This window comes from Felis catus, chromosome C1 (genome assembly GCF_018350175.1).
Source record: "Felis catus isolate Fca126 chromosome C1, F.catus_Fca126_mat1.0, whole genome shotgun sequence".
In the NCBI taxonomy this organism is placed as follows: Eukaryota; Metazoa; Chordata; class Mammalia; order Carnivora; family Felidae; genus Felis; species Felis catus.
Window position 1 is genome coordinate 179,002,291 of NC_058375.1, and position 72,089 is coordinate 179,074,379.

At 36.2% G+C, this 72,089-nt stretch overlaps 1 protein-coding gene across 1 annotated transcript; it reads left to right on the forward strand.

Annotated features, from left to right (window-relative positions):
* The first annotated feature begins 39,525 nt into the window (after nucleotides 1-39,525).
* LOC101085738 (non-histone chromosomal protein HMG-17) lies at nucleotides 39,526-39,946 on the forward strand. The gene has a single exon (XM_003990986.5). The coding sequence runs from the start codon at nucleotides 39,540-39,542 to the stop codon at nucleotides 39,810-39,812; it is 273 nt and encodes a 90-aa protein (XP_003991035.3). The 5' UTR covers nucleotides 39,526-39,539; the 3' UTR covers nucleotides 39,813-39,946.
* The last annotated feature ends 32,143 nt before the right edge of the window (nucleotides 39,947-72,089 follow it).

The window sequence follows — 72,089 nt, forward strand, 5'->3', positions numbered from 1 at the left end:
TATCTATGATTTCACTGAAGGATATACATTGGTTGATTTTCTTAAAAAAATTTTTTTTTGATGTTTTATTAATTTGAGAGAGAGAGAGAGCAAGCGGGGGAGGAGCAGAGACGGAGGGAGACATGATTCCAGAGCAGGCTCCAGGCTCTGAGCTGTTAGCACAGAGCCCCATGCGGAGCTGGAACTCACAAATTATGAGATCATGATCTGAGCCAAAGCGAGACACTTAACTGACTGAGCCCCCCAGGCGCCCCACATTGGTTGATATTCTGTCCAGGAGCCATTTCTTTTTTCCTCTGGGAACAGCTCAATGATTTTCTTATAGAAAATTATAACTTCCCACATCTCATTTTATATGTTAGAGGAGCAAACATTCAATCTAGACTAAGCTAATAAAGTTTAGTCTTTTCTTGATTTCAACACATAGGGTTTGAGGATGAAGTCAAGAGAAGAAAGAAAACTATGCAAATGACATAATTGAAATTTTCGGTTATTTCAGCTAATTAAGCCCACCTTTCCTCACCCTCTTAGCTTGTTGTTTTTTGCTTAAGCAAGTTTGAGATTGCTTTTTGTCACATACAACTGAAAAGGTCCTGGCTAGTACATCCACATCTACAGATGCTTTCTATGGGCAGTTTATTTTCCTTCCTTTAAGTGTAAATACATTTATCATCGTGATTTTTACAAAGTTATATGGTTATTAAATGGAAATAAATAGGAAGTCACAGGGGTTTATTTCTTGTGTTCTATATAGCTTTAATTAAACAATATTGATAGAAAAACACAGGTGAATTTTCAAAGAATTTTTTGTTACTAGAAAAAAATATCAATATCACTCAATATAATACATAAAGACAGGAAAAAATAAAAATAGGACATTAGACATACAACACAATGAACAAGACAATATAAATAAGAAAAAAATAAATATATCAACAATAGATTAATGTAAATGACTTATCATGTCTCATAGAAGGGAAACACTTCCTAACGGAGACGTTTCATTTTCCGTTTTGAACAAGATTAAAAAATATCAGTGTTGTTAGGAGTTCAACGAATGTATTATTGCTATTTATTATTCCCATTTGATTCTAGAGGGAATTTAAATTGTTTGACACTTTCCGGAAGACATTTGGTAAAAGATGTTGTGAGCTAGCGATTTGCTCTGCGTTTTGTATTAGGTCTCGTCCTCCTTTTTCCTTAATTTGGAGATAACTTCTTAAGGTATTCCTCTATACTATAGACTTAATTTTGATCAGTATCATTTCTAACCTTTATGTACATGAGCCAGATATCCCAAAGTGCAGAACTCAGAAAAGCAAATAACATTTAACACTTGATTTTATATCCATTAAAAACTAGAAAGGGGCTTTCATGTGGTGTGTTGTAAAAAACTTTAATGCGATGTAATATTTTAGAAACATAATTTATGTGAACAAAATATTCTAGCTCACTATCTTAAATAACTCCTTCACAAAATGCTTTTTAACTTAAGATATAAATTGCACCTATTGGTTGGTTTGAGATATTTGTCATTCACAGAATAAAGTTAAACAGACCACTATTTTAATTTATGTGATATTTATGTCAACTTGGCAGAAGGGTTTAGCACCAAAAATTAGAAGAGTAATATTTGCTTTATTTCAAATTATCATATGGAAGATAGTCAACTAAAAAAGACTTTTATATATTTTCTCACTTAATTTTCCAATAGGTAGGTGTAATTATCACCACGTTGGTTTGCAAACTCTGGCTCTTCCCAGGCTAAATCTGAAACTAGCCCCAGTACACGGAGGGTAGGGAGAGTCCAAAGAAAGGGTCCAGCTCACAGCTCACGGGTCAGCTGGGGTTCATGTTCTTTTGACTGCCTCCTCCAACACATTATGCTTTGGGAAAGAGAGTTGAATTTTGGTAAAATTATCATGTGACAGGTGGAGACAGAAATGGATATGAACCCAATCATCTCATCCTCAAGATCGTATCATGATCTCAACCAGTTTACAATGCTGTTACCTTGGTTCTGGAGACTTGAGTAGGCGATTCTGCTGTAGAAAGCAGGAAATAGGGGTGTTGACAACAGGAGGAGATGATAAGAATACAAGCATTTGCAAGCATGGATATTCAGACTACCAAGGGATGAGCTTTACGCATATCAGTTTAATTAATGGCCACAACTAAACTAGTCAGTTGTTTTTTCTTATTATCTCTACTTGAGAGATAATAAAGTACAACTTCAGGAGGCTATGCAGTTTTTCTAAGGTCATTCAGGTAGATTTAGAGCTAGGCTTTGTACAAAAATCACCTGACATCAGAGCCTATGCCCTCAATTATGCTAAATCTGCTATGGAAGAAACAAAATTTGAGGTAGTTATTAATAAATAAAAAAAGGGACAATACAACAGTGATGAGGTAAAGAGGTAATAACGGGTATTCCAGGTAGAATCAATAGCATATCGTGATGAAGATGTGTTATTTATTTATTTATTTATTTATGTTTATTTATTTTTGAGAGAGAGACAGAGAGCACAAGCTGGGAGGGCAGAGAGAGAAGGGGACAGAAGTCCTGAAGCAGGCTTGGTGCTGGCAGCAGAGAGCCCAGTGCAGGATTTGAACTGACAAACTGTGAGTGAGATCAGGACATGAGCCAAAGTCCAACTCTCAACTCACTGAGCTACCCAGGCACTGCAAAGATGTATTGTTTAAATTAACATAAAGTTCTAGCCTTCCCAAAGAAGTGCATGATAAATTAACACACATATATATTAAGTACATATATACCAACATCACTCTTTGAGAACAGAATAGTACTATTATAGTGATGGGAATACCATCAAGGATAGGTTAATCAATTCAAGAAAACGTTAATCAATATCTATTGTAATAACATCATACAACTTTTTTAGAATAGCGATGCAAAAGTCAACTCTCCAAATATCTTCTCCCACAAGAGGATATTATTGACTAACACAGAACATGATGTTCAGTTCACAACTATGTCACATGGCTTTTGGGGCTCAGTTCTTCCTTAGGAACCCAACTGAGCTGTGCAGGCACGAATAAAGTTGCTTCCTGGAAAGAAACTTCTGGGTGTCATGACTCTTCGAGAATCCTGCTGTGCTAGTATTGCCAACGAATGGATGTTTTCCTCTTTTATAATATTTGATTGGAAAATCAGACAGGATTAAACAGATTCCTCTTCTATTTTACTACTTTTAAATATTCACGAGGCAGAAAGAGTCATTACATAACTGTCTGTGTATAGAAAAGTCACTTTTTAGGCTTTTTTAAAGTACGGCACACAAAAATACTTTACAAATTGAGCAATCTGAGCCATTATGAAGTTGGAAAAACCCTATGTTTGTTTATATGTGGAATTACCATAATTGAAAAAGATTATTTTCATTAAGTAGTCTGATTGTCTTGTGGATCAATTTTCACATTTTAAATCTTTGTATACCTTATTAACTTAATTCCTTTACATCTGTTTTCTAAATTGTGGATTTTCCTCTCCCATTTTACCTGCTCTTTACCTCATTGAAATTCCTCCATATATTTTGTTTTTAGGATTTAGTTAAATGGCACCGATGTGAAGTTTATGAAATAAAACCAGCGAGTATCCTGCAAATGTACTGATAGCTACATGTTTGCCTAAATTGTCAAGCGAATTAATGTACACATTTACTTGCTTTGGGAAACTTACAGGAAATCCCAGGGGGTGCTTATGCAGAGCTTGATTTCTCTCTATTTCCTTTCTTTTCACTTTTGCCAAAGGTTTTTGAAGCAGTGACAAAGCTCCTTCTCTCTTTGTATGTGTAATGCTACTTTTCTACTCTACAATAAGGGAATACATTGGGGAAAACCATTTCACTAGGCTACCTTTTTCTTAGCTAAAGATAAAATAGTTCCTTTTCATTCTTTTCAAATCTAAAAGGGCGCCATATTTATAGTCCTTTTATATCAGTGCAACTTTTCTGCTGGCCAGGTTACCCATGATGACCCTCCAGTTTGCAATATTGAACAATTTTTTTTCCAGATAAAGATTTACAGTTGGAAACCACCTTGGAACTGTGTTTATCTATCATTGTGCTCACTTACCCCTTTGTTTTATTTATTTGACTCCCAAGTCAAGAGTCCATTCTTAACAGGTTATCGTACTGCACAATATTGCGGTTTGGCCCCCGGTGTATGGGAAAGGTGACAATTTAAGGTCACTTATCTTGCTTTTAGTTGTCTTCAGCTCATAAGTAGCTGGCTTGACCAGTATATATTTTACACACACACAGAGTTTATACAATTCAGATCCTCTTGGGTCCTCTTGTATTGGCCTAAGGTTGTTGATTTCCAATTACAAAATGTTCCTCCATTTTAAAGCATGCTTTGCAAAACCATGCTGACACATGGGAATTTTAGGCAGGGCTCCTGCAGGAGGTCCCTTAACATTTTCCTTTTGAAGCCTTGGGGATGCCTTAAATAAAGTTCATAAACCACTTCTGAAAACAAAATTCTATTTTGAGAACAACCAAATGACTGCCCTCAAATAGTTTCATTTAATAAGAGTATGCAAATTTTAATTATGTTTCTAAGGAGACTGTGCCTAGAGTTCTGAGAGAAATAACAACCATAGCAGTGTTTGCATTTACATAGTATTTGCTTATCAAGAGTTTTAAGTTTTTTAATAAATGGCATTGTGTTTGCCCGGATAAATTCCTGAAAAGAGGCATTTGAGTAACATTACCAGAGGGACTAATTTTATCTTTGTATCCTTTGTATTTGTTAAGGATTTTCTTTTCCTTTGGTCTCAGAAACTGAATAATTCTGCCTATCAATAAAGAAGAAAAATGAATTTTGTGCCAAATGTCATAAAGTAATAGAAATATTTGCTGTCGATATCTTGCAGTTTATAGCCGTGATGAAAATCAGTAGACAATAATACACTCATGACCATTTTTTGCAGAATGTATTTACTTCATTTTGATCTTTAAGCTTTCTGCTCGAAACCAATGCTTACCAGCTCTTTTCAAATTTTAGCAGAAATAACATTATTCTGGAGTTTGTATTGATAGGAATCCTTAATAGTTTTGTGACTTTCTCAAGCAGGTCCTTATACCATAACTTTGTGATTCATACTATCATTTCATTAATGTAATTACTGTACTGCTACAAATACAGAAAAAAAAAAAACCATGAGGACTTTCCCTGTTAGACTCTAGGTGGTCTTTCTATATCTTCCATTTATCCCTACGAATATATTAATTTTGGATAAGTTGGATTTTATTTTCTCAAATATACTAGTAATTTAGTCACAAATATTGCCATAACGCACTTTATGCATGAATATATACAGATGAACCATAAAAAGGTGCTCCTAAAAAGCAGTCATAAAGAAAACACTGATTTCTAGGTTGATAACCATTTTTCTTTCATCCATTGTATTACGTCTAATTTTAAATTTCAACGCAAATCAATGTTACTATTGAGTACGTTTTTTTTTTTAAGTGCCTAGCATATTATTCCTTATCTTTGTAGCCAAACAGTAAATGTGAGTTTCATTTCTCCTTGCTTCCAGAAGAAAACAGGCTAGAGAATAAAAGTTGAGATTTGCTTCCTGGGATTTAAGCTGCCAAAATATAATAATTTCAAAACAATGAGATGTTTCATAACATAGATATTTACCTGTATATAACAAATCACTTCACACCCATATTACTTAAAAATAGTAATGATGATCCTCGAGGAAACTAAAAGACAGGAAAGGTTATGGTAGATTGGAATAAAAAAAATATTCTTCTTGTTTCTGAAATAAGAACTCAGAGAACACAGCACGGACTATAGAATAGACTAAAAGAAAGGCTTTGTAAGCACCTAGACAGATAGGAGAGCATTCTTCAAATCGGGTGGAGTGTGTCAGAACATTGTGGGCAGCTCTAAGCTGGAAGTCACTCCCCACAATCAGCTAACACTTAAGGAGCATGAGCACACAGTGGGAAACCTTGCACGTAGTAAAAATATTATTGCTTGAAGTGCTTGCAAGTACATTCAATGAGATGAAGGATGAAATCATGGGGGAATATTCTGGCAAGGAGAACATTTTGACATATCTACTTTCTTTCTCCCTGGTTTTAGATGCTATGATCAGAGATATAGGAGCTAACTGTGACTATGAACTATGAAAATGAAACCCTAAAACTAACAATGACAGAGTAGAAAGGTAAAAAGCCTCTATGACCTGAATTTTGGATTTGCTGCACCTCCTTCAAATGCCTACATCAGATAGCTTGTTACCTGTTGGCCACTATAAGTTTGAGTGTTCAGAATGCTAAATGTGAGAAAATAGCATGATGTGCTCCCCACAAAAGCCAATGTAATTTGATCTGCATTAACACAATTCTAATATCGAGAACCAGAACATGTTATAATACTTTGGGTTGCATTAATTAAATCTCAGTTAATTACATTGTTTTATTTCTTTTGTGATTAGAACACACGAGATCTACCCTATTAAATGTTTATGCGTATGATATACGCTTGTTAACTACAGGTATAATGCTGTAGAGCAGATCTCTAGAGGTTTTGCCCCTTGTTTGACTGAAAGTTCATGCCCATTGTTTAGCAAATCTCCATGACCCCTCCCCTCAGACACTGGCAACTACCCCTCTACTCTTTGATCCTATAAATTTGACTATTTTAGATAACGTCATACAAGGAGAATCATGAAGTATTTGATTTTCTGTGACTGACATTTTACTTATAATAATGTTCTCAAGGTTGATCTTTGCTGTTGCATATTGCAGATTTCCTTCTTTTTAAAGGTTAAATAATATTCTACTGTATGGATACACCACATTTTCTTTATCCGTTCATGCTTGGTGGATATTTAGGTTGTTCCCACACTTTGGCCACTGTAAATGATGCGGCAATAAATATGGAGGTGCTAATATCTCTTTGAGGACGAGTTTTCAATTCTTCCTGATAATACTAGAAGTGGAGTTTATCGTTTTATGGCAGTTTTATTTTTGACTCTTTGAGGACCCTCTATACCAGCTGCACCATATATTTTCCATGCTGGTATAGCATTTTGCATTCTCAAAAACAAGGTTCCAATTTCTGCAAAGCTTGACGTGTCACACTTTCTGATTTCAAAATGTATTACAAAGACACAATAATTAAAACAGTATAATACTGGCATTGAGACAGACATGTGGACCATCGGTGCGGAATAGAGAGCCTAGAAACAAATTTACATATGTGTGGTTAACTGATCTTCACCAAGGACGTTACAGAACATAAATTGAGAGAAGAATAGTCTCTTCAACAAATAGTGTGGGGGAAACGATATCTGTATGCAACAACAAAAAAATTATTGGACTCTTCTTCGACATCACACACAGCAACCAACTTAAAATGGATTAAAGACATAAATGTAAAAACTGAACCTGTACAACTCTTAGAAGAAAATGTAAAAAGAAAGCTTTGTGACATTGGTCTAGGCAATAGTTTCATACATATGACACCAAAAGCATAGGCAACAAAAGCAAACGAGACAAGCGGGACCTGCATCAGACTAAAATACTTCTACACAGCAAAAGACACAATTAACAGAGTGAAAGGCAATGCACGGAATGGGAGAAAATATTTGCAAGCCATATAGCTGATAAGGGCTTGATTTCCCAAATATATAATGAACTCCTACAACTCAATAGTAAACAAACACACAAACAACAACACAATAATAAACTGATTTTTAAAAAATGAGCCAAAGACTTGATTAGACGTTTCTCCAAGTAAGACATACAAATGGCCAACAGGTATATGAAAAGATGCTCAACTTATTTAATCATCGGAGAAATCAAATCAAAAGTATAACGCGACAATCAACCCACAACAGTCAGGATGGCTATTATTAAAAAGAGAGAGCGAGAGAGAAGTGTTGGTGAGGATGCAGAGAAATTAGAACCCTTGTAATTCAGTTTTGAAGACCTCACTTTAAAGGTAATATATACAAACTGTAATATAAGTTAGCAAGTGATGAAAAGACACAAAATCCTCAAAAAGAAATATTTAAGGAGTAAAACTTGGTTTGAAGGGACACACAATGAAATTGTCCTGAAGTTGCCTTTGAATAGGAAATGATGGAGAAATGTATATTGGCTAAACCTAGCCATAACAATAATTACATTAAATATTATGGTCTAAACATCTCAATGAAAAGACAGATATTTGCACGTAGACTACTATATGTTGCTTGCACGGCACTCATTTTAAATATAAAAATAATATGAATATGAAGCTTAGATAGGTTGAACGCAAATTGATTAAAAAGGACATACGATGAAAAGTAAATAGAAGAAGGCCGGAGTAACTTTTTTTTAAAAAAAATAATGTTTATTTATTTATTTTTGAGAGAGAGAGCAAGGGAGGGGCAGAGAGAGAGAGGGAGAGAGAGAACCCCAAGGAGGCCCCATGCTGACAGTGCAGATCCCAAAGCAGGACTCAACCTCACGAACTGTAAGATCATGACCTGAGTCAAAGTCAATAGTCAGACGCTTAACAAACTAAGCCACCCAGGCACTATGCAGTAACTATTTTAGTATCAGATGAAACAGACTTCAAGACAAAGGATTTTGCTAGACAAAAAGAACTTTTTTTTTTTAATTTTTTTTTTTCAACGTTTATTTATTTTTGGGACAGAGAGAGACAGAGCATGAACGGGGGAGGGGCAGAGAGAGAGGGAGACACAGAATCGGAAACAGGCTCCAGGCTCTGAGCCATCAGCCCAGAGCCTGACGTGGGGCTCGAACCCACGGACCGTGAGATCGTGACCTGGCTGAAGTCGGACGCTTAACTGACTGTGCCACCCAGGCGCCCCAAAAAGAACTTTTACAATAATAAAATGAACAGTGCGTTAACAAGAATTAACAAAAATAAATGTGTATATGCCTAATTATAATGCCTCAAAATACATAAAGAAAAAAACTGATAGATGTAAAGGGAGAACTATAGAAGCTCATAGTTATAGTGTATTTAACATCCTTCTTTCTAAAACTGAGAGAAGAAAAAAAAAACAAGAAAATTATGGAAGAGCTGAGCATGTACATGGTAAATTCACCAAGATACAGCATTTACTGGGCCAGAAAACAATTCTCAATAAACACAGAGTGATTGAAGTTTTACAGAGTATATTCTCTGACCCTAATGAAAGGGGGAAATCAATAATAGACATTTATGAAGATCCCAATATATGGAATTGAAACAACCCATGTCTAAATAATTCCCCAATCCAATACAAAAATAATGGGTGATTAGTTTTGAACTGAATGGCAATAAAAATAAAACATATAAAAATTTAAGGGCTGCAGCTGCGACACTTATTACAGAGAAAGGTGTAGACTTAAATGGTTACGCTAAAAAGAAATATGCAAAATCAATGAAGTCAGTTTCCTTCAGATAAAAGATGGATAAAGAAAACCAAAGCACGTACTAGAAAATAACTAATAAAAAGTGGAAATCAATAAAATAGAAAAAATCAATAAAGAGAAAAATGACAAGGCCTAAATTTGGTTATTGGGGAAGGTCACCATAACTGACAAATTTGTAGCAATACTGAACAAGACAAAGAGAAAACATAAATCACCAATATCATGAATGAGAAAGAGGTTATAGCCACAGATTCCACAGATATTGAGAGAATGAGAGGAAAGCATCGACAAATGTATGCCAAGTGGCAGTTTAAATGGTAGGAACAAACTTCCTGAAAAATAATCTTACCAAATATGATACAGGAAGAAACAGGAACTCTGAATAGCGCTATATTTAATAAAGATATTGAATTTGTTAATAAAACCTTTTTCCAAAAGAAATTCCAGTCATAGGTGGTTTCTCCAGTAAATTCTATCAAATCTCAAAAAACAAAATAACATTAATCTTATACAAACTGTTCAGAAAATAGAGAAGGAAGACTCACCGTCCAACTTGTTTAAGCAGGCTTGGGGCGCCTCGGTGGCGCAGTCGGTTAAGCGTCCGACTTCAGCCAGGTCACGATCTTGCGGTCCGGGAGTTCGAGCCCCGCGTCAGGCTCTGGGCTGATGGCTCAGAGCCTGGAGCCTGTTTCCGATTCTGTGTCTCCCTCTCTCTCTGCCCCTCCCCTGTTCATGCTCTGTCTCTCTCTGTCCCAAAAATAAATAAACGTTAAAAAAAAATTATATATAAAAAAAGCAGGCTTAGAAGAACAGCATAAGCCTAATGCCGTGCATAACTAATAAATTACAAAAAAGGAAATCATGAATCAATACTCATCATGAATATCAACACGAAAATCCTTAATAAAATGGTAGTAAGATAAATCCAATGGGATAATAAATAATGACCAAGCATGTTTTAACCTAAGAATGTAGTTTGGTGTAACATCTGAAAATCAATCAATGTCATTTACCATATTGATACAAAAAAGGAGAAAAAAAATATAACAATTTTAATAGATGAAACAAACATATTTTAAATATTTAATAATACCCATTAGTAAAAACTCCTCAAACTTGAAATATTTGGAAACTTTCTCAAATTGAAAAAGAGAAGGTAAAAATAACCTGGAGCTAACAACATTTTTGACGATAAAAGACATAACTATTTCCTCTGACATCTGGAACCAGGAAAGGATGCTGGTTCTGGATAGCTTACATATTGTAGTAACACCAGATAAAGAAGTAGAGGCATAAAATTCAAAAAGAAACACCTAAAACTTCCCCAATCATCATATGATGGTATTGTTTATATGGAGCATGCTAGACAATCTATAAAGCAATTTCCAGCAAACACTCGAAAAAAAAAAATTAAACCGTTTATAGTAGTTCCCAAGTCCCAAATATACCTAAGAATAAATCTAAGAAAATGTGTCCACAACTTTCTCACTGACAGCTACAAAACAGTGCTGGCTGAGAGAAATTAAAGAAAATCTAAATAAATGGAGAGATATATCATGTACCTGGCTTGGAAGACTTAACATTACCGAGAGATAACTGGGTACTTGATCTGTAGATATAACACAATCTCAATGAAAATTGCAGTAGTATGTTTGTGGGAATTGTCAGGCTGACTCTGAAAGTTATATGGGATTGCACAAAATTTAGAATTACCAAAGCAACTCAGAAAAGGAAGATTCTGTGTCTCCTTCTGTCTTTTTCCCTCCTCTGCTCATGCTCTCTCCCTCTCTCTCTCTAAAAATTAAATGAACATAAAAAAATTATAAAAATTAAAAGAAAATCCCGTGACATCTAGAAGAAAATATTCACAGCACAAAAAAGGACACATATTATGAATTTATGAAAAACATATCTCAATAATAAGACTAACAGCGTAATTAACAAACACTTCACAAGAGAAAATATACCCATAGCAAACAAACACAAAAAGAATGCCTACCATCATCACTCGGAGAATGAGTGATTCTCATTAAAACTACAACTAAACACAATAAGACACACTCACTAGATTGGCTAACAATAAAAAGGTTGACCCTGACCATACCAAGTATTGTCTAGAACAACTAGAGTTCTCATACCATCCTCATGGGACTATAAATGGTACAGTCACGTTTGAAAACTATTTGACAGCATTTTGAAAAAAAAGAAAAGAAAAAAGAAAAGAAAACATATCTTCCATACTGCCTAGCCATTCTATTTATAGGCATTTACCCAAGACATGTTCAAAAATGTTCATATTTTTATTAGTAATAGCCCAAACCTGAAAACTACCCAAATGTCCATCAAGTAGATAAATAGGTAAACATATTACATCTTATGATCGAGCACTACTTTTCAAAAAATGAAAATGAATACTTGTACACATAATCATATGGGATAAACTTCAATGTTATTATGTCAAGTAAAAGAATTCAGGCAAAAACAAGTGTACATGCTGTATGTTTTCACTATTACAATTTTTAAATGCAAGTGAAACAATAATGTCTCAAGAAAGAACAGGTTTTGGGGTAGGGAGAGTTACAAAAAGACATGAGAAAAGTTTTGGAAGTGATTAAAATCATTTTTATCTTGATTGTGGTGATTATTTAACAGATCTATCTGTGCACCAAATGATTAAATAATAAAATTTAAGTATGCCCAGTTTATGATACTTCACTTACACTTCAATAAAGTTTAAAAAAATGCACCTATATTTTCATTCAAGACATAGGTGTTAAATTTCTTTTTTTTTTTAATCTTTAAGTCTATTTATTTATATTTGAGACAGAGACAGAGTGAACAGGGAAGGAGCAAAGAGACAGGGAGAGGGAGAGAGAATCCCTAGCAGGTTCTGCACTGTTACCACAGAGCCTAAAGAGGAGCTTGAACTCATAAATCCATGAGATCATGACCTGAGCCAAAACAGAGAGTCAGATGCTTAACCGACTGAGCCAACCAGGCCATCCTGGAGCTAAATTTCTACAGCAATTAAAATAGTGTAATCCCTTCTAAATTTTACTCTGATGTAACTTTTTCACTAAACTAATTTAATTTAACTTTATTTCTAATTATCCCATTTACATTTTATAAATTAAGTCTATAAATATTCAAAATATCTAAATGTTTCTTCTTTGCTTCCTCCCTCCTTCCATTTTTCCCTCCCTTTCACTCAATATCTTTTTTTTTTTTTCAACGTTTTTTATATTTATTTTGGGACAGAGAAAGACAGAGCATGAACGGGGGAGGGGCAGAGAGAGAGGGAGACACAGAATTGGAAACAGGCTCCAGGCTCCGAGCCATCAGCCCAGAGCCTGACGCGGGGCTCGAACTCACGGACCGCGAGATCGTGACCTGGCTGAAGTCGGACGCTTAACCGACTGCGCCACCCAGGCGCCCCTCACTCAATATCTTATAGATGATTTTAAATTAAATTTACTAAATTTCAACAATTTTTACTTGTCTCTCTTTATGGATTATACTTTCAGTGCCCTAACTAAAAATGTTCACGTAGTTAAATTTACAAATACTTTTCCCAATTTTCAGCTAGAAATCTTACAGTTTTCAGTATTATATTTAGACCTGGAAACCATTTTGAGTTATTTTTGCAAGGTATGGGTTGAAGTTGTATGAATATTCAATTGCTCCAACACCATTTGTTGAAACAGTTATCTTTTTCAATTGAATGCCTTTTTCATCTCTATTAAAAAAAAATCAGTGACCATAAACGTGGCACCATTTCTGGTCTCTTCATTCTCTTCTATTATCAAGTTGTCAATGTTCACGGCAATTTTTACACTGTCTTGATTACTCTGGCTTTGTAGTAAGTCTTGAAATTAGATCTTGTAGGTCCTTTAATTTTAAGATCCTTTATCAAAATTGTTTTAGATTGTCGGTTTCTAAATAAAAAGCCTACTGACATTTTCACTGGAATTTTGTTGAATCTACTGGCCTGGCCAATGTGGGGATACCTTACCAATATTGAATCTTTGGAACTATAACAGTGTATCTCTTTATTTGTTTATCTTCTTTAATTTTTCTCAACAATGTTTTGTATTTGAAAGTGTACATTGTAGGTCTTGCATATCTTTTGTCAGATTTAACCCCAAATATTTTATTATAAATGGTATTTTTAAAATCTCCCTTTCTGATTTCTCATTGCTATTATGTAGAAATACAACTGATTTTGTGTATTGATCTTGCTTCTTACAAGCAAATTTATCCAAGCGATATTTCTCCAAGAGAAATGCAAACGTATGTCCATATAAAGATTTAAACATGAATGTTTACAAGTCTTTATTTGTAATGGCCTCAAACTGGATGCAACCTAAATGTCCATCAGCAAGTAAATGGATAACAGATTTGTGATATATCCAAACGATGAAATATTAATCAGCAATAAAAATCAATGAACGGTTGTTACACTCAAAATACATAAACAAATATCAAAATATTCATGCTGCACGAAAGAAGCTACACAAAAAGGTACATATTGCATGGTTCCATTTTTATAAATATTAGAAAATATAAACTAGTTTATGACACAAGGCGATTCAGTAGGTTGCCTGTGGATTAGGGAGGGAAGAGAAGTGGGTAGGAGAGATTGCAAAAGAGGATGAGGGAACATTTATGGTAATGGATATGTTCAATACTTTGTGATAATGATACACATATGCAAAATTTTACAAATGGTACAAGTTAAATATGTGAGGTTTATTGTATGTCAATTATACAAAAAAAACCCAAGGCTTGCTAAGCTTCTAAAGATGTCTCACAATATCAGGGCTGTGAAATGGAAGAATCTAATAGATGTCATAAATAGAAAAAGAAAGCCATTAGGATTTGGGTTACTTTTCTACTCAGTCATCAATTTATTGAGCCAATGAAAATAAATGCAATTATTGTATATTCAGGATATAATTATAGTTTTATTTTTTAGAAGACGTCATGTGGGGCGCCTGGGTGGCTCAGTCGGTTGAGCGTCCGACTTCAGCTCAGGTCACAATTTCGCTGTCGGTGAGTTCGAGCCCCGCATCGGGCTCTGGGCTGATGGCTCTGACTGAGCCTGGAGCCTGCTTCAGATTCTGTGTCTCTCTCTCTCTCTGCCCCTACCCCGTTCATGCTCTGTCTCTCTCTGTCTCAAAAATAAATAAACGTTAAAAAAAATAAAAAAAAAAAAGAAGACATCATGTTAATTTCTGAACTCATTTTTATGTTAATTTTATTGCGGTCATTTCTGATCTCTTTTTCACACTAGTGAAATTTTAAAATAAAATACCATATCCAAAAAATCAGGATAGCCCATGGAAAGCAGAGCCCAAATTTCTTTCTTTCTTTCTTTCTTTCTTTCTTTCTTTCTTTCTTTCTTTCTTTCTTTCTTTCTGACAAAGGTATAAGATTAAGTGATACTTATTGCATTATTCAGGATAAATGTTGGTGGAACAAAAATTTTCTAATATACATTATGTGATAACCTGCTTCATGTTAAGCATAAACATCCCGAAGTTACCTATAATGAACTATATTAGCCATTTGCATTTCAAATTTAAAAATAAAGCCAAAACAGATTTCCATGATAACCTTAGTTATTTCTATTCCCTAATTACTCTGATAGCACCACAGATAATGCCAAATTTTCAATGAGACTATTGGCTGAAATATAGAGTTTAAAAAAATTCAGAAGCATTTGCAATGTGATTAACTGAAATATATCAGTGTATATTAGTGAACAATAATGAAGTAAATAGTCAGGGAAAGATATATTCAGAAATATTATGTACTCTACCTTCCTAGTATGTCTCTCTTGGATTGTTTTATTATAACCATAACCTTGAGGTATCTTAATTTTCTTCTTGCAAGTGATAAGAGCTATCAGTTTGAAAAGGATTTTATTCAAAACGTGCTTTTTCTGTGTTGCAGAAAACCCTTCCTTTACACATGGAAAGTATTTACTATACTCAATATAACTTATTGAAAAACAAAAAAATTTAAGATAAATTTATGCTTTAGGCGTTTCGTTTCTAGTTAAAACGTACTCTTTCATGGGTAGATAAATTTTTTTCCTGGGAATAATGATTAATTATGGAGTATTTTTCACAAGATATGCAAAATGAATTTTTTATTAATTTTTTTAATGTTTATTTATTTTTGATAGGGAGATACATAGAGTGCAAGTCAGGAAGGGGAAGAGAGAGGGGGGTGACACAGAATCAGAAGCAGGCTCTAGGCTCCGAGCTGTCAGCACAGAGCCCTATGCGGGGCTCAAACTCCTGAACCGGGCGATCGCGACTCCAGCCAAAGTCAGACATTTAAACCACTGACCCACCCAGGCGTCCCGGCAAAATGAATGTAGGGACCCTGTTATAGCCATAAATTGTTGGGTATACTAACAATTGCTTAAGAAACTAAGAAAATTCTGCTTATTCTTTCATAATTATAAAGAGATAAAAATTCATTTAACTAAGCATATAATAAGGGGCATTTTGACTGATTGGTTCAACTCCAATTCAAGTCAATAATGATTAAAAGTTTTAATATACATGAGGACTGGAATTTTTTTAACATAGTAATACTTTTCAACACTTTTATTACCAAAGCTCTATTTTAAGAAGCTTCAGATCTCTTGAACATTCAGATTTTTTTCCTCTTTTCCCAGAGTTTAAGCCTTAAGTTAAATTATGAAAGAATGACTTAATAAATTTCTGAATAAATGCCCTGTGAAGAAATGTCTTTTAGCTAATTTTCATGCAAAACAGACTTACTTTATAAATAATCAGTATTCTGGCAGAGCACACATTTAAAAAACATCTGAGAAACACAGCATAAATTGTTGAAAATAAATGACATTGAACAATTGCTGTTAAATTGATTTTTGAGATTATGAATATTTTATTTTCCTCTAAAATAAAAAAAAAGGTAGAGAAGTCAGGGTTTGACTAGTCATAGGATACTGCAATTTTTGAGTTTGAAAAATTACACAGAGTTGAACATTTCAGCAGAAATTGAAATACTCAAAAATATTTTGTTACATTTTCAGCAGTCAATAGGTAATAAATACTTTCTACAGGAAATATCCATGTTGTAAATATTTTATAATAATTGTAATTTTAACAGATTTTTTTAACACAATCTATGATAAATATTTTTGGTAAAAGGATAATACATAGAGTATATCCTTTTCCTTTGGGATTTTGAAATTGAATGAGATAAACACTCCACGCAAATATCAACTTATAACACTGATAATTGATTACACATATATATTCTCTAAAGTACCTCTGGCTCAAACACTTGGGAGGATTTAACAAATTTGTTCCCTGTCATAGACATTGGAAGTGTATATTGTGGTCACTAGGCACCAGGCACGTGTAATTTGCCTTAAGTGTGATCATTTTATCATCATAACAATCCTATGGGACAGATGTTCTAATTCCCACTTTGTGAACATGGAAACTGAAGAATGAACAGTTAATTAATTTTGCCAAAATTCCAATGTTCGTGATTCAAGCCCAGTTCCGTGTTGTCTCTAAACCCCATATTCTTCCACTTTTTTCCCTTCTATTATATTCTAGGGACAAAGACTAAAAAAGAATGAATTCCTTGCCCTCTAGAGTTTATAGTGAAGTAGCTGGTCCAAATAAGCCAATAGAAAAACAGTAAAAAATAAAGTGTAATGTATTGCAACCTAGTGATTGAGAGAAAAGAAAAGCCTGGTGGGACAGCACAGACGGGCAATTAATTGACTTTACCATTGGAGACTTAGAAGGTGAACAGGGAAGGTGCTGTGGTGACTTCCTTAAGGAGGAGAGAGCATCAGTGACTCTAAAATTAGCAAACGACTGTACAATATTAGGAAAAACAATAGGTGTAATGGCCCAAAGGCAAGTAAAGCAAGACGTCTGAGTTCTTGCCAACAGTTCAAAAAGCCAGAATGTGGTACAGTGAGGACAATGTCAAGAGTGCAGTTCGGATCGATATTTAGGACCTATGATAAAAGGTTTGATGGATCATGGTACAGGAACTTGACGATATCTCTTAAGCCCTGACAGAACAAAATGGAAAATTTAAACCAGATGTGTATGGGAATTGTGACACAGAGAGGAATACAGTACTATCCAATTATCTTTACAAGATAATTATTCTGGAGGGATGTAGTAAGTGGCTACAAGACTGCAGGTAGAGGGGCGCCTGGGTGGTGCAGTCAGTTAAGCGTCCGACTTCAGCCAGGTCACGATCTCACGGTCCGTGAGTTCGAGCCCCGCGTCAGGCTCTGGGCTGATGGCTCAGAGCCTGGAGCCTGTTTTCGATTCTGTGTCTCCCTCTCTCCCTGCCCCTCCCCCGTTCATGCTCTGTCTCTCTCTGTCCCCAAAATAAATAAACGTTGAAAAAAAAATTAAAAAAAAAAAAGACTGCAGGTAGAGAGGTCAGCTCTCATTCACCTCAATATGCAACGTTCACTTAATGGAAACTCTCTGACAATCAGGCAGAGGTAGTGGAACATGAATTAAAAAATTACTGATTTTCAAAATGCTGGAGTTAAAATTCTAGCTTTTTAAGTGCTAATGTTTAAATCATATTAGTTTTCCAACAATTACTTATCGCATTCTTACTGGATGCCAGGCCTTAAAGATCGCCTCAGATCTCCTGAAATTGAGACAGCTTCTTCCTGACTAGAGGCCCTGTGCCTACCTTTTCTTAGAGCGTTTACTTTTGAAAATGTAAAAATACCATCTCTGACCTTTTGAAATGTATGTAAATCCTTTCCTAAACTCCTGCCAGTTTTACCACCCAGGAAACGTGAACCATCTCTTGGAAATGTGATCATTGAGGAAGATGGAGTTCGTATCTCTCGGTTTCTGTGGGAGAGTAGCAAGTGAAACTGGGGTGGGGGGGGGGAAGTTGTGAAACTACCTGTAGTCACGAAGATAGGGGAAAGTTTACTTTTCCCTTGGGTAACATCAATATTAGCAAACATATATGGTCTATTATCCACCCCATTCCTGCTCTTGAGAACTCTGTAGCCCTTTGAGAACTCTGTGCCTCCAGATTTGATCTACATTCTTTTACCTATTGCTAGCAATAGTATCAGAATAAAATCAGCCTCTGTCTGCTCATCTTGTCTGGTGTGATTTTTTTTTCTTTAACAACCTTCGTGGTATAACAATTAATAAAATTTATATATATGTGAGAGGAGACAGTGTTGAGAGTATATATAGAGGAATCATTACAAGTATTAAACAATCACCTTAAACTTAAACCATAAAGAAGAGAACCCATAAAGTGGATGAATGCTAAAAAAAGTCATCAGATTGTTTATTCAATGGATTGTAGAATCCAACTGAGTTGCTGTGTTGATGGAGTTGGAATACTAGAAGGAGTTCACTGGACGAACAGAAGCTGGAGGTTAAAAAATAACTCATGAAATAAAAATTATGGAAGCATGGCACTTATTGTTAATAATATGATGTAGCCTATCACCATGGGGGTAAATAGAGGGAAGTAATCTAAAAGACATGATGAGTTGAGGGAAAGAATTCAAGCAACGGAAAGGTCAGTGTGTTGAAGAAACTCCTTACATATGTTTAAAAATTTTAAATCTGAAAGGTGGTAGTATTGGAGAAACATTTTTGAAAGCGTATGCTAGAACTTAATTCAGCTCTCTGAAGAGGCAAAGCTTAGACCTGAGCATAAGCGTAAGTGGAAAGATGAATGTGGGGAAGAATCCTAAAGACATAGTGGTGTCTGCAGCCACTTCATCAGTGGCAAGCCTGGAAAAAAAAATACCTATCTGTATCTATATCTATATCTATATCTATATCATCTATATCTATATCTATCTATATCTATATCTGTATCTATATATCTTATGGGTCTCAGATGTTATCCCACTTATTAACATGTTAGCTTGTTACCATTTCATACATGCTGAGAGAACATGACTCCTAAGTCAGAGGCTACACTTTATTATCCACAGAAATAACAGTAGCCAACATACCAACACTTTGGGGCTGGTTCTCCAATCCATGGTTCCCTGAGGTAGCACTAAACAGGCAAAGGGGTAGCTGCACAGACAGTGGTTTGCAATACAGGGGTTGATCTGGCAGCTTAGGGAACCTGAATCTTTTCTAACGGGCAGTAAACATGCCTGTCCTTTGCTCCTGCAGGAAATACTATCTCTACCTTCCAACGCAGTTTACTATACAAACATCCTGGAAAAGATAGTCCAGAACAAACCTACTCAGTGCCTCACACAAAAATTTGGAGAAATGTGAGAGACGCATGAGAGATTGTTTTGCAACATCAGCAGCTATACCAAATAATAAATTTGGCTGTTTTTAATCACTACAGCTGGTTGATATTTTTATGGGCAAACAGATGCATTTATTTTATTTTATTATTTTTTAAGTTTGTTTATTTAGAGAGGGAGAGAGAGAAGCATGACACAGGGCTTGAACTCATGATCCATGATACCCATGAGCTGAGCCGAAATCAAGAGTCAGTCGCTTAACTGACTGAGCCACCCAGGTGCCCCTAGTTGCACTGATCTTAAATAGGATGTATTTATTAATATAAAATGAGCTACACAATAATTTAAAAGAACCAAACACTAGTCACAGTTAGTTTTTACAATTTTTTTTTAAATTTTTTTTAACGTTTATTTATTTTTGAGACAGAGAGAGACAGAGCATGAACAGGGGAGGGGCAGAGAGAGGGAGACACAGAATCCGAAACAGGCTCCAGGCTCTGAGCCATCAGCCCAGAGCCCAAAGCGGGGCTCGAACTCACGGACCGCGAGATCGTGACCTGAGCTGAAGTCGGACGCTTAACCAACTGAGCCACCCAGGCGCCCCAGTTTTTACAATTTTAAAAACAATTTTGTTAATCCTAAAATGCTGTAAAACTGAACTTATAATATTATCTTTAATTAATATTTTCACGGTCTGGCAGCAGCTCCTTTTCAAATATTAAAGTTTTACTGTTTCTAACAACATAAGCATAAACAACACAGCAATGAACCCAGGCTTTCCCCATTTTTTTTAACCCCAGTCTTTTAAAAAGCATTTACTGTCACTCTTTTCTCTTAACTTGGTCATCAACACCTCACGGTTAAGTGTCTAAGGCTCAACCTTTTCATAACTGGCTTTGCTGATGTTACATATTCACTACAAATTGAGAAATTTATTAGTAGTGATCGCTGGACTTACACAACAAGAACTGGACAATTAGAAACATCATACATGAAATGAACCTAAAGAAATTTGGAAACAAACCTTTTTCAAAGCTAGCACCCGTTCCTTAAACACACATGAAGAAAGTGACAGAGTTTTAATTAGGAATACACCCTGTAGTACAGTGAACACTGGCCTTCATCAAACACTATCGAAAAGACAAAGCACCTCATTGTGTGACCTGATGTCTTCATAGCTGGGAAGCGACAGTAGAAAGAATCTTACATTTTTCACTGAATGGGACTGGTGTTCTTTACTCGGCATCTGATTCCTTTCACCGAGCAGTGGGTCAATAGCTCCAATCAAGTACAACGTAGCCTGCTGCGGAGAGCAACTTCTGAAATATCTTATTATAATAATGCTGTGTTTAGAAATCGCCTTGCAAATAGAAGGGTCTCAAGGCATCTTGAAAAACTTTGACAACTAATTTACGATATACCTATTATAGCAGTGGCATTGCCTGCTTCTGGAACGCAGACATCTCTTGGGTGAAGCGTGACAAGTGATTAACCGAGTGCAGGGACGCTGCACAACTGCTACAGAATTAGTGGGAGCTGGGGGGTGGGAGGTATATTCAGATCGACAGAATACATATCGACAATTAGTGGTTGGCCGAGGTGCTGAGGTTAACATTCTTATCTTTTAAAGTTCCAGGATTTTAATAAGCATAAAGATATTCGAGCGCTTAAATACTGAGAATCCATAGAAGAACATGGCACCGAACAAATAAAACAAACAAACAAAAATACCACTTCGTTGAGCCATTAGAAGATCGAGGTGCCTGTTTAAATGTAAATGCCTCCTCTAAGTTGTCAACCACTTAAAAGACTTTTTTGTTCATGTGAATTTGTGAGTGCTCATTCTTATAAACAATAAAACCCAATTCAGTGAATATTTGGGGGGCATTTACAAAGTGACAGACACTCCAGAACATATTAGGAATATTAGTAGGAATGAGACATGGACCCTGTGCCTGAGAAATTCATCTCATCTCTACATTTTACAGTAGGTTTTCGGTGTCAAGTTGTCCCAGGTGAGATGTTAGAAAGATTTGAGTGAAACAGGTGTTAAAAAAAAATGATTCAATTATGGAATGTTAGCATGAATATTTTTAGAATAAACGTTAATTAGCTTCACTTTTTAAAACATAACAGTTATAGTGATAATTACAATGGATGTTTACTGATTATTGTACAGTTTTTTTTAAAAAATAAAAATACTACAGTGACCTAGGTTTTACTTCCCAGCGTGTGCTATAGTACTACAGTAAAAAAAAAAAAAAAAAAAAAAAAAAAATCAGCCTTACACTTGTCAGAATGGCTAACATTAACAGCTCAGGCAACAACAGATGTTGGCGATGATGTGAAGAAAAAGGATGTCTTTTGCATTGTTAGTGGGAATGCAAGCTGGTGCAGCCACTCTGGAAAACAGTATGGAGTTTCCTCAAAAAACTAAAAATAGAACTACCCTACGGCCCAGCAATTGCACTACTAGGCATTTATCCAAGGGATACAGGTGTGCTGTTTCGAAGGGACACATGCACCCCCATGTTTCTAGAAGCACTATCGACAAGAGCCAAAGTAAGGAAAGAGCCCAAATGTCCATCGAAGGATGAATGGATAAAGAAGAAGTGGTATATATATACAATGGAGTATTACTCGGCAATCAAAAAGAATGAAATCTTGCCATTTGCAACTATGTGGATGGAACTGGAGGGTATTATGCTAAGTGAAATTAGTCAGAGAAAGACAAAAATCATATGACTTCACTCATATGAGGACTTTAAGAGACAAAACAGATGAACATAAGGGAAAGGAAACAAAAATAATATAAAAACAGGGAGGGGGACAAAACAGAAGAGACTCATAAACATGTAGAACAAACTGAGGGTTGCTGGAGGGGTTGTGGGAGGAGGGATGGGCTAAATGGGTAAGGGGCATTAAGGAATCTACTCCTGAAATCATTGTTTCACTATATGCTAACTAATTTGGATGCACATTTTAAAAAATACAATATTAAAATTAAAAAACAATCAGGATTTAAGGCAAAATTAAAAGATTTTTGTTAATCTGGTATTATATAAAGTGGAAATTGTTGGTGACATTAATCCTGGAAAAATAAAAAAATGATACTGAATTGACATAAATTATTTTTTTGGTGTGTGAAAATGTCAGACAGGATTATATCTTGCTAAGGCCCCATTCTGTAAGGGCTAATTCTGACTCAGTTTGCCTACCCTGCACACTCAGCACTCAGTGGTAATTATAGGCTGGATCCATTTGATTATGTAAGGGAATCTTTTGCTTAAGATTTGATACACACACACACACACACACACACACACACACACACACACATATAGTTTACTAGGAACGACTGAATCTCCGTTTGAATTAAAACGAAAGTTTAAAAAAGTGTGTTGATGTACTGAGAACATTTCCACCTTATTGGAGAATGAATGGTAGACTTTATCTACACCTAAGTGTTCTCTGCTCAAGTTTTTTGTTTTGTTTTGTTTTTTTTCCCTGTGTTTCTGCATCAATTGATAATCCTCTTATGGGTTGCAGTGGTGCTTCTGTTGCTGATGATGAGTAATTTGACTTAAAATCTTTATCCTAATTATAAGGATTTGTTAGCATGGACAAGAAATCACTCATTAATCAATGAATGGGAAATCTTTGAACCTGGAGGAGAAAGGGAGGATCTTCTGGAATTCATTCTTCTATCTCCTTGGACTACCCTAAAACTAACTGGTATACTGTAGAAAAAGGTGCTTTTACATCTTTCCATCACCTACTTTTTGAGGAATTGGAGATGAGAGACCTAAAGTGAATAGGTTAATGCTTGTGTGATTGTAAGTGGACAGGCAGAAAGGCCCCTTAATTCCCAGAACCTATTAATATGTTGCTTTATATGGCAAAACGGACTTTGCAAATGTGATCAAACTGAGGACCCTGGGATGGGGAGATTGCCCTGGATTACCTGGGTAATAATTGTAATCACAACGGTCCTTATAAAAGGGAGATAGAAGAGGCAGATTTGGAGAAGGTGATGTGACATGTGACAAAGGATACAGAGGGTGTATGATACAGCCACAAACCAAAGCATGCTGGTACCTTATGGAAGGTAAAAAGGCAAGAGAGCATCCAAAAGGCATGTAGCCTAGCCCTCATCTTGCTTCTAGGACTTCTGACCTCCAGGACTGTAAGACAATACATACGTGTTGTTTTTAGCCACTGAATTTTGGGTCCTCTGTAACAGCAATGACAGGAAACTAATAAGCGAGAAAATAAAGAACGCTCTGATTAAATCTTTATTCTTTACCCTGGAAATTTATTTCATATGATAGAATCAGTCACTTTCATTAAAAAAATAAAACAAAACTGAGGCTATAGCTGTTGACCCGAAAAGCATTAACTATACAAGATTGGTTACTAAAGGATATTCTTTGATTTTAGATGAACAGAGAACAAGCTCTATGGTGCATGTGGGCATGCGATTGTTACTTTACACATATCCCTCCCATGACTGGCATTCGGTCTCATGGAAAGATACTCATCCATCCAAACCCATCCAGCATTCTTTGTGAAAAATTGTCTTGATAGTTTAGGACTTAAAAAGTTTTCAAGATTATGTCTTGCTCCCATCTTCTTCTTGAAAAATTCAGGGAGTATAAAATAAAGTAGCTGCCAGACTGCTGGGATTGGCAAACTCAAAGTCAGAGTCAATTAAAATATGACTCAAATAGGAAGAATTATCACAGAGCTAGGATGCAGAAAGAACTTTAAAGGCAATGACTTCACTTTTTCTTAGCTTAGCAATATTAATATTCTAGAGTTGGACATTAACGTGCCAAAATGGTCTAAAAGATTAATGAGCGACTTCAAAGAACCATTAGTGACAAAATGAAATATCTCATTATGTTTTCTTTCTTCCCTTCTTCTGTTTTCCCACATCGCACCTGTGAGACACTCAGATGAGAATGGGTTATTCATTTGGCCAGATGTTTTCAGTTGTGGGTCCTTTGTTTTTGAAAACACCAGACAGAGGTGAGATAAAGAGGTAGTCAAGTGTAACACCTGTAAAGGCACTCCATTAATTGTCTTTCTTTATTCACTTGCCTCTTAGATAATAAAAAGGATGCAGATATTAGACCATTTTCGTTCTCTGGAAAATTCAATGAATGGCTTTCCAAATTACTGGGTGTTTGTGTAACTAATCTGAAGGCTGAGCTCACCAAAACTTTTAAAGGGCTTCTTATGAAAGATGGCAGTCATTTTCATGCCTTAAAATATGAAAGGTCAAATCTGGCGATTAGATTAGGATCAATGTATTGCCAGCTATACACTGAATATCATGCAATGTGCTGGAGATGGCAAAGGGAGGTGAACCGCATCAGAGAAATCCACATGCAGTGACGAAAGCTTGCAAAGGCAGTGGTCTAATTCAGCCAGGTTGACTAATATTTGATGAATAATATCATTATTATGCACCTGGATACATCAGGGATGTTATTAGAAGGGACAGAGAGAACAATACAATGGCACTCCTTTTGTTTTGACTTTTCATAAATCTCTTATGTTTCCATAATGGGTGAAAGGACTGGTGTTACCATTTTCAGTCATTTATTGTCTTCGAAAATGCCTTACATAGGTTGATTCTTAAAGGATGGTATCTTCCCGTTTACAATTCTCTTCTCTCAGTGCCTTAAAATTTTCAGGTTTGAAGCCACAATAGGTTGCTAAAGGCAGTTCTTTCTTTTGAGTAAAGAAGGCAAAAGATTAAGTTAAAGGAGTTGCTAGATTTTTCTCACAAGCTAGTGAGGAGGGTCCTACAACTATCCACTCATCTGTCTATCTTTACCCAGCTGCCATTCCTATTTTCTTCCTACTTTGTCTCTGTCTTCTTCTTCTCTTAGGCTAGTCGTAAAAGGTGAAAAATTTAACACCCTTCTCAATCTGATTGGAGACAAGAGCAATGAGCTGGGGTGATAATAGATGCTTGATCTGTCATCCCATGAGACAAAGGCGCTGAGAAAGCTGGGATTTTGAAAGAAAGAGAATTCCAGATGAAAAATGCTACTTTGTAATCATTTTATGATTCCTGTCCCTCTTCTTTCTGCTCTCTCTTTCTCACAAAGCTATATCTCACATAAAACTGCGTTTTGTTCTAAGACATTCTTCAAGAACCAAAGAATTATTTTAGTAGGGAAGAACCAGTAGGAGATTTGATTTCTACTTAAATTTGTTCTTTTTTTTAAAGTTCTTTTCTTTTTTTTAATGTTTATTTTTGACAGAGAGAGAGAGAGAGCGCACGCGCGAGCGAGCACGAGCGGGGGAGGGGCAGAGAGAGAGGGAGACAAAATCCCAAGCAGGCTCCAGGCTCCGAGCTCCGAGCTGTCAGCACAGAGCCCGACGGTGCTCGAACTCACAGACCACAGAGATCATGACCTGAGCCCAAGTCGGATTCTCAACCGGCTGAGCCACCCAGGTGCCCCTACTTAAATTTGTTCTTAATTGTGTATCATTGCGGCCACATCCCTGTTATAGTAAGAGGGAGTGAAAAATTCTGAGATTAGGATCCAAGTGTTTGTGTAATTCACGCATTCTTTCTAAAGCCATTCTCTTATGACTTAAAAGTAGCTCAGGGTGCATGGGGATATAAGATGAGGTCATATGCGTGAAGGTACGCTATACTTAGGTCTCGTATACAATACCATTGAAGAAAACTGGGAAGAAAGTCTCATGGAAATAGTCTTAAAACACTCAAAACAAGTATTTTGAAACCCCCCTCCCGGAAAAATACCTGAGGATTACATCCAAATTTCCTTAAATTATTTTTCCATTCCTCTTTCTCTTAATATTCTCATGGAGACCCAACTGCCTCAAAAACTCTCCTCTCCCCTTCCAAATTCTCCAATCTCTCCAAAGATTTCACTTTCTGTCTCTCTCTAATTTCTCTCTCTCTTCTTTTCTTGAATATTTATTTTTCTCTCCAGCAAGCAATCTGTTTTCAAATATAAATCTCCGCAGCTTTCCTACCAACTTTATACCTCCATCTGCTGCATAATAAAACACAAGACCTAGCAAATTAGCAACACGTCTTAAAAGGTACTAGAATTGAAGAGAAAGGTCAAGAAGATATCAATGAATTATCCTTAGTAGGCAGGGGAAGGAGATCCCATAATCGCCTGCTCTGATTTCTTTTCTTTTTTTCTTCCTTCTCTCTATCTTTACTACACATTGCCTTCTCATCTTTTTTTTAAATACTTAATTATGTTTTTAAGTTTTAAGGCCAGTTATACTTCATTTAATACGTTGACTAAACCAATCACAACTCCGAATGTCTATCATCTGCTTACCTGCCTTCTTTACACAAGCAAATTTAACTTTTGATTACGTAGCGTTCCTTTGCCCCTGAATGTTCACTATAAAACCTTTAGGTTATTGCTCTTTACCTGGGATGCAAATTATTTGAGAATTGGGCTATGCCTTATATTTTTATGCCCTACAGTGTGTAATGCAGGGTAAAGTATGACGTAGTGGTTAATATAGCTTTATCTGGTTTGTGAAGACTTGTGTAGAGTGTTTGCCAAAGGATTGGAGATTTGCAATCTTTGCCTAGTCTGGGCTAATTATGTCCTCATAAATATCAGCCTTAAACTACAGCTCTCTGTTGACTAATTTAAATAAAACTGCTGCTGCTTTGTTCTCTAATGAGCTTAATTTACAGATGTGCGTCCTAAACTGGTGAACTGGATGAGTTCATAATTAGAACTTCAAGGAGTGAGACATTGGTGATGACAAAAACTGTGACTAATATTGATGTTGAAAAAAGACGAAAAAAATGACGGTGGACAGATGAGAAAGGCATGCAGACAGGAAGTAACTTCCTGGTATGCTACAAGTCTGTTCACAGGCAGCTTTAGAATACTCTCTGTTCTCCCTGCCCTTCCATATTGTCAAAGACAACTGATCCAAAATGGGGAAGTATATTTCCTTTTATGGGGATAGAAAGTTGCAATTGACAACCTGCACAACTGACAGACCCACAGTCCAATGTGTCCCCTCTTCAAGCTCTAATTTCCAACCCAGAGTGAAGGACAGAGTACATTTCTCAGTGTTTCGTAGGCAACAAACACAGGTATCTGTGCTTTAAAACATCTTGAAAAAATAAAACATTTGAGTAATGGAGGGAAAAATATAAATACTTGTGAGTTCCAACGTATAGCTCAATTCGATAGTTGCTTTGTGACTCTGAACATCCATGAGCTACTAAGTCCTTTCCTTTCTTGTGTTAAGTATATCACATATCTGCACTTTGCCTTTAGTAGAATGGTCTATCACATATTTTCATATGTTGCTTATTAAATCACAGTACGAGTACAGTTCTTACCCAATTACTTCAGTTGAATGAAATTAATATCAGTTCTTTCACATAAATGTTATGGTGGATCGTGACTTTAGAGTTAGCCACAATTGTGTACTCAGCTCGAATACAACCAAATGATACGGTTAACGAGGTGTCTCTAATTCTGGCTAATCAGCATGATGAATACAAAAGCCTTTCAGAAGAAGGCTATGAAGTATCGTCTGAACTTCACGGGTATAAAGTACTTTTGAAAATAAGTGGCATTACCGCTTTCTTAATTTCACTCTTTAAAGTTAACGTTTTCATTAAAGCATTTCTGAATATATAACTTATATGCACAGTCTGAACAGATTAGTCACACAGATAACACCTGTAACGAGATTTCTCTTTTGTCCAATTTTGGATTAAAGTTTGGAAAATCCTTTTGTCCGTCCAGTTGTAATAGATGAAAATAGGATATCAATAGATACAAAGGCAAATAAAGCATATATAAAAATCAGCTAAAACTAGACCTTGAAAAGCCAGAAGGGCTTCAATATCAGCTATCTGATAGAGATGCATAATACCAGAGGGAGAAAAAGTCACAGGTGTACAATCAAGCTGTCACACAGCGGTGGAGCCTGTTCTAAATCTGGGCGGTAATAGTTGCCATTTCCTATTTAGAAAAATGCCTTCTCTCATCCTTTATATTCCCAAAGTACATCTCTCCTGCAATCTTCTGTGGAACCACTGGACTCTCGGCTTGGTTTTGAATTTGGATTTTTTTTAAAGCTGCCACTGTCACCTAGAATTGATCGTAATCCGTCCTTTTCATCTGGTGTACTTCTAAACTGCTATTATAATGCCACGATTTGATATCGGTAGGTCAAGTTTCTAGGGAGGAGACAAGAGGAAGGAAGTTTCAAGGTGAAATGGCCAGAGTCAGAAATTATGGGATTATGGATATACTTTATGAAAGAACCAGGACATAGAAATTAAGGAATATAAAATTGTGTAATTAAAACATAATAAAACACTTTGTTGCATTTGTAATAAATATTGGGTTTTAGTTTTATTTATTTATTTTTTTATTTATTTTTATTTTTTTTTCAACGTTTATTTATTTTTGGGACAGAGAGAGACAGAGCATGAACGGGGGAGGGGCAGAGAGAGAGGGAGACACAGAATCGGAAACAGGCTCCAGGCTCTGAGCCATCAGCCCAGAGCCTGATGCGGGGCTCGAACTCACGGACCGCGAGATGGTGACCTGGCTGAAGTCGGACGCTTAACCGACTGCGCCACCCAGGCGCCCCTGGGTTTTAGTTTTAAAACCCAATTTGTGGTATTGATTGGAAAATAGTTTTATAGCTTATGTGTACAGTCTGGTAAAAAATTATAAAGGGATAATATGAAAGTAAATGGTACAAATTTTGCTTTGCTGTTATGTGTCCCCTTGGCTTGTGCTTAACACACATAGTGTCATTTGGTCGTCACAATGAAACGGTGTTTAAAATTAAATACATTTCACAAAATAAACACAAAATGCATTTAAATAAAATTAAAAAATAATTTATTAAAAATCTGTACTATCATAAATAAACAAAAGGAAAGGGGGATTAAAATTGTGTGGGGATGTTCTATATAAATTAAAAAAGGGAAAAACTGCAATGCTCAATGAAGGAAAAATATGAATCAAACTTGGGAGATGGGATTAACAATATTGAGTGAATCTATAAACAATGGGTTTGTAAAGCATGCATTCTCAATGAGGAAGATATTGTCCCCAGAACGACAGAGTTGGTTTAGGTGGAAGGGAGGTAAAGGTAGGCCCAAATCTTAGATATTACAATGGTTTGTGGGCCTCTAATGCTCAACCATATTTGACAAGGTTTTCTTTCTTGATATTTAATTTTTTTCATTAGGTAGATATTATTTTTTTTTTTTCAACGTTTATTTATTTTTGGGACAGAGAGAGACAGAGCATGAACGGGGGAGGGGCAGAGAGAGAGGGAGACACAGAATCGGAAACAGGCTCCAGGCTCTGAGCCATCAGCCCAGAGCCCGACGCGGGGCTCAGACTCCCGGACCGTGAGATCGAGACCTGGCTGAAGTCGGACGCCTAACCGACTGCGCCACCCAGGCGCCCCTCATTAGGTAGATATTAAATGAAATTTAAATTAATTGAATTAAAATGGATTTTCTTTGTAGAAGCATGATAATGAAACATAGAGTGAAAAACATTGGTTAAAAAGTATAAAAACTTGAAAAAATTGTCATGGTAGTATTTTTTTTCCTCATTTGTTATAAATTCAATAACAAAGAATTGAAAGAAATACATTTATTTAGATTTCCTTGGTGGCACTAACACACATATGAATATATCTAATGAATATTCTATTCTATTATACCTCACATCACTGACATTTATGTAAGCGTGTATGACTGGGAAAGACCCAGTATCGTTGGTTGTATATAGTCCTAGAAACTAGTCCAGCTTAGGTACTCAATGAAAGCTTGTTGAGTGAAAAAACAGCACCACCAAATGATTGTCTAGCCCATATTTAAATCTACAATCTCTGATAAATCTACGGATCCCTTCACGGTTGTGAATCTTCACCATTGTGGTTACATTTTAGCTTGTCCAAGGTTCCTCTCGAAATGGGCTGAACACTGAACTGAACACAGAATTCCCACACGGTCGGTCTAACTAGCAAAAAGTAAAAAGAGGTTATATCTTTGTCATTTTTAACTTTCTATTTTGACAGCGGTCTGAAGTGCTATTGGATGTATTAGTTGTGACATTCACTGTTACTTCAAATCCAACTTAATCTCGACAATTACTCTTAACTTTTCTTTATCTATGCTGTTAAGCTATATTTTCAGCAGCCAAGATAGAATATCTTGTTAACAAGCCAAAGGAGGATAATTAAAAAATAATAACAAAATTTCATCTTACTGAATTCAGTCTAACATTTCAGTCTTTTTTGAAAAAAAAATTACTGTAAAATTTCCATGTATTTTCCTTATTTCAAGCATCATGCTATTTGATAATTTGGTATGATTTCTACTCATGTGAACATCAGAATGAGTTATCAAAATGATGTAAAAAATCTACCATTGCATACCTTACTCTAGCTTTATATCCCTACATTAGTCATCAATCTTGGATAGAACCATTTATCTAATAAACCAGAAATGCACTGCATCATACTCTCATTTATCTCATTTTTAACCATCTAACTAACTCTCAATGATATAATAAGATACTTTTAAAAATACATTCAACTTGCTAAATCCAGATCATGCTTATAACAAGCTGTTGGTACAGTAATACCCTCCCACTGACCCATAATCTTGAATTCTCATATTTAGTGAGCACTTTCTTTCCCTAAATGCTTACAAATCATATTTAAAAACAATTTATGCTAAAATCATTATCCTGTGTTCACATAATTCACCTTCGAAAGAATCTCATTAGCAAAGTGGCAGAAAAGATCAAGGACCTCTCCTAGGACCAAGGTGTGGGGGGTGGGGGGGGAAGAGAGAAAGAGAGAGAAACAAGTGAGGGATGGAGACAACATAGCAGTGTGGTTAAAAAGAAAAAAAGGAAAAAAGAAAAGTAGGGTATAATAAAAACGGAAAATTATCAGTTATTATTTTAGTGGACAAATGTGTTAAATAATACCATTAAAATGCAGGTACCATTTTGCCAAAATATGAAGTAACTGGCTACATTGCATTTACAAAAGATATGCTTAAAACAGCTGATGACACACTGGCGAAAGTGAAGGAATAAAAAAAAAAATCACACACACAAAAAAAAAAACGAAAAGGAAAAAAAGTATTACAAAATGAATCAATGTCAATACTAGCATAAAATTTAAAATAATTCAAAGTAAGCTTAGCTATGTATTTTATTTTTTTTATTTATTAAAAATTTTTTTTAAAATATGTATTCATTTTTGAAAGACAGAGAGAGACAGAGCACAAGCAGGGGTGGGGCGGAGAGAGGGGGGGGGACACAGAATCTGAAGCAGGCTCCTGCTCTGAGTTGTCAGCACAGAGTCCGACGCAGGGCTCAAACTCACGAACTGCGAGATCATGACCTGAGCCGGAGTCGGATGCTCAACCAACTGAGCCACCCAGGCGCCCCTGAGTTATGTATTTTAAGAGCAGATAGTTTTATTTGTGATATATATTAGAGTATATTTACTCCAACAAGAAAATTGACCTGTAAAGAATCTTTATACAGTAACAATGGCAAAATACACAAAACAAGTCTGTCTGTGTCACTGATCAAGTGTTCTTCAACATTGGTTTTGCTTTAACCATCTCCAGTGTTAATTTAATCAGGCTAATCTGCACGACTCCCAGTCCTATTCATCTGTTTTACTGGGCTGGTACCCAATGTACTCTGGGCCCTACTGCGACGTCAACCCCCTCCACCCCCATATGTTTCTGAAATGACAGTGTTCTCGTCTAATCACGATTTTACGTATGCTCAGCTACGTGATTCCCTTTCTTCCCTTTCTCGGTTTCTAGTCTATAGTGCCGTATAGGTGAGGACGGCAACGTCCCGAATATACACACTTGTTTCTCTTCTGGTAGTTTCTGTTCAAATCTTTTCAGTTTAAAATACTGTGGTGATAGGATGTTACATGAAGGATCAAGACCTTGGAGTAACTACCTCACAGAGGTGCAGACCACAGTGGTATTCTGTGTCCTGTCTTCCCCAATCTCTGAATCATGAAACAGTTTTGGAACTGGTATGAAGCTGATGTTTCTTATTCTGAATTCTGGTTCGATTCACCTGCCTAGTTGAAATGGTGAATGTTCTCCAGAATTCACTTCTTACCTAGAATGTCACATTAGATGTTAATACCCTAAAGGCCCTGAGGGTTTCAAACATAAACATAAACATAAACCAAACATATAAACAAAAATAAAAATTCTTTAGCTTTGTGTAAGCAAGCCTTTTTCAGCAGTATTTGCCAACCTTCCTTTTAATTAATAATATGTATTAGGATCTTAATTTTAGAATTTATACAGTTCACTTTGGACAATTCTGATTTAGAACAATGTCTTTGTTAAAAATTGCTTGGGCTGTTAAACACCTCCCTTTTTGTACCTGACCCATAGTTTTATTATTGAAAATGTCAATATGTAGGCCATTAAGAGCTCATTTCGTAATTTTTCCTACACATAAGAATTTTTAAACAATATCTGACAGATGGCTGTGTATCTAGTTAGGAATGTTTTCCTGAGAAGCTATTCCATAATCTTTTGCAACCACCTGTTCAAATATCCAGCTGTCCCTCCTAATCATGAAGTATTTATTCAGATTTAACCAAAGAAGAAAATTAAATGTTTAAAAGTAAAAGAAAAAAAATCACAATGATTCCTTGACATGTCAGTCTTAGCCACTGATCCAAGGAAAATGAGGGAGACGGTTATTTCCAAGGAGATTTAGAATCTCTAGTTCCATTTTGAAAGTTCCGTTTCTGATTTTCACAGTATTAATATTTGAGATAAAAAGTAATGTTCACCTGTATCTGTATTAAACCTATTCAAAAATCTGTCGTCCACAATGTGTAGAGAAACTTTTGACATAATTCACAGTGGTGACTGAATTAAAGGTCCACTGAGAACTGTTTGATACACTTCCTTGGATCCTAAGATATTACTAGCTTTCTCAAAACAGTCAGTGGAATGTAATCATAGCAAAGGTTCTTGAGCCACTTTCTGAAATGAGAAAATCTCTGACCAATGACCAGGAAAGTCTGTGTGGTGGGAACCAAACCTCGGGTCATTAGATGGGGAAGAAAGAAATGCCAAGATACTCAGGGTGTTCTCAGAACTACCTTTATTCTTGTCATTGACATCAATGTTTCATGATTCCTTGAGAAATTTTATTTATCACTGTTTAAAGTAGACATGTGGTGCTATAAAAATCATACTCTTTATCCTCAATCAAATCTCTCAACCATAACCTGTTTTTGGACAAATGCTTTTGGTATGTTTGTTTAGACATTTATGCATTCTCATTTGAAAATACATTGTTTAGGGGCAGCTATCTGCTTCCAAATGTTGGATTTTAGATCCCTATTTAGTACATTACAAAGCATTAGATATGTTCAAGGATTTAACATATACCATTTTAATTATTTTGATTCTAAATTTATCGTAGTAAGTTTAAACAATTTATTCTTTAGTCTCTGGAGACAGAGAAGATTAAGACTGCTTTTCAATTCAACAAACACTTGTATAAGCTTAATATAAGCTCCTTGTATTTTAACCTCTATTATTCTGCCAACAAGAATTGAATGTGCTCTTCTTTTTCAGAACTTTTCTTTCAATCAGAATTTCTAGCCCATCCTTCCAGCAGTTATATCCACTTTCTCCTAAAATTCCTATGCCAAACTTGTCTCTTCCAACAAGATTTTTCAGATTAATTTTACCAATTCCGATCATCTAATATTTCCTTTTAGCACTTATACACTTTGTTAGTCTGCATTTATTATTATTCTTAATGTATGTAGTTAATATAATTATAACTATCTTAACAAGAAGCAGACAACTGGCAGTGTCTTGGCGTGCTGTGTCAGTGTTTTGAGATTAAATGTCTCATGTCTATATGTGTTACCAACAAGCATTATACTTACATTTCCCTGAGGATATGGTGGCATTTCTTGCTTTATAGTGTCTTAGTTTAATTATTAGAGTGAGGGCTGATCCCAAAGTGAGAGAACAAATGGATTCTGAGAGGCACTTCACACCCGTACACCATTTTTCACAGAAGATATATTCTCAACTGAAAATCAATGTCCTAAATTTCAAGAGTTTGCAAAAATTCATTGTGAATTCTCACAAGCTTCTACAATTAACCTCCTGTGTTCCTAGCTTCCTTTCTATCTCTTTTAATCAAACAAGGAAAATAGACAATTCACATTATCAAGAGTTTCAAGGTTTAAAGGAAACCTAATTCATAACCTTTTATAATAGGGGAAAAATAGAATAAAATAGGCAGAGAGGGAAAGGGTAGGATCTGAGGTTCCTGGGTGGGGAAACACACATATTTTGGAACATGTTGGGAGGGTCCGATCACAGCAAACCCCCTTGTGCATAAGGTTCCTCTTAAGAATGTAATAGCCACCACCTACTCCCCCCTCAGGTTTCCCTCCGGAAGTTGACAAAAGACCTGACCAAAAATAAGTAGACTATAAAAGGTATCACCCACCGGGAATGGTAGGGCTATAGACCACCCCTCATAGGATGGAAAGGAGCCAATCAGGAATGGATAACCCAGCATCTAGAGTTATCAAACCAATAAGGCTAGAATCTAAGAAGGATCAAGGGGAAAGGGAAAGGGAAGGGGGGGAGGGAAACCAGAACCTTATAAAACCAAGACCTTTGCCTATAGTCCGCAGATATTCACTTTCGAGTGTCCCCCTCTCTGTAAAGAGAGCTTTCATACTCTTCTTCCTTTTTGATCTTATACTCTAATAAACTTTGGCCTGCTGCTCATTTTGTGTCCACCTCTTCATTCGTCGAAGCAGTGAGACAACGAATCCCAGGTATTGAGGTAAAAAATCCTGCAACACTTCCAGATTCTGAATCAAGAGATTAAATCAAGAATCTAGGAGGAAATTTAGTATTTTTTTCCTCCTCGTTTCGAGACCATGTTTGGGTCCAAGAACTAAATAGCCCTCTTATTCTTTACCCAGAGAAACTGATTTTATTCACCCGGTTGCAAGAGAAAAAGCTGGAGAGCTGCAGAGATACAGCAGTGCTCATAGGCATACATTATAGAGGAAACTTGACATTAGCAGTGGAGTAGTTTGAAGACATGGATCCACACAAATAACTTCTGACACATTAATCTCACCTGATGGAGAGACCAGGTGAGGGACCACCTGCAGCAGGTGGAGAGAGGACCCAGGAGTTCCCTTTCTGTATTGCCTCTGCTGAGAAGTCAGTTCATGAAAAAAATGAGACAGCAAGAATAGTGTTTCCTCTAACAAAGCTCTATGGGGAGATCCAAAGGGTACTCAAGGATATTCTACACACACTGTTTTTGGAGGTATGGCCAGTGTGGGAAAGGAACTTCCAAGTTTAAAGATAAACAATGAGGAGAAGGGGGGAAAAAAAAAACTACACATTTAGGACAAAGTATAAGAAATAAAACATCTCACACAAAAGAAAGAGCATCTCACAAGATTGATTCCAGGAAGCAGTTGAAAATACTATTCTCAAATAAATTGTTCTTGCAAGGAAATTAAAAAAAAAAAACAGACTAAATGAAATAGGGATTGCTCATGCAACAGATGAAAGCATGATTTCACAGGGTTACGAAAATAAAGAGGGAAATAATGATACTGAGAGCTTAAAAACATTTACCTGTGTCAACATATGAAATAAATATGCGGGGGGGGGGAGAAAACAAATAAAAACAAACAACAGCAACAAACAAGTCAGTGAATCAGATCTTAGCCTGAAGGATACAGGGATAAGTTACAGAAAGATAAAAATGAGCAGAGACCAGACTTGGCAGGAGGTGCAGGGAAGACTACACCTGTAGGGTGCAAAAGAAATGCAAATAAATGAAATGGACACGATTTCAAAAAGTAATAAAATCCTATTGTTAGGTAATGAAAGAAACATTGTTAGTGAAAAGGAAATCACTTTCTACACTGGAAAGACCAATTCCAAGGAATTTCCTGTTTCAGTTCTTGAACTTGAAGAGAAAATTGTCAATTTCGGTGAACATTCATGCCTGTGCAGCAGGTATATTTTAAAAACATTTAAAAAATATATTTTAAACATTAAAAACCTTAAAAATATATTTTAAATGCAGGCTTACACAGCTAGAAAGGAGTTCAAAATATAGACACTTTTATTTATTTATTTAAATTTTTTTTCAACGTTTATTTATTTTTGGGACAGAGAGAGACAGAGCATGAACGGGGGAGGGGCAGAGAGAGAGGGAGACACAGAATCGGAAACAGGCTCCAGGCTCTGAGCCATCAGCCCAGAGCCTGACGCGGAGCTCGAACTCACGGACCGTGAGATCGTGACCTGGCTGAAGTCGGACGCTTAACCGATTGCGCCACCCAGGCGCCCCAAAATATAGACACTTTTAAAGGGAAGAGGGTGGGGCACCTGGGTGTCTCAGTCAGTTAAGCAATGGACTTCAGCTCAGGTCATGACCCTGCAGTTCCTGGGTTCGAGTGCTGACAGCACAGAGCCTGGAGCCTGCTTCGGAATCTGTCCCCCGGTCTTTCCCCTGCTTGTTTTCTGTCTGCCTCAAAAATAGACATTAAAAATTTTATTTAAATAAATAAATAAGTAAAGGGAAGTGGGTGCTCTGAGAATTGTGTAAATACTCCATTTACATTAGAAAACCAACAGCAAGATGGTCTTACATATGCAAGAGCTTGGGAATCTTCACCAACAGTTCCAGGAGTTGTATTGGGAAGCTGGGCTTTTTCAGTGTGTGGGCCTGTCTGCGCTTCAAAACAAGAGAAAATAAAATCAGTTAAGGTCTGATCCAGTCAACCAAAGGCAAACCAAATATAGTAACCGCAAATGAAAAAGCCTAAGAGTTAATACTAAATCTAGAAGATGAATACAAGGGGACACTAATTATAATTTATAGTAAAAAAAACAAACAAACAACTTTAGTGTTTTTATAGCAAAAAGGTGAAATCATTAGAACAAAATCACTAATTTGGAAAAAAAAAATGTTACTCAGGACAGAGAAGAAAGACATGAACACAACATTGGAAATTAAAATACCTAACTATGAATTTAAGAGCTAATTTTTTAAAGACAATAAAATAGATTACTACTTGGACAAATCAAGTAAAGAAGAGAAAATACATATACTTGTAATTAGGAATAAAAAACTACACAATCACAGAGGAAAAAACAATTATATTAAAAAAATGTTCACAATAATATCTACCAGAAATGAAAGTCTGGATAAATCAAACCTTTTTCTAGAAAAATAAAGATTTCCAAAATTGACCAACAAAACCTAAATCCATTCAATAAAACTATGTCTATAGTAATACTCCTTATGTATGAGCTATTAAACAAGAGAAACCAATAATGTTTTCTAGGTTCAAACAGTTTTAAATATTTAAACAAGTAAATTTGCTGCTGTTGAAATAATTTTGGAGCATAGACAATCAAAGAAAACATTCTATTTGTTTTTTAAAGGTTACATAACTTTGATATCAACATACTATAAAAGATCATATAAAAATCTTCAATTACAATCAACATATTAAATACCAAATTCCAGCACTACATAAGAATCAACCTTGTTTGGTCCCATCTATATCCTGATATTTCTGAGTTTATATGGTGTCATAATATTCCTGAATAAATAAATTATTTTGATTCACCATATTAATAGGCTAAATGAGAAAAACTGCATAATCAATTTTTTTTGCCAAAAGACATTTGATTATATTTAAAATTAGTCATGAAAAAACTCATCAGTGAATAGGGTTAGGAAGATTTCTTTCCCCCTGAAGGTAAGTACTATGCTTAACAGGAAACAATAGGAACATTTATTTTAAAAGCAGAAAAATATAAAACTGTCAATCTTCATCATTCCTAGACATAGGCCATTAGACAAAATGAATTGAAATATAACCAGCCAAAGTGAGGAGGTAAACTTTTAATTATTTGTAAAGAAAAGCAGTTAAAAGAAAAAAGAAGCTATAAGTATCAGATGAACACAGTAGCTTATTATTAGTTAAATAAATCTGTTAAATGACAAAAATTTAACTGAGTAAATTTTAAAGCTGTAATTGGCTTTATTAATCAATTCATGAATCAGACAGCATCCCATCTAGCAAGTAGAGGAGAACTCCAAAAGGCTACAGAAATGGAAAGGTTTTTTTAAGGTAGAGAGGGAGTGGAAAAAAGGAAATTATTAGCAAAGAATTCATTGTTTTAGGCAAGGTCCCCCTCATAGGGAATGGAAGGGGGTTCCTGGGTAATTTCCTGAGTGCTGACCAGGAAATTTCCATGGTGACTGGTTAAGGCTTACATTTTCTGGGTTGAAACTGCAGTCGGGTGAGATATTAAGTCATGGTTTACTGACTTGTGGACTAATATAAGTGATGCCATTGTGGGCCTGTGGTTTTCTTGTTAATACCCATAAAGACAGTTTTTGGTGAAAAAAAGGTCAAGAATCATAAATGTTTGACTAATTTGACTACATATCCTGGAATGACAAATTCATGATACATAAATGTATATATCACAAGCACATACTAGAAACACTTTGAAACATATATTATAATAAAGTAATTTAGTTCCTTAGTAGATTATGATCTTTCAAGACAATAAGAACAAATGACTTCTTTACTAAGAAAAGGACTAATGCAGGAGCAGTGTGAAGAATAGGAGGCGAGAACGACCCTAGGACCGGCCAAAGCCCGCGCGCCCCTGCGTCCCGGTGTCCAGCGCCTATGTCCCCCCCGCCGTCGCCACCATGCCCAAGAGAAAGGCTGAAGGGGATGCTAAAGGAGATACAGCCAAGGGGAAGGATGAGCCCCAGAGAAGATCTGCAAGGTTATCTGCTAAACCTGCTCCTCCGAAGCCAGAGCCCAAACCTAAAAAGCCCCCTGCAAAGAAGGGAGAGAAGGTACCCAAAGGGAAAAAGGGGAAAGCTGATGCTGGCAAGGATGGGAATAACCCAGCAGAAAATGGAGATGCCAAAACAGACCAGGCACAGAAAGCTGAAGGTGCCGGAGATGCCAAGTGAAGTGTGTGCGTTTTTGATAACTCTACTTCTGGTGACTGTATAGTTTGAAATACCATTTTTTATCAAGTTTTATAAAAATGCAGAATTTTGTTCTACTTGTTTTTAAAGCTATGTTGTTAGCACACAGAACACTTCATTGTTTTGGGGGAAGGGCATATGTCACTAATAGAATATCTCTGAAGCTAGACTGATTCAAGGGGAAAAACACCATTCCCTTCTAGTTCTGAGAAACTTCCTCTTGGTTCCCAGGAAGAGCGATTCCTTGATGTTAACGCAAATTAGCCACCTTGGCAACAAACGCCTTGTGGGGTGGAAAATTGAAAATTCATTTCTTATGTCCTTTTCTCCCTCTGCCTTCAACATAGACTTGACCCCCTTAAACCCAGAAACCTGTTGGAACCTGACCCCAAGAAATGGTTCCCAGTATGTCAGGCAATCTGGACTTTACAGTGTCACCATGGAGATGGCATCCCTCAAAAGAGTTCCTTTTTTAGCTTGTGGAGCTTCAGACTGATAATTCTGCCATTTTCATTTCATTTCCTGAAATTCAGGGTCGGCTTGTGAAAAGTTGTTAAACAACATGCTAAATGTAAAATGTCAACCCTCACTCTAAACTCTCCCTGTTCAGAGCCTCAAATGAAGACTTCATTGAGTTCTATAGTGGCTTTCTGATTTTGATAGTCCATTGAAGAAGGGAGTTTGAAAGTTGTTCTATACTGTTAACGATTGTTTGCCCATGTCCTGCCTGAAATACCATGATTGTTTATGAAGAGTATCTTTAATAAAGCTGGATACAGTTTGGCTTGGGAAAAAAAAAGGAAGAAAAGGACTAATGCAACCCAAAAAAGAGATATTTGAAATGAACAAAAAGCAAGAAAACATATAAACTTCTTTAATAATTTTAACATGCCAATAAAAACACTTACTATAAATAATATTATCCTTACTAGTTTATCAGCAATTAAAAAAATAACGTCCATTTTTTAAAGCTTATTTATTGATTTTGAGAGAGAGAGAGAGAGAGAGAGCTCATGCCCATGAGTGGGAGAGGGGCAGAGAGAGAGGGAGAGAGAATCCCAAGCAGGCTCTGTACTGTCAGCATGGAGCCTGATGCAGGACTCGAATTCACGAACCATGAAATCATGACCTGAGCTGAAACCAAAAGCCAGACATGTAACAGACTAAGCCACCCAAGTGCCCCCAAAATTAATATCCATTGTTGAGAGAAATTTGGATACAGACTAACACTATGTCAGAGGTTGTGGTCCTGCAGAAAAAACTGTGACAAAAATATAAGTTCACAGGGATCTCTTTGGAATCTCTTTGCCAGGATTCACTGGCAAGAAAACCCATTAAGTGAGACAGGACACAGTCTGGTTACCACGGTTGAAAGCTAGAGCTTAGCTCTGCTGGGGAATTCTGAAGGACTACATGCAATGTATCTTAAATTTTTCATCTATGGGATTAGAAAGCTGGGAGTTCTAGCCTCTCAATTTCCATCTATCAGTAGCAGCTGACTGCTCTCAAGAAGATTATCAGCCAGGCACTACCACCTTGCCCCTTATATGTGGGCCTAGAGAAAACTTTACATGGAGAGTCACAGATACTTGGAGTTCAATACCAGGGAACAGTGCTAGACCTTGAGCGTCAAAGAAGTGTGGATGGTACTCTAACAGTGTATCCCACTCACAATTATGCAATACAAATGGACTCAAAAATTGGTATGGCGTTGTTGTTCTGGCTGGCATCCATTCCTACCTATCTATCTATCTATCTATCTATCTATTTATCTATCTATCTACCATCTACCTATCCGGTAGCTATCTATCACCATCTATATATCTTTGTCTATATATTCCCACCATTAGAGAATCCTGCAAGTTTGTCAAATAGTGCCAATTGTGCGGTAATGTCTTTGGATCCATTAAATTTTATTTTTTTCTGAAATTCTCTCTCTGGATTTGTTATTTCATAACCTACACAAATAGGTCAGATTGTTTCTTTATAATTATGGCTATTAGGGAAACCATTTCTTTTAAAAAAAATTTAATGTTTATTTATTCTTGGGAGAGAGACAGAGACAGGGGGAGGGGTAGAGAGAGGGAGACATGAATCTGAAGCAGGCTCTAGGCTTTGAGCTGTCAGCACAGAGCCCAACGCAGGACTCAAACTCATGACCCTTGAGATCATGATCCTGACCCGAAGTTGGATGCTGAGACACCCAGGTGCCCTGAAGGTAAACTATTTCTTAAGTCTTTATATCAAGTTTCCAATTGTCTCTGTTTTCTATATGTATTTAAGCATGTATCTGTTAATCTATAGTTATCATTAGTCACACTACCTTCTTCCCAAGATGGGGATTATTTTACCAAGATTATGTAGGACTGGTTTATTTAATTTATATATTTTCTAATTCCATAAGTATGTTATACATACATTTCCTGTAAACATATATATTTCTTTTTTTTTACATTTTAGATTTGGGAACTTCTTCCAGTTGTAATTTTTTTAAACATTTTTGTTTATTTGAAAGAGAGAGAGAGAGAGAGAGAGAGAGAGAGAGAGAGAATCCCAAGCAGGTTCCATGCTCAGCACAAAGGCCAACTCGGGGCTCAATCCCATGATCCTGGGATAATGACTTGAGCCAAAATCAAGAATCGAGTGCTCAACCAACTGAGCCAACCAGGCGCCCCACCCAGTTGTAATTTTTGATGAAAGTTTCAAACTCTTATACTCCTTGTCTAGTGTAGTCCAAAATTATTCTTCAATGTTACCTTTGTTTTTTTTTTTAGGTTTGGCCTGGAATCCTTCTTACCTACAAAGTGTTTTGTATGATTTTAGAACAATCTGACACTTAAAAACAAATAATGTATTAGAAAATCAATACATTTATAGCTTTTTTCACTAAAGAAGGCACTATTCAAAAAGTATGCTGAGATCTAAGACCTGTGTCTTTTAACTTTTTTATCTCAGATTTTGTTTATAGAAATATTGTTGTTTTATTTTTTCTATAGTTAGTGTTTTCCATCTTTTACTTTTCTTGAGTTCTGTTATTAGCTTTCTGTCCTCTGAGTTGGTTTTCTTGTTCTTATTGTTGCAAGTTGCATTTAAATTTACTTTTGTCCTTCTTTGTCCTTTTATCAAAGTAATAAGCGTTTCTTGTATTTATTCCTAGTGACCTGACCTAGTTCCCTATTTAAGTTTCAGGTTTAGTTGTATCAACTTTCAATTTAGCCAAGCTTATTTCTTTTTATATTTGTCGTTTCTTTTATTTATTAGCGTAGCCTTTTCTTGCACCCCGTCTTAAAACAAAATCTTGCTTCCCTGAATTAGTGTGTCCCTCAGGCTCTCCTTTCTTAGAAACTGATCTTGTATTTTCCTAAGCTTTTCAATGGTTAGCATGATTGAAATTCACTTTCTGGTGTTTCTCTGTCTTTTTCTGAAAAATCGCAAAATTCATTAATCTATAATCATGTTAATTAAGCGTATTTCCTTTGGCCTTAATTGGCATCAATCCTAGTAAAGCAACACAACGGATTAGTATCCATAAAGAAAATCTGGGGCAATAGAACCCAGAAATCTAATTCAATATTACTTCCCACCAATATTTTTCAGTATAGACTAAATTACTGAGACAGTCAGCCTTTACTGAACATTTATGTTTTTATGTTTTATCTCCCCTGTACATCTATAAAATACTTAAGGGAAAATGTCAGCTTAGAATTTGCATCTCCTACAACGTTGCTACTCAAAGTGTATGCCCAGACAGGCATATCTAGCATTCCTCAAAAGCTTGTTAGAAAAAGCTACCTGGCTGGCTCAGTCAGTGGAGCATGTGACCTTGATTTTTGGGTTGTGAGTTTTAGCCCCACATTGGGCGTAGAGATTACTTAAAAATAAAACCTTAAAAAAAAGAAAACAAATGCCTAATCCCTGGCCCACCCTGAACATACTAAAACAGAATCTGCATTTTGACAAAATCATGACGTTATTTGTATACACATTATACATTAAGAACCACGGCCATATAAAGTGGCTTGCACATTATAGGCACAGGCAAAATCATTGTGGTAGGTTTTTATTCACCTCTGAACTAATTAAGATTAGTAACCAAGATATAATGATCCTCACGGGATTAATAAAATTTTTGCCTTCCAAATTCCCAAATACCTGCATCTAAAAAATTTTCATTGCAGGTTTATTTTAACTTTCAGCAGCCAAATATTAAATTTGATATTACAGAGTAGAAACATGAATTTCTTGGCATTTTCAAAGGATACATTTGTGTGTGTGTGTGTGTGTGTGTGTGGTCAGTTTAATAAATATTTTTTTTTTACTTTTTTCTTTTAGAGAGAGAGAGAGAGAGAGAGATTGAGGGAGAGCAGGGGAGGGGCAGAGGAAGAGGGAGGGAGAGAATCATAAAGAGTTTCCATGCCTCTGATGCAGGACTCTATCTCATGACCATGAGATCATGACCTGAGCCAAGATCATGACCTGAGCCAAAATCAAGAGTCAGATGTTTAACTGACTGAGATACACAGGTGCCCTTAATGAATATTTTTTACTTCAAGAGATATCAACTACAAAGCATGGTATTATGGGGACAGACTAATTTTCTCAAACACTTTCTTCTTTTTTCTATGTTTTTTATAGCCTTTATTATGTCTATACTGAAAAAGTTTGATCATAGATGCTGCCATACATAATTTTGGCATTCTTTTTTCTTGTCTTAACTCATGGGCTAAATTTAATTAAATAACTAAATGTAATTAATATAGATCTGTTTATTATTATGGTAAAATAGTAAAACCGTTTTGAGAAGATTTGCAATCATCTAATTTCTAGGTTTTTCTTGCTCACCACTGATTTCTTTTACAAATAATTATTGAGTCACAAAGAATTTTTTTTTTAATTTTTAGTAAACTGTACACCCAATGTGGGACTCAAACTCAAGACCTTGAGATCAAGACTCCACACTCTATTGACTAAGCCAGCCAGGTGCCCCCACAAAGGCATTTTCTTAAATTATTTCACATACACACTGTTAATAATTGTATTGTCACTCTATTTCTCTATTTAACTATTTTAAAGTGATAACTAATAGTTTTGTATATAAAATTAATAGTTTTTACAATCATCATTTCCTATTCCATTTTATTCTTGGATAACAGTGACTAATTTTTAAGAATTATACTTTTATTGAGATTTTATTGACATAATTACAGACTCACCTGCAGTTGTAGGAAATAATACAGAGAGATTTCATATACTTTTTAACCCATTTCTCCCAATGGTTATATATTATAAAATTATAATATTTCAACTAGGACATTTACACTGATACAGTCAACCAATCTTACTCAATTTTGCTTATACACATTTGTGTGTGTTTGTGTGTATGTGTACATATGTCTGTGTGATGCAATTTTATCACATGTGTAGGTTCATGTATCTACTACTATAGTCAAGATACTAAAGGGTTTCATCACCACAAAATCCAAGTGTTGAATTTTACAACCTCTGTGCAGTCCTCAATCTGTATGATCCTTAACTCCCTGCAACCACCAATCTATACTCCATTTCTAAATTTTGTCATTTTGACATGTTATATAAATGGAATCATCCAATATGTTACTCTTTGGGACTGACTTTTTTCATTCAACATAGTTCTCTGAAGACCTAAGTTGTTGCATGCCTCAATAGTCTCTTCCTTTTTATTGGTGACTAGTATTTCCTGGTGTGGATGTACCACAACTTGCTCAGTCATCTGTCTGTTGAAAAACATTTGATTTTCCTGATATTTCCTGATTTTGGCTGTTACAAGTAATGGTTCTATAAATATTCATGTGCAGGTTTTTTTTGGGTGAATGTATGTTTTGTTCTCATAAGTTTAAAGTTTTACTTCAATTGGCTGATGATTTAAACCCCTATAAACTACATAAAAAGATTTTCAGTCCCAGTTACACCTACCATTGAAAATAGACAATCAGATGATAATTCCAAAACATGCTTTGTTCATATTATTGATGCAATTAATTGCATTAGATGGTAATCTATGTGATTACAAAATCATGCTCTTGGACATGTTTGATGTCTAATACTTTTGTTTTAATGTTTTAATGACTTTGGCTATCTAACCTTTCAAAGGCTGAGAATGAAACGGCATTTCTACAAGCAGATTTGGGACAAATGGGGAAACTAATTGTTAGTACATTTCTAACAGTCTCTAGAACAGCCTTACCACTGGGCCAATTAAGCTTTGAACAATTGCCACCATCGTCTTGTAATAGTTATGCACATTTCATGCAGAGTTCAAGGTAGTAAATAGAGAAGGAAAAAATGAGTCTGCTATTTGATAGGCACTTTATAGATTTCTAATAATTGTGTGTGTGCAAATGTGTATGTATGTGTGTATCTGTGTGTTAAACTTCTAAATTTAACCCATCCATCATCCATTTATTCAACAAATTATTATATATAAAATTATATATATTATATATAAATTATATATAATATATATATTGTATATATACATATATACATATATGTATATACACATATATACATATATGTATATATACATATATATAATGTATATATATTATATATTATATATAATTATATATAATATATATAATTTATAATATATATAATTTTATATATAATTTATAATTTATAAATTATATATAAAATTATATATAAATTATTATATGGCAGACCTAAAACTAATGTTTATAATTTAATAATTAAATAATATGATTTTTACTCTCAAGGAGCTCATTGTTTATGGGGTATATCTGTACGGCTGATATTTTAAATTGGCATGTTAGAGTTATGAGTAACTAGGATTGCTGAAAGATGGTCGTGGATAATTACAGTGAATTCATAATGATATGGAGAAAATAATATTCTCTTATTACGCAGTGCCAGGGTTTCTTTGATTGTGGCGAACAACCCACCTTTATCAATAATATTTTTTTCTGGATAGATTCTATTTTGAGATACTAATTTGTATTTTTAATTCCTCATCCTTGCTTCCTTTTCCACACAGACAGGTGTCAGTTTTCACTTAGCTTCCCTCAATTATGTGTCTCCAACTTTTTCTGGCTTCAATTTTCTAAAATTTAAATTCTCCAGGGAATTTAAGTTTGCCTAAGTGAGAAAAGAGGAATCCTCAGTAGAAACCGAGTCTATGAAGAAACAGGAGGATCGGTGAGTGACTCAAGCTTCTTCCCCAGACTGAAAAAGATTGTCCTGCCCTGAGGAGAAGGGTAGAGAGATCTGTGTGTCCCTGGGTAACACATCTGGAGGTCAGGTTTCTGCCAGAGGCACCAAGGATATGTTAACTACCGGACAGGAGCAGCTACCTAGTGCATCTAGGCAGACAGGGGTATAGCGCCAGTCACCAATTTCTTTTATTCATAGCAGAGCATCACTAAACTTGAACAGTTACTGGGACAGAAATCAGGGACATCTCCGTGACACACAACTGCCTCGCTAATGTGGTGATAATCCTGTGGATAACCCAGACGAAAGAAAAACCTTTGTTTTGACTTGTCGGATAATCTAGACGAAAGGAACATCTTTGGCATGACGGACATGTGTATTTCTTTCAGATGGAAGCCTAGGGCACAATGGTGAACTTACAGTGGTTTATAAGACACAAAGAGAAGGAAAAGGAAATTTTTTTTTTTTTTTTTTTTTTTTTTTTGCATACTTGAGTTTGTGGCCTGGGGATTGTATTTGCTCATAGGCCCACTCTGGGGTAGAAAGGAGTTTCTCTGTCCTGGGTTTTGGTCTAATGCTCAGGGCATTTAAGGCAAAGGGCTTTGCTTTCAGCGGAGAAGAAGGAGGGGTTGGTAGAGACAATCACAGGTCAGAGGAAGGGCCAGAAGAGAAGAAGAGCTAAACTTGGCTTCACAGGAGAGACCAACAAAGAGGAGAGTGTCTAAAGAGGAAAAGGTAAATGTGCGTGAAGTAAAACTCCCATCCCCCTTAGGCAATTTTTATTTTTTTAAGTGCTTTTTCTCTTTTCTTTTCTTTTCTTTTCTTTTCTTTTCTTTTTTTTCTTTTCTCTTTTCTCTTTCCTTTCCTTTCCTTTCCTTTCCTTTCCTTTCCTTTCCTTTCCGTTTTTTTGAGAGAGAGAGCGAGAGAGCACACATGTACATGTGCATGTGAGGGAGGGGCAGAGGGAGAGGGAGAGAGAGTATCCTTAGCAGGCTAAGGATGGCATGGGTCTTGATCCCAAGACGTGAAATCATGACCTGAGCAGAAATCAAGAGTTGGATGCTCCATGGACTGAGACACCCACGCGACCCAAGCAATTTTTATTAAAACTAAAAACAAACATCCTGAAATGGTGAGTGTGATAATATTGAAAAATAGACGTGAAGGGGGTGATGTTTGCATAGGGATTTGAATGAGCTGGATAGAGACAGGCTATGAGGATAAGGGAACACCTGATAATTGGGGTGTAATTAATTAGTAAAGTACCCAAAATTCAAGTTTACCATGATCTCGATGACACACACACACACACACACACACACACGCACACACACACACAAATCCACACACACGAATGCTGGTGCCCAGAGTTTATATTTATCTGGGCAAAAAAAAAACAAAAAAAAAAGCAAAAAAACCCAGATCACATTAAAATTTCCTTAAAGCAAAAATAAGAATTTACATCGTGTGTGTGCGTATGTGTGTGTATTCCTTTTGAAAGGAAATTTATGTCTAGTGGTTGCTGACTTTGTTTCCTGCATTGAATTTATGCAGAAGGCTATATGCTATATAGACTTTTTGGGAAAAAAACTAAAGTAATAAAGTATCTATGTATTTTGGTAGTCACTGCTAGAATGATCTATGGAGTCTCGTATCATTGAACATCTACTGGGCCTTTTGATTGTGTGCAGTGACATAAAAAACTACATTTTTTTCAGTGTAGTAAGTTCATTGGAGACCAAGCCTTGATACGGTTTTCATAGTGTTATCGTTCGTGTTATATACAAGAGGTTAAAAAAAACCCCAGCAGTGTATTACTGAGATTTCTCTCTGGCTTAGCAATAAAAGGAAAAGAACATGCACATTCCCTATACTGCAGCATCTACTAACTATTGGTCTTATATTTTTCTTCTTCATTCATCACCTAGAGATTTTGACATTTACCATTTGCCAGTGAAAGACTCAGAGGAGAGAGATAAGTCAGTTTGATGCTAAAATCAACAGAGACAATAATATTAACACCGGTAGAGTTGTTAAATGATCTTGACACATTCCTCTTTGGTCCCTTGGTTTTACTTTCTCTCAAACACCTGGATACTGATGGACCTGTGCAATCCAAGCCTGGGAATCATGTAATGGTGCCACACTTTATTTCACAGCCATAGTCTCACTTTACAGTCAGGGGATGGAAGGACAAAGTGGGGAAGAGATTTCTGGGTGTTTCTTGGGAGAAAAGTCTGCTCACTGTTGCCCCCTAAGATTATTCCAGGGTGTAACTCTCTCCCTTGTCATTCCGAAATGTTCAAACCTGACTTCAGTTTAAAACCTTACTCCGTCCTTAATTTTACAAAATAGCATGAGAAGTTTCGCCCAAGTAGAAGAGGTTGGCAAGAAACTAAATTGACATAGAAAGTGAGAGCAGAAAGGTTTTAACATTTTAGAGAAATTGCTAGGAGACCAAATCACTAGTTGTGTCTGAGAGAAAAATTATATGAAACACAGCATAGAAAATAAAACTTTGCAAATTAATCAAGTCTTTCTAGTCGGTTGGCAAAGTCTAGTTGACCAGGCATTTACTGAACTTCTGCTGAGTGTATAGTGATCTGGGAACTTGTCCTCAAACAGTTAAAACCATGCCGGGAAAATGAAACATTCGAAGATAAAATAAGTTAAATAATGATTAAATTCATAAAATTACAAACTACAGGTGGTGACAGAAATACTGAATCCGTAGGTCATTGAAGAGGAAAGAATGTGTTCGGAAGGGTGAACATCAGCACCACCTCTCTCCTGGGGAACAAAGGATAGGAGTCTTTGGTAGCCAGTGGGTGGTCTTTGAATGAAGGCAAAAACAGTCAAGTGCTTTTTACCTCATGGAAAATAAAATACTATTGTATACTCCTGAAAATAGGAAAGGCTGAGAAAGAAAGGACCCTTTAGGAAGATTAACCTGAGCGATGAAAAGGAAGAGACTGCGTGCTTTACACAGATAGAAATATAGCCAGTTATGGTAGATGGCAACGGATAAGAGTGAGGAGAAAATACTGACACAATTATCTTTGCTCGCTAATAAAAAGGAAAGCCATTTCTATGTTGTGGCCTCATTGCTGAATACGAAACTTAACTCTGTCCTAATCTGCAAATCTGCAAGGCCTCTGTTTACTAGAGTTCCCTATCCAAAGGCTTCTAACACCTGGAATAATCTGTCCAGTGGCACAGCACAGAATGTATGTGTTAAGCCCCTTGACTAGAAAGCCATTTATTTGTACTGTCTAACGTTTATATATATTTCTATCAGATGCTGAGGTTTTGTTCCTTTTTGCTGTTGTGGTCTAAATTCCATTTATTACTCAAATTTTAACGTCCAGTTTCATGTATTAGATGTCACTCTGACATGCCCCTGCCTCTGTATCTGTTCATGTCTTATGTCTTCTCTGGACACCAACTTCAATCCTCGGATTTGAAACCTGCTTTCCCAGCTGGCTCCCTATGGACTTACAGTGGCCCGAATGCAAACAGAACCCTAGTTTCTCATTCAAGCTTAACTGAGCTCATTAGCTCTGAACTTGTCTCTGTCCTTGGGGAACATGCTATTTTCATATTCACTCTTTCTGCACTTAACTAATTCCTAGTTGTCATCTTTGGTTTGTGTGCTGCCTTCTCCATTCTGCTCTGGATGTTCTCTGCTGATTTGGAACCCTATGTTCTCTGAACCCCATCAAACTTCTTGTTGTCTTCTGACCACAACTTGCTTATGCCCATCTTTACTCCTGTAATTGTTTTTTTTTTTTGAAGGATTTTTACATACCTTTACCATTGTGGGTTCTTCAAACACGTCAAAATCCATTTCAAACCCCACTGATTACTCGGGGCGCCTGGGTGGCTCAGTCGGTTGAGCGTCTGACTTCGGCTCAGGTCATGATCTCTGGGGTCTGTGAGTTCGAGCCCCACGTCGGGCTCCATGCTGACAGGTCAGAGCCTGGAGCCTGTTTCGGATTCTGTGTCTCCCTTTCTCTCTGACCCTCCCCCATTCATGCTCTGTCTCTCTCTGTCTCAAAAATAAATAAACGTTAAAAGAAATTCAATAAAAAACCGACTGATTACAGAGAGCATTTTTGTCTGTTTACTTCCCACTATTATGTATTTTATTTAATTTTGTTATTTTGTTAACACATCCTAAATAGATTTAAATTACTCATTTATATTCATTTCGAACCCAATTTGTTCCAAAGCTGTTGTAATGATTTGTATATACAGCAAGATAAAATTAAAATATTTTCAAATTAAGCAAATAAAAAAGAGGAGCACAAAATAAGATAAACATTATTATGTCCTAAACTCTTGGCTAGATATTAGACATGCTAACAATAAGCAAAAGAAAAATATGTCAGTTATGGGAATCAGTTTCTAAAACCACATTCTTTAGAAAAAATACTGAGACCAGACAGTTACTGATATCAGAATCTCCTCATAGAGAAAACACTATGCAATATAAGGGTAAATATCGTCTTTAAAAAATGTTTATTTTTGAGAGGGGGGAGGGGCAGAGAAAGGGGCAGAGAGAAGATCCAAGTGGGCTTTGTGCTGACAGTAGAGAGCCCGATGCAGGGTTGATGACCTGAGCTGAATTTGGATGGTTAATTGAGTCACCCATGGGGCCCCTAAGAATGTCCCTACAGGAATCATCTACAAATTCTTAATAAATAACACAATTCATCCTTATGAACTGTCATGCATCTGTTTACTTTTGTAGGTATATAAAATGGGACTGCTTATTTTAGAAAAATATATTAAGTAATATGTTAAATTCTAGAATGTTATTTTCATTCCAAAAATTGAATAATAAAAATATTATTTTTATCTCAAGAAATTAAAAATAAAACTTCAAAATTAAGCTGCCAAAGCCTGAGTCAGAACACTTCCAAGCTGATGACAATAAAAAAGAAAAAAAGAAAGAAAGAAAGAAAGAAAGAAAGAAAGAAAGAAAGAAAGAAAGAGAAGCAGGCAAGGACAACTCTCAAAAAAGGTCTTCCAAGACCAGTCCTAAAGGTCTCCCTTTTGCAAATTCTTTCTTTTCTTCTGGCTGATTCACCAAGTCTGAGTTAGAAGAACTAATGATCTGATGCACAGCACCAGTGAAAAAGCCAATTCTGAAAAGAAGAGTGTTAACAGTCCGGGAAAAAACAAGAAATTCATTGGCCATCTTGTCTGGCAGGCTTCTCATTTCTTGAAGGCTCCTAGGCTTCTAACTGGCTGTGATGTTGCAAGCCAACAAACTACTCATTTATTAACATCCAAAGCTAGAGAAGTGTCCTGGTTCACACACACACACACACACACACACACACACACACACCTGTAAAAATGACAACCTCCTTATACAACCTTGGTCAGTTTTTATTTCCCTTACCTTGATTTATTTTCCTTCACAGTTCTTATTTCGTCTGAAAAAAATGTAGATCTGTTGGTTTATTGTCATTGTTCTTGATAGAATCCAAGTCCCTTAAGAGGGACTTTGTCATTTTATAATGTTTTTTCACTTCAAGTTCTCAACACTTAAGGCACTGCCTGACACATAGTAGGTTTGCATCAGGGATTTCTTGAATGGATAAATACACGTATTTATTCATCCGTTATAAGTAATCCATACTGAATATTTACTCTGTAAATATTCACATACCACAGTTTCTGTGGTATGTAGGAACAAGAAATAGAGTGAATAGTTTCACCACCATCAAGTAAGGTTGGTGGATTGGAAGATACATATTGGACATGTTAAAGCACATATGAAAATCAAGAACAATCAAGGAAAAGAACAGGTTGCTATGGGAAAAAAGCAATAGGATGCGTTCTAATTTAGACTGAAATTAAAGAAGAGATCTCTGAGGATATGACATTTAAGTTCATATCTGGATAACAAGGAAAAAAAAACATGCAAAGAGTGAGGGTAAGAACATTCTATATATAGGGAAAAAAACCTTAGAATGTTAGAGGGACAAAAAGAAGGCTCGTTTCACTGCACTGTGTGCCAAGTGGACTAAAAATACACAGCTCTATGCGCACGTCTGGAATGCAGAAGAAATGTCTGAGTTCTATATAGATCTGGGAATTATTAGCATAAGCCTGGTTTGTAAAAGCCTGATAATGAATGAGCTCCCTTATGAAGAGACTAGAGAGAAAGGGTCCTGACCAAGGCTGAGAAACTCCCACATTTATCAGTTAGGAAGCTGAGTGTGAGACAAAGGAGAATATGAAGAAATGGTTGGAGAAGTTGAAAGATAGTGCAGCTATCTCAAAGTATGGAAGACAAGGACAGAAAGGGTCTCAGAAGATGCTATCTGACTGCTTTCAAAGACCGCAAGTTCCCCCCAAAAGACTAAAACTTGACAATGGGTATGACAGAACAAAGGCTATTGTTGCCTTTCCCCAGAGCACATTTTTGTAGTGTCATGGAGAAGAAAGACAAATGTCTGTGAGGGAAAGAGAAAATGGAACTTGAAGAAGCAGAGACTGTGTATATAAAATGTGTTCCAAGAGTTTGATTATGAAGAAAGCCTGGAAAAATAGGAGGAGACATAGAAGAGGATGTTTGATGAGGGGGACTTTTGTGTTAAGTAGGTTTGTTTGCCAAACAGAAAAACCCTCTCCAGGGGTGGGGTGGGAATATCTTTATAAAATATGTACATACACCCAGAATCCTGCCTTGAATTTCAAAGAATTCATAAGCCTTATTCAATCTTTTCAGAATTAGTGGATCTCAGTTTATTAAAAAAAATTTTTTTTTCAACGTTTTTATTTATTTTTGGGACAGAGAGAGACAGAGCATGAAGGGGGGAGGGGCAGAGAGAGAGGGAGACACAGAATCGGAAACAGGCTCCAGGCTCTGAGCCATCAGCCCAGAGCCCGACGCGGGGCTCGAACTCACGGACTGCGAGATCATGACCTGGCTGAAGTCGGATGCTTAACCGACTGCGCCACCCAGGCGCCCCAAGTGGATCTCAGTTTAATAGCGGATGCCCTAAGATGCACTTAGACATTTTTTTAAGTGATGGTCTTTCACATATAATTTTAAAACAGGAGATTGATGTATTCATGCTATAACCTAAAATGGGTTTTTATTTATCCAGAAATCTGCTTTCTCTCCTCTTTCCTACATTTCCTTTCTTTGTGTTATTTGGTTACTCAGTTGGGGATCAGCATGGTATAGTAGAAAGCTCATTTCTTCCAAAGGGAATAAAATACCTATCACATAAATTTATTTGAAATAATAATCCTTTCGCCAACTTTGTATATGAAAAAAACGCTGACTCTGCATAGGTGATCAAGTGATTGCTAGTATTTCTGCCTGTTTCCGTATTTCTGGGAAATCTACACAGAGGGTTATAAGGTTTAACAATGTGCTCTCTCTTTTTAGGAGAATGACTTAAGGTGCACAGTTCAGCTTCATGCTAATTTTAAAATGATTTCTGCTGGTGATAATGACTGAATTGATTATAAATCGAGAGTGCAGATGGCCCATTGGTCACCTCTGGCATGCCTACTTCTATGCCATGGGACTATAATAAGGAAACCTGAATATGTCCATAGTTTGTTGTAATACTAATCCAAGACTTTTCCCACCCCAGCATCCAAAACTAAGACAAAAAAAGTACAAATGAGAAGAAATACCCTATGTTTCCTATAATTAAATGTAATATTTTTATTTTTTTAAAGTTTATTTATTTATTTTAAGAGACAGCGAGAATGGGGGAGGGACAGAGAGAGAGTGCAAGAGAGAGAATCCCAAGCAGTCTTTGCACTGTCAGTGCAAGGCCCCATGCGGGGCTCGAACTCAAACTGTGAGATCATGACCTGAGCTGAAATCAAGAGTTGGTCATTGAACCGACTGAGCCACCCAGGTGCCCCAGATAATTAATTATAATGAAATTAAGTAAATATTTTCCAAATGAAGACAGAGAAGACTGTCATGTCAGTATCAATAGTGACAAAATTCTTTGTTTTTAAAACAGATATTCTTATGTGTAGTTTCGCATGGCAATTGGAGAGAAAGTCAGAATGAAGGTTTTATTTTGTTCATTCATCCCATGTCTTCAGGTATCACTCTGCTAAAATTATCATGCATATTTGAACGTTGTTATGAATTCATCTTTGGAGAGAGTAGGACAAAACACTATTTTAATGGAACTAGAAACCAAAGTAATGTATGCCGTGCCAGTGTTCTAAAGGTGAGGACCACAGAGAATACAAGGTGGCAGGAAGCAAGATTGGAGACTGAGACAGACCCTCTGATGAAGTGCTCTGGTCCTGCTTTTAATTCTCTATCATTCTCACATAGAGATGAGATGATGGTAGAAATCAAGTATTGGTCGCGTTCTATCAAGTCTTTCATCCATCAAACATGCTATTCTGCTTCTGTCAGTCACTAACATCCAATAAGAATTCTTACCATTTACACAGTTACTTTGTATTTTCAACGTACTTTGTAGCTATTAGTGAACTCTGAGTATCTATATGTGGCGCTCAGTTTGTAATAAATCCATTTTACTCTCTACTCCTATCCTGTGCCATTTTATTGATAAACAAGCCTGTCTCAGTAAGATTTGCTCATGAAGGATGTTCATTTGACAAATATGTGACAGGCTTCAAGTCCCCATCAATTAAAGAGATCTCTTTATAGCTAAATATTTCATTGTATATTTTGACAGAAATGGAATCATAGAGTACAAACACTTTTTGAACTTATTTTCACTGAATAACTTAATATTAATTAAGGGTACCTTTTTAACAGCCTATTTGGATAGTACCTATTACCTACAATGTTTGACTCGAAGGACAGTAGTGTTTTAGCTCCTGGGATTGTCAGCAATACCATTACCTCTTAAAGTGTCTTTATCAATAGTTGGTCACAGAAATGAAATCAGAGCTCCAAACAACATTCCATGAGGGCTTTTTGATAGACATATGGAGTTGAGGTGGTGTGGGTGGTGGGTTACCTCAGCAAGGCAGGTATGGGATTATGTGAGGCCTCTTGCATTGGCAAAATAGGTTTGCATAAACACCTTTACTGACAAAAATATGACCTCAAAGTTTCACAATTCTGACAATGACTGGCTTATTCAGTAAATCACAAAACCCTAGAAAGCAGATGTTAGAGTCATTAAAAAAATAAATCAACAAATATTAATTGCTGATTCGTAAAAGGAATCTTCAGAATAAAGTTAAACATGACCGTTAATGATAAATTTAAATATTTTATAACCTGAGCCTAAAATCTTATAATGTGTATGATTACCAATGTGCCTCAATAATTAGGAAACGGTATCATGGAAGAATTTAGAGTTAAGTGGAAAAGATCAGGCAAGCAAAGAGCTCATATAAATATATGATGTAAGATGTTAAAAATCTTATTTTATTATTTACCTTCTACATGCCAACAAGTTATTTGTTCCTTTATTCTGGGATTTTATTTTAACTTTTAAGTTATCCTGTGTGATAGTATTTTATTTCCATTTGAAGAAACTGGGACTTTTCCGCATGGCTTTCTACTGCACAATGCTTATTCCCAACTGAGTAGGAGAAAAATTAAACACTAAGAAATGAAATGTAAAATAAGGGAGCAGGGTAAATAAACTCCTTAACATTAATAAGATATGACAAAAATTAATCATTGGCTGTTATAATCTGTTAATAGTGTTCATTTTGATGCTTGCCAAAAACTTCATTGTCAAGGAAGATTTAATTTAAAAAGTATAGAGATTATAGTCCTGGAGGTCAGAACACCTAGGCAATTATGGAAAACGTTTAATGTTGTAATAACATACATTTCATCAAAAGGTAAATGTTAAACTTTAGAATATAAGGCAAGGGAAAGGGGGCTACTTAGTAATATTGGGAAGAGAGTGAAATGGTAGGAAAACAGACAGGGGATCTGAATGGGGAAAAATTAAGCTACATGGTATACATGGAAAAATTAAGCTACATGGAAAAATTAGCTACATCCTGAAAGTGCCCCAAAGTGCCCAAAACATGTCGCAAAAAATGGTTTATCATCTCAAATGAAAAAAGGCCTTCTAGGTTGGGCAGAGACCATGGGTACCACACAGTCATCTTTTAATTTTGGATCTATTAGTTCAAAAGCTTCTGAGCCTTATGTGACATGCACCCATATGTTTTCTTTAACTATCTGAGGTGACATTTCCCTCTTTTTATAAATGAGGAAACCAAGACTAAATGATGCTGAGTAGTTTGTTCAGGTATAAAAAGATAAGATATATTGTAAACTTAGATGTGAGGCCAGGCTTTGGTAGCAAAATCTTTATAATGCTTATAACCACTATTTTCACAATAATTATCAATAGTTGTTTGGTGTTGCTAATTGAATCAAAAGCCAAAAAGTTGTGCAAAGTGAATTCAACAATACTTTGAAAGGATCATATGCCATGGGATTTATTCCAGACATGCAAGGATGGTTCAATATCTATAAATCAATCCACATGATACACCGCATTAACAAAATAAAGATAAAAATCATATGACCATCTCAATAGATGTAGAAAAAGCATTTGACAAAATTCAACATCCATTTATGTAAAACTCTCTCAATGGAGTGAGTACAGAGGGTGTACCTGAATGTAACAAAGGCCTTATATGACAAGTCCACAGCTAACATCATACTCAGTGGTGAAAAGCTAGAAATCTTCTCTTCTAAGATCAGGAAAAACACAAAAATGCCCAATTTTGCCACTTTTATTCAATACAGTATTGGAAGTGGTAGCCAGAACATTAGGCAAGCAAAGCTGAAAGCTTTTGCTGTAAAATCAGGAAAAGACAAGGATGCCCATTCTCACCACTTTTATTCAACATAGTATTGGAAGTCCTAGCCAGAGCAACTTGGCAAGAAAAAGAAATAAAAGACATCCAAATTGGAAAGAAAGAAGTAAAACTGTCACTATCTGCAGACATCTATACCATCTATATATCTATATATATCTATACCTATTTAGACATCTACATATCCACATATCTATATGTATATACATATGTATCTATACATATACATATATAGATGATAGATGATAGATACAGATGATATAGATATAGATACAGCTAGATACAGATGTATAGAAAACCTCTAAAAACTCAACCAAAAATATTTGAGAACTAATAAACAAATCCAATAAATTTGTAGGATACAAAATCAAAACAAAAATCGATTGTGTTTTTATACACTAAAAAAAAGCTATCAGAAAAAGAAATTAAGAAAAACAATCCCACTTACAATTGCATTAAAAAGAATAAAATATCTAGGCATGAATCTAACCAAGGAGGCAAAAGACCTCCACCTTAAAAACTATAAGACAATGATAAAAGAAATTGAAGAAGACACATGAAATGGAAAGATATTCTGTACTTATGGGTTAGAAGAATTAATATTGTTAAAATGTCCATACTACCCAAAGCAATATATTGATTCAATGAAAACTGTATTATAATCAATAAGGGATTTTTCACATAAATAGAACAAACAATACTAAAACTTGTATGGAACCAAAAAATATCCTGAGGCCAAAGCAATCTTGAGAAAAAAGAACAGACCTGGAGGCCTCACGCTCCCTGACTTTAAACTATACCACAAAGCTATAGTAATCAAAAGAGTATAGTATTATCTGTAATACCTAAAACCATAAAACTGAAGAAAACGTAAGCAATTCTTTGAAATTGGTCTTGGCAATAATTTTTTTGTTTTGATTCTAAAAAAAAAAGGCAGCAAATGCAAAAATAACAAATGAGATTGTATCAAAGTAAGAAGCTTGTGAACAGCAAAATAAATAATCAACAAAATGAAAAGGCAACCTACTGAATGGAAGAAGGTATTTGCAAATCATATATCCAATAGGTTAATATCCAAAATATATAAAGAACTTCTACAATTCAGTAGCAAAAAAAATTAGCAAATGGGCAGAGGATCTGAATAGACATTTTTCCTGAAGAAGCCATACAGATGGCCAAGAAGCAGATAAAATGGTGCTCAACATCACTCATCATCAGGTAAATGCAAATCAAAATGCAAATCAATGACATACCACCCCACACCTGTCAGAATGGCTAAAATAAAAAAATACAAGAAACCTCAGATGTTGGTGAGGATGTGGAGGAAAAGGAACCCTCTTACAGGGTTGGTGGGAATGCTAACTAATGCAGCTACTGAGGAAAATAGCATGGAGGTTCCTCAAAAATTAAAAATAGAATTACCATATGGTCCAGTAATTGCACTACTGGGTATTTACCCGAAGAACATGAAAACACTGATTAGAAAGGATATATGCACCCCTATGTTTATTATAGCATTATTTACAATAGCCAAATTATGGAAACAGCCCAAATGTCCAATAATAAATAAATGGATAAAGAAGATGTGAATCTATATAAAATCTATATCTATATAATTTATATACATCTATATCATCTATATATCTATATCTACATCATCTATATCTACATCATCTCTCTATGTCTGTATCTATATCTAATCTATATCTATACCTATATCTATGATGGAATATTATTCAGCCATAAAATATGAGATCTTGCCATTTGCAACAACATGTATTGATCTACGGAGTATAGCACAAAGCAAAATAAGCCAGAGAAAGATAAATACCATATGATTTCACTCATCTGTGGAATTTAAGAAATTAAGCAAATGAACAAAGGAAAAAAAGAGGGACAAACTAAAACAACAACAACAACAACAACAACAACAACAAAACAGATTCTTAACTACATAGAAAAAATAGTTACCAGAGGGGAGGTGGGTGGGGGTATGGGTGAAACAGGTGAAGGGGATTAAGACTACACTTAACTAAGGGTGTCTGGGTGGCTCAGTTGGTTAAGCATCCAACTCTTGATTTTTGCTCAGGTCATGATCCCAGGGTTATGGGTTTTGAACCCTGTGTCGGGCTCTCTGCTGGGCATGGAGCCTGTTTAAGACTCTCTCCCTTGCTCTCTGCCCCTCCCCTGCTCGTGAGCCTACCTCCCCCCCACTCTCTCTCAAAAAAAAAAGACTACACTTATTTTGATGAGCACTGAGTTATGTATGGAATTGTTGAATCACTATATTGTACACCTGAAATTAATATAACACTGTATGTTAACTATACTGGAAATAAAAGTAAACAAACAAAAAATAGCTATAATCCTGCCATCAAGAGATAATCACACAATTTTAAGTATTCCTTTGCTGTTATTTTCATATAGTTTTTCAAAATTTATATGTGTGTTTGGACTTTTGCCTGTATATACATTTGTTCTGTAGATTTTCTACAACACGTAATATAGTAGTTGCCTTATTTTGCTAAAGCTGTCGTAACAAAGTATCACAGACTGATGGCTTAAACAACATGAATATTTTGTCTCACTCCCTGAAGGCTGTAAGTTTGAGATCAAAGTGTTGGCGCAGTTGCTTCCTTCTGAGGGCTCGAGTTGCTTCCTTCTGAGGGCTCGGGAGGCCTGGGAGGGAGATGCTGCTTCCTGCTTCTCCCCTAAGTTTTGGTGGTTTTCTAGCAATGTTTAGCATTGTTTCACTTGTGGACCACAGGTATTGAAAATAAACATCAAAAGGAGGAGTCAGGAGCTCTCCATGAGAATGCTGAAAGGTAATGCATTTTTGATTGTTTGGAAGGACCCTTCTACACATGTCAGGAGTTCACTCAGAAGGATGCCTTTTTCCTCTGAGGAACACACATGAGGCATTTCCACATTGGAATGCTGGTCAGTGGATCCTTTCCAAAAGAAAAAGTTAAGGAGGTTTTCAAAAACTTTAGGAATATTGGAGGGGGAAAAATCCCACCATCACCACTACTGCCGTCATCATCATCATCATCAAATTAGTCCTTGCAACAATCTCAAAAGGTTCCTCAGTGAAGTATAAAGGCAGGGATGAAGAACACTGATTTCTAGTTGTCTTGAATTCTGTGCCATCAAATTATCAGCATGTAATGGAATCAATGCTGAAAATTTCAGCATTTCTGTTTGTGTGTGTGTGTGTGTGTGCATGTGTGTGTGAGTTAGGATGCTTAAATCAAATGGAAACTCATCCCTAACCCTTTGTAATTTCCTACTTTGGTGTCTGTGATGATGATGAACCTTTATCCTGGCTTCAGGAAATAAACAACGATTCAATCCAAAAAAAAACAAACAACAACAACAACAACAAAAACAAAACAAAAAAACAAAACCAAACGTTCTTTGTCATATCCATGTGGCATTTTCACTGCGTGTGTCTCACTGTGCCCAAAGGTCCCTGTTTTATAAAGACAACAATGATATTGGATTAAGGCCTGCTCTTATGAAATCATTTTAACTTGATTCTCTCTGGAAAGACCCTATCTCCTAATAATGTCACGTTCTGAGATACCGAGGGCTAGGACTCCAACATATCTTTTTGGGGAGTACACAAATCAAGTCATTATTTTCTCAGTTTCTGAAACGCTTTGAAAATCTCATTTGTAATAACTGCATAATGTTTTTATTGTTAAGACAGAGCTTGTTTTCTTTAAACATTACCCTTTTGTTGGACATTTATTTGTTTAACCTTCTTCAGCTTATAATAGTGCTATGAATATTCTTAGGCAGAAAAATTTTATGTATCTCTGAGTCTACACTTGATTTAAAGTTCTAAAAATAGAAACACTTAGTATAAAGGTATGGATACTTATAAGACTTTTGATATTTATCACCTAATTTGCCTCATAAAAAGTGTGGGGGTTATGGTTTAAAGTATTTAAAAATATGGTTGGCAAATACTGAAACTCATTGCTTTAATGTAAATACTTTGCTTATAATGAGGTTGAATATTTTTTATGTTGCCATTCTTTTTTATATTGACTACTCAATTGCTCTGCCCATTTTCTATAGGGGCATGATAGTCATCCCCTTGCTGATTTATAGGATAAAGTTTTAATATATATCACTTTCATATAGAGCTTATTTTAATTATCATGTTTGGTTATACAATATACAATCAAATATGCAATTACTTAAAAATATGTATAGGTTCATCTTTTCATCAATAAAATTACAGTCCCTGAAAAATCTGGAATCCATAATTTATAGGAAATATTTAGGATTTTACATCCTGATAGGAGATATAATTCTAGCTATCCAGCTGCTGCAGAAGACTTACACATCAATGAAAGTTAATTATAAGTTTTCTCTGACACAGAAAGGTGAAGTGACTTTCCAATGTCATAAAACTAGAGAATAGCAGAAGTGGGAATAGAATTCAGGTCTACTGAATCCCAGTGCAATACTTTAGTAAGTAGTCAACTATGATTTGTTGTGAAATAATAATTGCTAATTACTTTGGGTATTCCTTTCATCCTTAAAAGATCTAATAGTGCTCACAAGTTCATAAAGTTTATCCAATGGACAACAACGCCTTATGAGAGGATTTTCCTTCAATATTATGTCAAATGAACTTTTTAAATTTGGCGATTTCAATAACAGTTTCAACTGGATTCTCTAATGGCAGCTGTTGACTTTCTTTCTAAAGGTGGTGATGGGAGTATACAGGGTCTCTCCACCAGAGATGCAGAATGCTAACACTTATTGTGTTCCCACTATGTGTCAGATATTTACTATAGTATCAAATTTATTCCTTAATATTCAAAGAGATAAGAATTTTACAGATTAGAAACTGAAGGTGAGATGGGCCCCGAGATCAGCAGATCAAATAGAAGAGCTGAGCTTCGAACTGAGAGCAAACTCCAAAGATCCCATTCTTTCCAAGACACTATAGTCTTTCCACACTCTACGAAAGAACACGTGGTAGTATTTCTTGTGCCTTGAAGAGCCACTGAAAAAAGCAGAGATGGGAACACAGATAATAAGTAATGGATTCTGTGCAGTACATTTTTTAAAATGACATCATTAGATTAGAAGCAAGGATTCAATGATTAAAGTAACATTTTCTGAAGATGTTCAAGGCATCATTCAAACCTCACATTCACAACCTTATCATGACTATTTTATTGGTGAGGGCATTAAGTTTCAAAGAAGTTAAGGCCATCAAGGCAGTTAGTGGTAGAACCAGGATTGAAAAAAACATATGTCTGACCCCACAGTTTGAGAATTTCTTTAACTAAGCCTTTGAGATTCCTTCCATTGTGAGGCTAGTTTTGTTTTTGTTTTTTGTTTGTTTCTTTGTTTTTTTTTCCCCCTCAAATTGAAGAGGGCATAAAGAAGTCTGATAGGAGCTACATCTGATGGATGGATGCACACATGATCTCACCTACCCCTCGAAAACAGTTTTAGTTGTTTTTTAAAAAAATTTTTAAATGTGTATTGGTTAACAGGTAATCGGAGCTCAGAGTACATGAGCAACTATAATTAGTCTGTGATAAATCTTAGAGACAAGCCTAATTGTGACTTTAACCACATAATACTTGAGTTTTATTTCTTTTAAATCCCTTGGCTAGTATTATCTGTTATGGTAATGGCATTTTGATATCAGTAAGCATAAGGCATTTCTCAAAAGAAAAGATACAAATACCCTGGCTCCAGCTCACATACTTGGCTTAAGTATCTGGGAGAGAGACTCATATTTTTTAAGAACTACCCTGAAATAACAAACACTGCAGTATTCTGGGAAAATAAACACTAAAAAAAAATTCATAGGCTAAGTTGTATAACCTTATGGGAAATTTTTAATGGAGAGTCCTATTCAAGAGAGATAATTCTCAGACTTTGGTGAACATTCTTAGAGATACTAATTCAGGAGGTCCTAGAAATGGACATTGGTGAGTTATGCGTGTTTACTGATACCAGCCTATTTTATTCTATACTATATGAAAACCTGGAAAATATTTACTATACTGTCTAACTTATACCTTAAAATTCAAAGAGATAAGAATTTTACAGATTAAAAATTACCCATGAGATTATTGGTGAAATGACTTAGAGTCCTTCTAGACTTTCACTGGGTGATCTTGATAGAAAGAATTAATCATTATATGCTGCCTAGTTACATCTGATTGATGATGTCTGAAATTTGTTAAGAATAAAACTATATGGGGCGCCTGGGTGGCGCAGTCGGTTAAGCGTCCGACTTCAGCCAGGTCACGATCTCGCGGTCCGTGAGTTCGAGCCCCGCGTCAGGCTCTGGGCTGATGGCTCAGAGCCTGGAGCCTGTTTCCCATTCTGTGTCTCCCTCTCTCTCTGCCCCTCCCCTGTTCATGCTCTGTCTCTCTCTGTCCTAAAAATAAAATAAACGTTGAAAAAAAATTTAAGAATAAAACTATATAGTAACAGAAAAAGGACTTTTAAGTACCATGTACTCTTGGGGCCCTGGCTACTGAATGTTACTGGGCCTTATATAACCCATTTTCTAAATTAGATACACAATTTTTATACTGAGTGTTCATTGTACCGTCTCCCCAGAATTTTGAACAGCCAACGCAAGTACTTTTACGTGTCTGACTTCCATTTTCACATATCATCTGTGGATGGCCACACCAGGTAAATTTCAAAGAACAATTATGAACTTAATAAAAACACTTAAGAAAGTGTGGTAGGGTCTCCTCCCTAAGGGGGGTGGGAAACAACCTCAAGGTAATCTGACCATGCGCAGTAGGTGACAACATCCCTCATGACCTTGTAACATGAGACCGGTCAATCAGACTGCATGTTTGTGTGTGTTACTATATATGGGAGACAAAAAAGTAGAAAATATATAAAAAAAACTGCACCACGTGGCATTCGGGGCTCAGTTCTTCAGGTACGAACCCAACGGAGGGGTGCCAGCAGGAATAAAGTTTCTTCCTGGTGTCACGATTCTCTGTGGGAGAATCCTGCTACAAAAGAGTCTAAGATACTTTTTCTGGATTGAGTCAGGACATCAGAGCCCACGGTATAGAGAGTGCGTAATCTTAGCGCATCATAAAAAACAAAAAAACAAACAAAAAAAACCCCCCAAAAACCTTTTACTGACCTTCATTTAGAGGTTATGCAACAGGGCACATTGCGAGACATTACTAACTAGAAATGTCACTAAGCAACTCATGGTTGACTTTTATTTGTTTTAAGTATGGTGATGAGCGTGTGGTTCACTACACAGAGTGATGATGTCATAAAGAAACATGGGAATTTTTTTGCTTTCAAGTATCGGAACCAAGAACAGTTATTCTTGACCCAACTCTTTTTGTTTCGTGGACACTGAGAATCATATAAGTATCGGGTTTCCCACTTTGAATTAGTTTCTAGAAAGCACTTCTTACTAGAAAATTATGTGCCTTAATCTCATCCTAGCCGTACCATGCTTTTCCTAGTCTTTTCTTCTTGTCGCATTTCATTTATTTTATATCCAAAATCAAACTCTGTAATCTTCATAAGCCACTATAAGTCATATATTGTGACATAGGTAAAAGTAAACCAAATAAACTAATCAATGTTAAATATTTTTTAATTAAACTAATGTAATATTTTATTTTTTTTTTTAAATTTTTTTTTCAACGTTTATTTTATTTTTGGGACAGAGAGAGACAGAGCATGAACGGGGGAGGGGCAGAGAGAGAGAGGGAGACACAGAATCGGAAACAGGCTCCAGGTTCTGAGCCATCAGCCCAGAGCCTGACGCGGGGCTCGAACTCACGGACCGCGAGATCGTGACCTGGCTGAAGTCGGACGCTTAACCGACTGCGCCACCCAGGCGCCCCAAAACTAATGTAATATTTTAAAAAATTACGCTTAGTTGCTTCACATTAGAGATTGTTTTTAAAGAAAACAACTTATTAGCTATCATTCTATTTCGTTATCAATATGCTTTCTAACATGAATATATTTATATATTTAAAATATGTGTCTTCACGTTCTTTACCACTTACAATTTCATGATATTAAAGGGTATTTGTCATCAATCATTTACCTGCAAAGTAACGAAATATTACTCTCAAAAATTATGGTCAGACCTTTAAAAACACTTTATGAGGACTTTTTAAAACATCACTTTATGATTACAGATAGCTGTGTTGTCTATACTTTGATAAACATCTCAACAAATAATTTAGAATCACTCTTTTCATTGCTTACTTCAGAAAACCCATGGCAGGGACCCCAGTCGAGCGGGGTAACCCCTGTATTCTTATAAGTATAGGTCATATCTTCTGGATATTGTCAAACCAGTATTCTTCATGGTGGTGTGGAGGGAGGGTTAGGTTGAGATCATTTTAACGCAGGAGAAACTTAATAAAGGAAGCCATATTGTGTAGGTGTGCGCCATAATAATTTCCATAGTTGACTGCGACCCTTATTAAGCAATGTGCCAAATGCCAGGCTGGTTTTCATAATGCATGCAGGGGAAGAAGTCACACACGCCAACGTAATGGAACACATTAATAAAAGTTTGCACAGTGGGTATCCTTCGTGCAGGCTGTGGTGACAAATATCCATGCCTTTACAAAGTACGTGCCATTATGTTGTTTAGTCCTCTGGGACTCACTTGCCATTTTACCGTCTGTCATTTATTTTCTGCTCTGGTGTGTGTGCTCTGAGTGATCTCAACAGAAGGTCACAGCCAGTGACGTTTCCCTATCAAACACTTCTTTCTTTTCTTTGCTTTTATTTTTTTCTTGTCTGGGGGCTTTGAATGGTTTGCTTTTCAAGCTGACTGTCCTTCATTTTAGTAAATGTCCCAAGGAGATTCAGAGTAGGTCCTAGGACTCAGGTCTTCCATCAGTGTGTGTGGTGCGTGTGCTCCTGTGGTCTTACCAGTTCCCATTTCTATAAATAGCGGCTGGAACGTTTGCGGTGACACTTTTATTGTCTTTAATCTTATCTCTTGTTACTTTTAAGGTCTTATAAAAAGAAAAAAAAAGAAAAGAAAGAAGCTTGTCTCAGTCTCTGTATTTTTGGGCCCATTGGCTATAAGCAGGTGGGCAGCAGTACTGTATTATAGCTCTTAGAACTACATCCCGGTTTCCATCAAAGTTCTCCTCATTCAGGCTCGGCTATCAAAGTAGAGGTGGGGGACCCATAGTTAAATAGCGTATCACCAGAGATCAGGATACAGTGTTCTCACTACATAAAATAGCTTTGACTGTTTTAAGCGCAGCAAATTATCTTTTTCCCCATTTTTATTTCCGAGCCAGTGTTTAACAATGGACCTTTACAAAGGGACCTATTAAAACATCATCGCATCATCTCAGGTCCCGGTTGTCCGATGGTGAAATTGAAAGAGTGCACACACAGGGAGAGGACACCGTGCCTTTTCCAGGAGAGGCAGACCTGTAATCTTGTCGAAGGCACTCAATTACGGCTCTGTGATAGGGGTAGTGGACATTAACACCAGGGCTGCTCTGAGCACCCCCAAGGCGCCAACACCTGGAAAGTCTTTTATCCTCTGCCTCATCATTTCCAGTATGGTATTTTTAGACCTCACAAAGCTGGCATGCTGGGCATCCGTCCCTCCTACTTCACTATCTCCCTCCCTCTCTCATTTTGAGGCGGCGGGGGCTGGCGTAACAGCTGAATAGTAAGCTAGCTCCGGACAGATGTCCACACTGCTTCTCTACCTCCTATGCAAATATTCTGAGCGTAGCCAGAAGAGGAATCAGAACAAAGGAGAAGGAGAATTTGCTCATTTGGGGACCAGATTTCAAGCTTTTTGGGTGTGGCACTCATTTAATTTGGGAGAGGTAGCAATGTGATAAGCAAGTCCTTGGTGAAACCCTATTACTTACTTGCAATATGCTTGAAGCTTTTCTTTATTTGAACACAGGAAACCAGTGATACCTGTGGCAATAAATCATTCTTAAATACATCCAATATGTAATTATGAGACATGAAATGTGAAGGAAAGGGCTTTATGTTATTGGATTTTTAAAAATTGCTGTTACCTTTGATAAATTTTTTATTCAGTCTGTTTAAAAATTGCTGCTCTCAATCATGATCTGTTTTCAACATTTTCATTAATATACATGCTAATTTCATGTCTAAATCAAACAATAGTGAAACTACATTTGGTCTGTACTCTTCAAACAAACTACTGTCAACATGCTTTTGTGAATAAAATGCCTGTTAACCCACATGTGTATTTTTTATGTAGTTCAAAAGAAGAATATCTAATATGAAAAATATGTTATCTATTGCTCCTCCTCATCACCAATTAAAAATATGATTTTATGTTGGGTGTGTCTTCCATTAAGACACATTATGTCTTTCCCAATATGCTAAGTAATGCATAGCCACTTGATTATTTTGAGAACCGACGTCTTAATTTGTTTGTCAGTTCAGCATAAATCCAGGAATTTTTAATCCCATGATTTGCCATGTCAGTCCTGGGCTGGTTCCCTCCCAGATCCATTATTGACACTTGCCCTCATCTGCTCTGTATTGCAGGGTGATGACCCTGCAAATGGTTTCTCAGGGTCCCTTGCCAGCAGTTTCCATTTAAGTTTATGTTACAAGAGGCATTGGAGGGAGATAGGAAGAGGGAAGAGAGAAGCCTGCTTCTTTTCTCAGATTTGGTAGATGTCTCTGAGAGTGACTGAGTCTCTGCTGTAAATCCCACTTTCAACGGGAAGTCCCTCCCCCACCACACCAACTCCTACCAGGCAGAAGCTGTGTTGGTTCCAGATCCTGCCTGGTGGCCCCAGCTCCTGGTCTCTACTAGAACTGCTGCTTCTGTTGGCTCCTGAGGGTACTAGCAGCTTCCCGCTACTCCTAATCTCTGGTTTGCCTCACAATTCCATGCTTGACCTTCAGCTAAACCAACATTTTTTTTTAATTGAAGTATACCTGGCATACATTATATTGGTTTTAAATGTATAACATAGTTTCAATAATTCTATACATTACTCAGTGCAGTAATTATAGTCACCATTTGTCACCATACAAAGTTATTACGATATTATCGTCTCTATTCTCCAAGCCCCATGACTTAGTATGTAACTGGAAGCTTGTAGCTTTTAATCTCCTTCATCTATTTCTCCTATCCTTCTACGTATCTCCCCTCTTGCAATCATTAGTTTGTTGTCAGTATTTAAGAGTCTAATTTTATTTGTTTTTTTGTTTTGTTTTGTTTTCTAGAATCCACATGGAAGTGAAATCCTATGGTATTTGTCTTCATCTGTCTGACCTATTTCCCTTGGCATAACACCCTCTAGATCCAACCACATTGTTGTAAATGGCAAGATTTCATTCTTTTGCATGGCTGAGTAATATTCCATTGTGTCTATATACTACATCCTCTGTATCCATTCATCTATTGATGGGTAGTTGGACAACCGATCTCTTTTCTTTTTTTTTTTTTATAAATTTTTTTTTTCAACGTTTATTTATTTTTGGGACAGAGAGAGACAGAGCATGAACAGGGGAGGGGCAGAGAGAGAGGGAGACACAGAATCGGAAACAGGCTCCAGGCTCTGAGCCATCAGCCCAGAGCCCGACGCGGGGCTCGAACTCACAGACCGCGAGATCGTGACCTGGCTGAAGTCGGACGCTTAACCGACTGCGCCACCCAGGCGCCCCTAACCGATCTCTTTTTAACAAACCCATTGCATAGCATGAGAATGCTCTACAAGAGAACCTGCTGTGGTTCTGACAATACATTACAGTTGGCGACTGACAGACAACTTCAACTACTGCACCTTTGGATGTACTATTGGTTTCATACCAAGGCCAAACTTATTGCAGGCTCCTCTAAGTCAATGTTTACGGATGATGAGATTATTTGAAACAGGCCATTACTGAATAAGGCAAGATTTATTTTAGTGCGTAGTCTATGCTCTTGGGGCTTCACATCAGCGAATCCCAGATTTTTCCAGAACTATGTCGTGATCTGAGACTTTTCCTACCCAATCTTCCCTCATTCCATCTCTCTTCTCATAGTTGTAGACCTGCATCGTGATCTGATAGCTCTTTATCTAGTCCGGTTCCTTTCTCCTTTCCTTAGTATTGTAGTGCGTGTTGTGAATCTGTAAGAAAGGGAATATAGAATTTTTCAACTGTACTTGTTCACAAAGGCCTACTTTTAGAAAACCTTCAGGGGCTATTACCCTATGCAACATTCTCTGGGGAATAGTCTTGTACTTTTTAAACACAGTAATTTATCACCTTGAAAATTTGCTACTTATTTTCCAGTTAATCAAGATATAGAAAGTGAAATTGCAGAGTTTACTGCAATTAAGGCAGGAAGGAGCCCTTGTTAAACTGATGTTAGATGGCAGTATGGGGAGATGACTGAGTCTTTAAAAGGATGGGATGTGGTCAAGTCAAAAGAGAAAAAGGAAATGATTATATTGTAAGCGTCTTCAATATGCCAGATTATTTAGTAGGCTTCCCCTAACACCAAGCTTTGTCTGTCCCTAAAACCTTCCCGTGAAAGCTCTAAACCTAATTATTATTAAGATAAATTATTTGATATTTTCAGTCTTGTGTTGATACTTTGATGAAAGAAGTGCTAGTTTATATTTTCGATGGAAAATTTTGTTCCTGTCATCACTGTATCTTGATATAATTAATTTCTATATTATTATAATACCAAAATGGATTAAACATTTATATGAACTAAGTGGAAATAAATCAATTTTATCATGTATATCCTTTATGACTATGCTTTTTAAATTTTTTTTTGCTTTCTCCTTTGGAAGCTGGTTATGAATTAAATGCTTTTAAGGCTTCAGTTTTCTGAAGTATATCTAGATAATAACCTCTCATTTTCTTTCATAATATCCAGTTGGATTTCTTGTGATTTTCTTATCCTTATATGTCTAAATTGAAATTTTTTTTCTACAGACCTATTAGAAGGTGACAATCTGATGTTTATTTGTCTTTATGGAATAAGCACGTCACTAAGATTATGCCACTTAAAGATCAGAGCACACCGAGTACCCTGTTAAATAGCTGCTTGATTAGAAAGAGTCAACAATCAAATTAATGCTAAGCAAAATTCAGGATCATTAAAATAGGTGTGCAAATAAAAGGCTTTCCTGCAAATAATGTATTGCTCCATGAATTTTTCTGATTTTACTTATTTAGGGGTCACATAGAGATCCCCAAAATGCCATTCATTTGTTCATTCATTTACTGACAGGTAAACCAAACAAAACAAAAAAACCAAAAAAAACTCCTTTGATCTTGTATTGAACAACTAGTTAAGGGTAGAATATTTATTCACTACTTCATTTATTTATTCACTATGTATTGAATTCCTATTATGTACAAGGCACCACATCAAGTGACTGTGGATAAATATGTGATAAACAAGAACTAGCCTTGACGGTTCCACCATTTTTCCAATGGACTGTCTTTTTATTTATTTATTTATTTATTTATTTATTTATTTATTTAACGTTTATTTATTTATTTAACGTTTATTTATTTTTGGGACAGAGAGAGACAGAGCATGAATGGGGGAGGGGCAGAGAGAGAGGGAGACACAGAATCGGAAGCAGGCTCCAGGCTCTGAGCCATCAGCCCAGAGCCTGACGCAGGGCTCGAACTCAGGGACCACGAGATCGTGACCTGAGCTGAAGTGGGACTCTTAACTGACTGAGCCACCCAGCCGCCCCAACCAATGGACTGTCTTGGAACAGACAAGTGGATCTCTTGATATTACTTTGAATTCTTATGACCATATTCTAACTCTCCAAATGACTCTCATACACCTTGGTTGACTACCTTGTTATTCCATAACTTATGGTTAAATGGTTAGTTTCCTTTCATCAAGGTCGGCGATGGCTTGCTGAAAAGTTTCAGGGCAAATAGTGCAATTATATTCCTCAAAAACATAACTTATCTTTAATCAATGGAACATTAGTCAGCTCTTACACTTTGGATCTTTGCACGATGGTCAGATTACTCTTTATGCCTAAGCTCATGCAGTTTGCTGGTAGGGTTTCTGACAGCCTCACTAATTAAGTGGATTAGTAAATCTAAGGAGGGGTCATGCAGTGGAACAAACACTACACCAAAAGTCAAAACAGTAAGAGATCTGATTCCATTTCATCTAAAGAATGGAAAGAATATGTGACCACACCTCTTCACAGGATCTAT

What these genes read in the sequence shown, in the direction of transcription:
- LOC101085738 (XM_003990986.5), top strand. Translation starts at nt 39,540, where the DNA reads ATGCCCAAGAGAAAGGCTGAAGGGGATGCTAAAGGAGATACAGCCAAG.